The sequence below is a fragment of the Jaculus jaculus genome, chromosome 9 (assembly GCF_020740685.1).
Source record: "Jaculus jaculus isolate mJacJac1 chromosome 9, mJacJac1.mat.Y.cur, whole genome shotgun sequence".
In the NCBI taxonomy this organism is placed as follows: Eukaryota; Metazoa; Chordata; class Mammalia; order Rodentia; family Dipodidae; genus Jaculus; species Jaculus jaculus.
The window spans coordinates 111,806,573-111,877,368 of record NC_059110.1 but is presented as its reverse complement, the minus strand read 5'-3'; the positions used below and the strand labels follow the sequence as shown (position 1 = coordinate 111,877,368).

Sequence of the window (70,796 nt, the reverse complement as noted above, 5' to 3'; positions counted from 1 at the left end):
GTCTGGATCACTTTGCTAATCGTGTGGAGGAGGTGTTGGTAGAACAGTTAACTCCAATAGCCCAGATGGAATAGGACGAAGGTCTGAGTGGAAGCCATGGCCTGGGGCTGAGGGAGCCAGGAGCGGGGTGTTCCATGCTTTGATGTGGCCTGTGTACTTGGGAACACCTTAGACAGCCATTGTCATCAGGCATTTATGCCGGTGGGCACATTCTTCTCCGATCTCCTTGGGACTTTGACTCTCTGGACCTTACGGTCTCTGAGATCTCTTCCAGTCTGTCCATGATGTTGTGGAGGGGAGAGGCTGAGGCACAGCAGGGCTCTGGCTACCAAGGATCCAGGAGAGTGATCTCAATCATTTCCTCACCCTTTGACAGACTGAGACCCGGTCCCTTTCCCTGAGGGTAGACGCTCTATATCCCGGAGTTGGGAGGAAATTCTGCAGGCCTCTAGGCCCCTCATTCCCTAAGGTTAGAGAGTCCACCAAGTCCAGCCTGGCTAGGGAGGACTGAAAGGAAAGGAAAAGGCTAGAGCCAGGATCAACTAATGCCAGGCTGCTGGGAGTCAAGGGGCAATGGGTAGCGAAATCACTACAATTATTTTATTTTCTTTTTAATATTTTTCAAATTAAAAAAAATTTTTATTTATATTTATTTATTTGACAGCAACAGACAGAGAGAGGAAGAGGCAGATAGAGAGAGAGAGAGAGAGAATGGGAGTGCCAGGGCATCCAGCCTCTGCAAACGAACTCCAGACACATGCGCCCCCTTGTGCATCTGGCTAACGTGGGTCCTGGGGGATCGAGCCTTGAACCGAGGTCCTTAGGCTTCACAGGCAAACACTTTAGCGCTAAGCCATCTCTCCAGCCCTTTTTTAAAATTTTTATTAACAACTTCCATGATTATTAAAAATAATCCCATGGTAATACCCTCTCTCCCCCCCTCCCCCTCCCCCCTCCCCCTTAGAAACTCTATTCTCCCATCATATCCCCTCCCCATCTCAATCAGTCTCTCTTTTATTTTGATGTCATGGTCTTTTCCTCCTCTTATGATGATCTTGTGTAGGTAGTGTCAGGCTCTGTGAGGTCATGGATATCCAGGTCATTTTGTGTCTGGAGGGAGCACATTGTAAGGAGTCCTACCCTTCCTTTGGCTCTTACATTCTTTCCGCCACCTCTTCATTAGACCCTGAGCATTGGAAGGTGTGATAAAGATGTTATAGTACTGAGTGCTCCGGTCACTTCTTTCTAGCACCATGATGCCTTCTGAGTCATCCCAAGGTCACTGCCGTCTGAAAAGAGAAGATTTTCTACCAAAAGTGAGAGTAGCATTAATATAAGGGTATGAACATTAACAGAAGTGCTTACTGTGCAGTTTGATAAGCACAGTATATACATTTAGCCAGACAGCAGCAGACATTATACCCCTAGGGCTCATGAATACCCCTGTTTTAAGTTTTTAGTATCAGGGATGTATTCCCTCCCATGGAGCCAACCTCCAGTCAAATTAGAGGGCAGCTGGTTTCCACCATGACAGACACACCACTATTGCACCCGTTGGCTCATTTGGCCTGGCTGGGCAAATATAAGGCTTGCAGTGTCCATTGTTGAGTATCTTCACTGGTGATTTCTCTTTCTCGCATTGAACTGCATGCAGAATGGCTTCTTCCAGCTTTCTGTCCACTGGTCTACATGGAGTTGGTTATCAGCTCAGTTCCAGCAGGATTTCTCAGTGGCCTTGCAGCCTAAGTATGTGGAGCCTTCAGCAATAGGTCTTATCATCTATTCCTGGTGGGAAACCAAGGGCATCAGCAATGGCCTATAATGTTTTGGAGGCATCAGGGCCCTCCTTGGCCAACACCTCACTGGAAGGTATCCCAACCCTGGCACTGAAAATTTTCTAGCAACAATCTATGGCTCCTGAGTGTTCCATTGTCCAAAAAAGTAGGATTCTATATGATTTATTTATATCCTCTTAGATTTTGATTAGCCCTCCCTCCTTTACTCAATCCCTTCCCCTGACCTCACTTTGGACCTTTTCACCCCCATTAATCTATTCTTCTACTTACATATATACTACTTTTTAATTTTTAAGATATTTTTATTTATTTATTTATTTGACAGAGAAAGAGGGAGGGGGAGAGAGAGAATGGGTGTGCCAGGGCCTCCAGCCACTGCAAACAAACTCCAGATGCATGATCCCCCTTGTGCATCTGGCTAATATGGGTCCTAGGGAATCAAATCTGGGTCCTTTGGCTTTGCAGGCAAATGCCTTAACTGCTAAGCCATCCCTCCTGCCCTTTTTAATTTTTTTTTTATTCATTTGAGTGAGAGAGAGAGACAGAGAAGGTGCTCCAGGGCCTCCAGCCACTGGAAATGAACTCCAGATGCATGTGCCACCTTGTGCATCTTGGCTTTATGTGGGTACTGGGGAATTGAACTTGGGTCCTTAGGCTTTGCAGGCAAGCGCCTTAACTGCTGAACCATCTTTCCTTTAAGGAAAAGAACAACAAACTGGCTTTTTTTTTTTTTTTTTTTCTGAGGTAGGGTCTCAATGTAGCTCAGGCTGACCTGGAATTCACTATGTAGTCTCAGGGTGGCCTCGAACTCACAGTGATCCTCCGTCCTCTGCCTCCCAAGTGCTGGGATTAAAGGCGTGCACCACCCCAGCCAAATAAAATGTTTTTATGTCTCACACTCCTGTTCTTGAACAGATTTGTTCAACACCTGAGAGCACCTTCTATATACTAGAACCTTGTCAGCACTGGATGGCAGACTTAACGCCTCTCCGACAGGATGGAGTACTAATGTAAGTACAAATATGCCTTCCAGAAATCTTAGGGGTAGGCTCTAGCTGAGGGGATGAGGAGCCCAGAGGATGAAAGTCAGTGCCTGGGGAGAGAGGCAAAATATCAGAGACTGAGTCAAGAGGAAAAGCGAGCAGGTGTGTTTTGGAAATGGTGAGTGGTCTCCGCGTGACTGCGTTCACATGTGGCTGTGGGCGTGTGTTCAGGACCAGACTTCAGCTAACATCTGTGCAGGAAAACCAAATGTGAGAATGTGAGTGAAATGCAGAGCCGGCAGCCCAGCCAGGGAGGCTGGAGGTTTGTACACGTCATGCCCTTTGCCCCGTGCCGGGAACTTGCAAAACACAGAGCAATGCTAGCTGGTTGTTCTTGCCAGAGGGAGCTGGCCTTGGGCAGAGGGAAGTGGTGGCCTGGGACCAGCTAGATGAGGTCTGCTTGGGGTTGTAGCTCAGTTGGGAGGGCACCATATGTTGATCTTGTTTTGAAACCATTGCCCCTTGGCTTTGCAATATATCTATTTTTCTCAATGACTTTCTTTCATTCTTTTTTAAACTATGTGGATTTTAAAGGTTGGACTGAGTGCAGCACTGCTTTTTTTTTTTCTTTCTTTTTTTTTTTTTTGGTTTTTCGAGGTAGGGTCTCACTCTAGCCCAGGCTGACCTGGAATTCACTATAGAGTCTCAGGGTGGCCTTGAACTCACGGTGATCCTCCTACCTCTGCCTTCCAAGTGCTGGGATTAAAAGCATACGCCACCATGCCCAGCTGTGCACTGCATTTTTAAATTATTTATTTATTTACTTATTTGAGACAGAGAGAGGGAGAGAGAGATAGAGAGTGTGTGAGAATGGGTATGCCAGGGCTTCCAGCCACTACAAACAAACTCCAGATGTGTGTACCCCCTTGTGCATCTGGCTAACATGGGACCTGGAGAATCGAATTTGAGTACTTTGGCTGTGCAGGCATGCACCTTGACTGCTAAGCCATCTCTCCAGCTCATGACTTAAAAAAAAAAAAATTAACAACTTCCATGATTATAAAAAATATCCCATGGTAATACCCTTACTCCCCCCATTTTCCCCTTTGAAACTCCATTCTCCATCATATCCCCTCCCCATCTCAATCAGTCTCTCTTTTATTCTGATGTCATGATCTTTTTCTCCTATTATGATGGTCTTGTGTAGGTAGTGTCAGGCACTGCGGGGTCATAGATATCCAGGCCATTTTGTGTCTGGGGGGAGCACGTTGTAAGGAGTCCTACCCTTCCTTTGGCTCTTACATTCTTTCTGCCACCTCTCCTGCAAGGATCCTGAGCCTTGGAAAGTGTGATAGAGATTTGCAGTGCTGAGCACTCCTGTCACTTCTTCCCAGCACCATGATGCCTTCTGAGTCATCCCAAGGTCACTGCCATCTGAAAAGAGAAGATTTTCTACCAAAAGTGAGAGTAGCATTAATATAAGGGTATGAACATTAACAGAAGTGCTTACTGGGCAGTTTGATAAGCACAGCATGTACATTTAGCCAGACAGCAGCAGACATTACATGCCTAGGGCTCATGAATATCCCTGTTTTAAGTTTTTAGTATCAGGGATGTATTCCCTTCCATGGAGCGGGCCTCCAGTCAAATTAGAGGGCAGCTGGTTTCCACCATGACAGACACACCACTATTGCACCCGTTGGCTCATTTGGCCTGGCTGGGCAAATATAAGGCTTGCAGTGTCCATTGTTGAGTATCTTCACTGGTGATTTCTCTTTCTTGCATTTAACTGCATGCAGAATGGCTTCTTCCAGCTTTCTGTCAGCTGGTCTACATGGAGTTGGTTATCAGCTCAGTTCCAGCAGGATTTCTCAGTGGCCTTGCAGCCTAAGTATGTGGAGTCTTCAGCAATAGAGTCTTACCATCTATTTCTGGTGGGAAACCAAGCAGCCCATGACTTTTATTCTTGAGAGAGAATGCCAATCATCCAATTCAAGGAATATGCAGATTGAAGGGGTCCAGAAGTACTTCCAGGACCTGCAGGGCAGGGCTGTGGTTTCCGGGCCTTGGCTCAGGGCCCAGAGGCCCTGGCCAGCTTAGCCCTTTCTCGCTACAGCCTCGAATACCCAACTGCAAGGCTGGGCGAGGAAAGAGTGAGGCAACACCTTTTGACTCCCTCCACGGTGGTTCTCAGGGGGTTCAATCAAGGCTACTTTGACTGCTTGACTGCCTGACATCCTTCCGCATCTGCCTCACTCCTGGGGTCTCCCTCACCCAAACCCAAACAACTGTACGCAGCTCTTCCCTTCCTTGCATTTGTTCTGGGCTTAATTCACATCTTCTGTGCAGGAGGCAGGACTCAGACTTGGGGAAGGGGCAGAGGAAGGGTGACATTCCTGCTGGCTGCCCCAGTGAGTAGGACAAGGGTCTCAGTTTCCTGCTGCCCTCTCCCCTGTGCCTGCCATTGTTTCTCTTTCAGATAATGAGTTCTCTGGCTACCATCCTGCCTGCAGGTGCCAGCTGGGCCAAGGGGTTGTGTGTGTGTCACAAGCAGAGGTCTCCTCACCCTCCTGAGGGAAATCTCCCAGGCCCCAGATGGAAACACCCCCAAGGCTGGGGACTGTGTGTACCTCAACCAACTAAGCAGTTCTCAAGAGGACACGAGGAGCCCCCGACATTTTAAAACACATTTCATAAAATATGTACAAGTAGTATCACATGGCACAAAGGTTGAAACTAGAGAATGAGAAAGATCACCCTGAGCCAGCCCATCCTAATACAAGATCTGTTTTAGTTCCGTTCAATTTCCATCCATCATCTAGTAAAGGCTCCAGCGACCTTCAAACGTGGAATGAATTAATACGAGGAAACCCCTGTTGGGCACTTAATGGCGTGTCAGGAATTGTCCCAAGCAGTTTATCGATCCCTTAGGTCATCATCATGACCATCACCATCTCAGTTTAGAAATGAGGTTACTGCATCACGGAGAGCTTCATTGACTTGTCTAAGGTCAGCGCTGAACTGGAGCCAGATCTTATCTTGATCCATATATAGGTTTAGAAATGTTTTTATCTTGTGGCTTTTCGAGGTAAGGTCTCGTTGTAGCCCAGGCTGACCTGGAATTCACTCTGTCGTCTCAGGGTGGCCTCGAACTCACAGGCGATCCTCCTACCTCTGCCTCCGAGTGCTGGGATTAAAGGTGTGCGCCACTACCCCTGGTTAAATTTTTATTTTTTTATTACTGAAAACTTCCATAATTATAGGCAATAAACCGTGATAATTCCCACCTCTTTCACTTTTCCCTTCACAACTCCACTCTCCATCATATTTCCTTTCCATCAGTCTGTCTCTTTTTTTAAAAAAATTTTGATATCATCATCTTTTCCTCCTATTATAATGGCCTTGTGTACATAGTGCCGGGCACTGAGAGGTCATGGATATCCAGGCCATTTTGTGTCTGAAAGAGTGTATTGTAAGGAATCCTACCCTTCCTTTGGCTCTTACATTGTTTGCGCTACCTCTTCTGCAATGGACCCTGAGGCTTGGAAGGTGTGGTAGAGATATTGCAGTGCTGAGCACTCCTCTGTCCCTTCTTCTCAGCACCATGGTGCTTTCTGAGTCATCCCAAGGTCATTACCATCTGAAGAGAAGGTTTTCTAATGAAAGGTGAGAGTGGCATTATAATATGGGTGTGAATTCCCCCCCCCCCCAAGGTAGGGTCTCACTGTAGCTCAGGCTGACCTGCAATTCACTATGTAGTCTCAGGGCAGCCTTGAACTCATGGTGATTCTCCTACCTTTGCCTCCCAAGTGCTGGGATTAAAGGCGTGCACCACTTTGCCTGGCACATGGGTGTGAATATTAAGAGAAGTGCTTACTGGGCAGTTTGGTGAGGATAGTATATACATTTAGCCAGACACCAGCAGACTTTACAACCTTAGGGCTCATGATTACCCCTGTTGTAGGTTTTCAGTATCAGGGATGTATTCCCTCCCATGGGGCAGGCTTCCAATCCAATTAGACAGCAGTTGTTTTCGCCCATAACATATTTGCCACCCATTGGCTCATTTGGCCTGGCTGGCCCATCTTAAGGCTTGCAATGTCCACAGTTGATTATCTCCACTAATGATTTCTTTCTTTCCCACTGAACTGCATGTAGCATAGCTTTTTCCAGCTTTCTGTCAGCTGATCTACGCAGAGGAGCTTTTCAGCTCAGCTCCAGCTTGATTTCTCAGTGGCCTTGCAGCCCAAGCATGTGGAATCTTCAGCAATAAGGTCTTACCATCTATACCTGGTAGGAAACCAAGGGCCTCAGCAATGGCCTGTAATGTTTTAGGGACATCAGGGACTTCTCTGGCCAACAACTCACTGGTATTCCATCTCTGGCACTGAAAATTTTCTAGTAACAATCTATGGCTTCTGGTTGTGCCATTGTCCAAAAATATAGGTTTCCATATGACTTATTCATACTCTTATATTTTGATTAACCTTCCCCCACCCTTTCTTTAGAAAATCTTTTTATAATGAACAGTTTTATTTTATTCTTTTGGTTTTTCAAGGTAGGGTCTCTCACTTTAGCCCAGGCTGACCTGGAATTCACTATGTAGTCTCAGGGTGGCCTTGAACTCACAGTGATCCTTCTACCTCTGCCTCCTGAGTGCTGGAATTAAAGGTGTGCACCACCACACCTAGCTCAGTTTCATTAAAAAAATTTTTTTTGTTTATTTTATTTATTTGAGAGCAACAGACAAAGAGAGAAAGAGGCAGATAGAGAGAGAGAATGGGCATGCCAGGGCCTCCAGCCACTATAAACGAACTCCAGATATGTGCACCCTCTTGTGCATCTGGCTAACATGGGTCCTGGGGAATTGAGCCTCGAACTGGGGTCCTTAGGCTTCACAGGCAAGAGCTTAACCGCTAAGCCATCTCTCCAGCCCGCAGTTTCATTTTTTGACATGTGTTGTGTGTATGGTATGGCATGCATGTGGCATGTGTATAAATTGTGCATACACGTGTGTTTAGATGCACATGCCCTGTGTGCATGCCTGTGGCGGCCAGAAGACAATGGCAGGTGTACTCTTCTCGTAATCTTTTATGGTGTCTCCTTGAAATGGAGTCTCTCACTGAACCCTCCCCCATCACAGCAGCTGTCCGTCAAGTTTCAGAAGTTCCAGAGGTTTCCCTGTTCTACCTCCCTCTTCCCCCTCCACAGGACTGGGGTTCCAGGTGTGCCTGGCTATGACCAGCTTTTTACGTGGGTGCTGGGTATCAAACTCAGGCCCTCATGCTTGCATGGCAAGCTCTCTTACCCACTGAGCCTTCTCTCTAGCTCCTATGGAACCACACGTCCTCATTACCTAATTTCAATAGTCATCACATTATGCAGTTTATTTGTTTATTTCCCCGTGACCTCGGTTTGGAATATTTTGGAGCAAATCCAGGCATTACAACAGTTCACTCACAAATAACTCAGTTTATTATCTCTGAAAGATAAGGTAGATTTTATGTAGGAAAAGCTTTCCTGTACTACCATATCACACTCTAGAAGAATGTATAATTCCTTAGTACTATCAAATACCTAGCCAGTTTGCAAATGTCCCTGATGATTTAAAAAAAAAAAAAAACTTTTAAAAAAAGTTTAGTTTAGCCGAGCATGGTGGCGCATGCCTTTAATCCCTTGGGAGGCAGAGGTAGGAGGATCGCCATGAGTTTGAGGTCGCCCTGAGACTACATAGTGAATTCCAGGTCAGCCTGGGCTAGAGTGAGACCCTACCTCGAAAAACCAAAGAAAAGTTTAGTTTGTTTTGGGGTTGAGACAGTTGCCTTAGCATGTGCGAAGCTCTGGGTTCAATTCCCAGCACTATAAAAACTGGTATGATGGTGTATGTCTGTAATCTCAGCACTAGGAGGAAGAATGCAGGAGGGCCAGGGCCAGAAAGTCCAGATTGTCGCTAGCTGTGAGTTTGAGACTAGCTTGGGATACATGAGACCATGTTTGAAAGGAAAAAAAAAAAAAAAAGAGTTGGTTTGTTCAAATCAAGATTCAAGTAAGACTTTTGGGTGATACATTACTTATTTTAATCTGCATTTACTCCCCTTCTTTTCTATTTTTTCAGTTTTACTTGAGAGTTGGGTGTTCCATTTCTCTGCCTTTCCCTGCCTCCCCGCCCCTGAGGTAGGTCTTGCTTTAGCTCAGGCTGACCTGGAATTCACTGTGTCGTCTCAGGGCGGCCTCAAACTCATCCTCCTACCTCTGCCACCTAAGTGCTGGTATTAAAGGCGTGTGTCACCATGCCTGGCTTTTTTTTTTTTTTTTTTGGTTTTTCGAGGTAGGGTGTCACCCTGGTGCAGGCTAACCTGGAATTAACTCTGTCATCTTAGGGTGGCCTTGAACTCAGGGCAATCCTCCTACCTCTGCCTCCCGAGTGCTGGGATTAAAGGTGTGCGCCACCACGCCCGGCTAAAATCATTTTTGTTTTATTTATTTATTTATTTATTTATTTATTTATTTATTTATTTATTTATTTAAGAGAGAGAGAGAGAAAGAGGGAGAGAGAGAGAGAGAGAGAGAGAGAGAGAGAGAATGAACTGGCATGCCTGGGTCTCCAGCCACGCAAACGAACTCCAGACACATGTACCACCTTGTGCATGTGGCTTACAATGATCCTGGGGAATTGAACCTAGATCCTTTGACTTTGTAGGCAAGTGCCTTAACCATGGAGCCATCATTCTAGCCCCAATCTTGTCTCTACTTTTTTCAAATATTTTATTTTTACTTATTTACTTATTTGACAGAGTAAGAGGCAGAGAAGGGGGTGGGGAGAGAATGGGCACACCAGGGCCTCCAGCCACTGCAAACGAACTCCAGACACATGCATCCCCTTGTGCAACTGGCTAACGTGGGCCCTGGGGAATTGGACCTGGGTCCTTTGCCATTGCAGGCAAATGCCTCAACTGCTAAGCCATCCCTCCAGCCCTGTGTCTGCTTTTTTGAGGCAGTGTTTCATGTAGCCCAGGCTTGCCTTGAATTCGTCATGTAGCTGAGGCTATTCTTGACCTTTTGTCTTCAACTTCCTAGTGTTGGGATTACAGGTGTGCATTACCATGCTCTTTTTTACTTATTTAATTTTGTTTTTCTTTTTGAGGTAGGGTCTCCCTTTAGTCCATTCTGTAGTCCCAAGCTGACCTCAAAATCACAGTGATCTTCCTACCTTTACCTCCTGAATGCTGGGATTAAAGGCATGGGCCACCATGCTTGGCTTTCTATTAATTTATTTGGGGGGCGGGGAGAGGGAGAGAAAGAGAGAGACACACAGACAGAATATGTGTGTATGGGCACACCAGGGCCTCCTGCCATGGTAAATAAGGTAAATGAACTGCAGATGCCAGTTTGTTTATCTGGCTTTATGTGGGTAATGGAAGATGGAACTCAGGCCTTCAGGCTTTGCAAACAAGCTCCTTTAACTGCTGAGCTATTGATTCAGCCCTCCCCCCCCCACGACTCTTTAAACAATACGTATTTATGGACTGACAGAGAAATGGGCATGCCAGGGTTGTCTCCTGCCTATGCAAATGAACTTCAGACTCCTGTACCACTTTGTGCTCTTGGCTTTTTCGTGGGTCCTGGGGGAATTGAACCCAGGCCTCCAGTCTTTGCAAGCAAACATCTTATACTGTGGAGCCATCTCTTCAGCCCCAGCCATTAACTTTTGGGTATTTAGGTTGCTCTCAGTTTTCCACCACTGCAGACATTACTGGGAAGTACAGTAGTCTCTTCCTGTACGTGGGACATTTTTGTAGAATGTGATACCTAAAGTTCAATCATGCCTTCAAGGCGTGAACACGTTTTTTCCCCTTGGCACACAGTATCAGTTGTTTGTCCAAGGGTTGTGTGTTCCTTGGCACTGTGTAAGGGTGCTGCCACTCATCCTGAACGGCACTCAGACCAATTCACAGCTAAAGCATGTTTAGTGAAGACCTGGTAACTGTGAGGGCAGTGAGTTAGAGGAGAAGATGATGACAGGGACTCTTAACTACATAAAGAATGTGATCCACAATTTACGATGAGCCCAGAGTGAGAACTTTGTTCACTCCCATTGTGAAAAAAAAACCCTTGATAACCAGAGTTATTAATAGGCCATGACATGTCTAGTGACCTTTCCATTAGACTCTGGATTTATCAGAGCTGTGTTGAGATGTGGGCCCTGTCTAGTCATTGAACTTTACAAGAGCTGGGAGAAAATTGGCAAAGATCCAGAGCATGACCAACTTCACACAAGATGGAAGTTTCCATATAGATGTCAAATGAGGCAGAGGGGCTCACTGGGAAAAAGCAGTTTTCTGTGAGGACTTCAGTTGCTCCTTTCTGTCTTCAGAAGGCTTCACTATATGAAAAGGACTCTCTACCAATCTAGAGACTTTTCTAGAGGGCACAAGGCAAGGCCTTTACAGGACCTGGGATGAATATTTAGATCTTGAGATGAGCATTCTTGGGCTGCTGGCCCTGAAAATATTGAAGAAGCTGCCTGTTCTGCTCCTCCCGGTGACTCAGACACCCACTTAATAGATGCCTCCAAGGATCCCCTTGCAGCTTCGTGACAACTATTTCCTGACAGCTCCCGGAGGATGGTGAGTCTGAGGTAAGTGCTCCCCAGGTTCCCTGGGCCAGCTTTTCTTTCCTGTCCATGCATGGTCAGTTCAGAGTCCACTTGAAGCCAGCCATGTTAGCACCCATGACACTACCTTGCCATTCTAGACTTGCCAGGCAGAGCTGGGTGGAGACATGGAAACTACTGGAGGAGGCCTTCTTGTTTACACGGAGAGTGGGAGTTACCCAGAAGACCTTAGGAGCTATTTAGTTCAGCTTTAAATACATCTCTATTTTTCTCTCTTTTTTGGTTTTTCGAGGCAGCGTCTCACTCTAGCTCAGGCTGACCTGGAATTCACTGTGTTTTCTCAGATAGCCCCGAACTCACAGCTATCCGATCCTCCTACCTCTGCCTCCCAAATGCTGGAATTAAAGGCATGCTGGGATTAAAGGCATGAGCCACCCACGCCCGGCATTTTTTCTCTTCTTACCTCTGTAAACAGACAGACAGAATGGTGCACCAGGGCCTCCAGCCACCACAAACTCCAGATGTATGTGCCACTTTTGCATCTGGCTTTCTGTGGGCACTGAGAATCAAATTCGGGTTGTTAGGCTTTGTAGGCAAGCGCCTTAATTGCTAAGCCATCTCTCCAGCCCCATTACACCTTTCTGAAATCTCCAAAACAACCTTGGAGGTAGGATTTCACAGGTGTGCAACTGGAGATGAAGTTAAGTAATTTGCCCATTATACTGCCAATAAGGAGTGCCTCACACTATGCCTACCTGGCAGTAAAATCCATGTGCTTCCTTTTAGAGCTCCACAGACATGAAAATTGCAGAGCAGGGCCTCCCACCTAAAACCACACATGCTAACCGGAGACAGAAACTCTTAACTGTTCATCAAGGAGCCTTCCCGTGACAAATAGCCTGTTCTGACATCTGACGCCGGGAGGAGACCCAAGATGCAGCCGGCTCAAGACAGCCTGGATCAGGTGTAACTGGGTCGGGCGGATCACGGGCTCCCTACAGACCCTCACCACAACTAAGGTCTTGAAAATACGACCTCAGGAGGCTCCAGCAGGGCAGAGCTTGTTGGCTTCTGGAAGGGGTCAGTCTGGGAGCCAGGCAGCGAGGTGTAGTGCAAAAGCACTGCACTTGTGGTCATCATGTCCCAGCAGTACTTCAAACTCTGAGCTTCCTTGTCTGCAAAATTTGGGGAATGGGGTTAAAAGCTACACTTGAAGAGATACAAAAACTAGAATTGTGACGCACCAAAGTGACACCATCTGATCTCACTATTGCGTCACGATGAAACGGTCAGAACAGCTCCAAAGTCCGAGTTCTGACGATGGGAAACGGCTACAACTCCCAGGAGGCACCGGGTGGGAGGGTGAGGAGGAAGCAGATAAACTACAATTCCCAGGAGGCGTCGCGCGCTGGGCGCGTAGTAGTGACGTCACAGAGGCCGGCGCGGGGAGCTGATTCGGCCAGAGCTGCCAGCGGGGTGGCTGTCGCGGCTGGTTGTTACAGCTGCTGGAGCAGCCCCGGCCCCGGTTCCCGGCTACCTCTCCCGGGCCCTCGACCTCCGGCCCCGCTCGGTGAGTCGGGACGAGCATCCTTAGGAGTGGTGGGACCCGGAGGCCTCGGGGTTTGAAGAGGGGCCAGAGAGAAGGTAGACTGCTGGGGAGGCTGCGGACTGGAGACCTGGGCAGGGTGGTTGGAGATGAAAGGGGTGCGTCAGCCGAAGGAGCCCGACGAACAAAGTGGGAGCAAGAAAATGAAAAAGAAAAAAAAAAAAAAAGACAGGAGTGGGACGCTCGGGAGGAGCGTTTGGGCTGGGGGGGGGGGTTGGGGAGCTGCTGGATGCCGGGAGTAAAGGTTTGGCTGCTTCCAGGGCCGAGTGAATGCGTGGACATGGGGGTTGGGCCCAGGCTGGGGAGCAGAGCGAGGGGTGCCCTGAGCGGAGGTCCTGCTTCAGAAACCCCAGCAATGGCGAGGACTCTTTCCTTGCCTCTCCCCGCCCCAGGTTGGCGGTGGGTGTGGGGGCTTCGCTTGCTTCCCACTCTCACCCTGCTGAGTCCCGGAGGTTGGCCCCGCAGGGAGAGTCGTGGCTGTGCAAGTTAGGAGGGGTCGGGATGGAAGAGGCATTGTGGCGCGCTGCAGGGACCCTCCTCCCCCGCCCCGTTGGAATCTCCGGCGAGGCCTCAGTGCTTTTGTACCCATCACCCAGAAAGCAGTGTTGCTGGGTAAAGATTTCGTCTTAACCTGGGGAAGGGGATGGGAAGCGCTCACCGTGTGCTGCCCTCGTGGCCAATCTGGCTTCGGCCCGTGGGTTTTTGACAGACTGACTAGGCCGCGGAGGGAAAAGTGACAAAGAGATACAGCAAAAAAGTGGTTAACAGAACGGAGTTGCTTCAGGCTCAGGCTTAGAGGCAGGTTATGAAACCACATCAGAGCCTTGTGTTGACAGCCACCTGCCAGCTATGGTAGTAGAGTTTGTTTGTTTTCAAAGTTTCAGCTGTTGAGAACTTATCTGCCAGCCTTTTCTTCCAGTTTCTTCACTTCTGGGAGAAGAATCAGTTGGTTGCTAATGGAAGAGACGAGGTACACATAGTCACAGGAGCGTCTGGAGAGCTTTCTGGCTCTCTTCTAGCTGGTCTTGCTTTCTTTAGCGGTGGTGGAGGAGTGGCGAGTCGAGATGTCCTCTCAGTGTCTCCTACATCTGGCATTCTGGGTTTAGGCAGAAGCTTGGTGGGATGTCAGCAAGGACCTAGATCTGGGCTCCTCCTAGGCTCACCAAACTTTGTTGGATACCCTGTTGTAGTCACAAACAGGTGTAGGGTCTTGTGGTCTGGATTTAGCCAGGCTCTTGGCGCTCGTGGACAAAGTGGTAGGGAGGTCTGTCTGCAGCTGTACCCAGTACCTGTAGGGTTGGCTTATGGAAAGGGAAGAAAGCAGTTTCCGGTGAGACTTAGGGAGCTCTTCTCCCTCATGATGAGTCTTTCAGAGACCTCACTTCTCCCCCAAGTGGAGGCTTTTCCGCAGCAAATGTCTCAAGGGCTTTGTTAGGGAAACTGAAGCCCCAAGGCCCTGGGGAGGTAAACAACTGATTTTCTAGTTCCTTGGGTTTCTGTTGAGACCAATTATCCAGCTTATTGGGCTGGGGGTTGAGCCCCAGGAGGGTCACTCCCACCAGGATGCACCCCAGGATAGCTCATATGTATGTTTGCTTGTTGGGAAACTGGGTTGTGGGTCACATTTCCCTTGAGGTCTTTAAGCTTGCAGTTGTCTGAGAAGAGGAAACTTGCTTCCCATTATCCTGCAAGTAAGGAACTGATCTGAGAGAATCTTGGCTCCTCTGGAGGCTTGGCTCGAATCCTAGCCGGGAGAGATAGCATCTGCAAGTGAGGGGGTTGGCTGCAGCCGGGTGATGTAGTCTTCTGGCATTTCCAGAGTACATCCACCTGAGATTCCTTTCTGCGTGCCCAGGAAAGGTGGGGTTTTACCATGGTGGTGATCTTGGGGTCTTTGGCAGACAGGACTCTAAGGTATAGAGATAAGCCTGTATACTGGTGCCTTCTGTTCCCACCTTCTGCTGGTCAGAGGCCCCTCAGGGATCTGGGGACAGCCAAGCTCAGAGACAAGGGACAGGTCATTCTCTTTGTGCTTCCTCAGTTCCCTCTGCCCACTGCAGGTTGCTTTCACCATTGTTTCATGGGCGAGAGAGGGCAGCTCTTTTGGTTCCTCCTGGTTTAGGGCTTTAGCTTTTAGGCAAGGGAAGGGACATAGTTACATCTGGAAGAAGCAGATGTTGAGAAGGAAGGTGAGGACAGGTCACAGGTATGTTGTTTTTTTTTTTGTTCACTCTCGGCTTTGTGTTCTTTAAAGGGTGTAGATGTTGGCCACATGTTTTGTCCTCCCTGCCCTCTTTCTGGTAGGGTAAAGGGCTCTGCTGCCTTGGCAGCAGAATAGGGACACCCCAAGAGGGTTTTAGCTTGAGTAGATGCCAAATGGATGAGATGTCTGGATGGGCCTTTTTTTTTTTTAACAACAAAACAAAACAAAAAGCCTTCTAGGTCTAACCAAAGGCCGAGCGTGGTCTGCTGTTTTTCTTCCCTTCTCTTTCTGCCCTGTCAGTGTTTCTGGGTCTGAGGAGATCCAGGATTGAAGAATTAGGGGATGTGGGAACAGTAGTCCCCCCCCAAACTTCATTCACTGTCTCCTCCTATATCTATAGCCCCCAACTCCTTTGGGGAAGGGCTTAGACAGAGCAGAGGTGCACTGTCAGCCAGAACTAGCAGAGGTTATGTGGAGTGAGAAGTTTAGGGGAACAAGCCTGTTCTCACCTCCTCAGTAGGAAGAAGGCCTCAGGAAAAGTATGGGGTGGCACTGGGGGATGGTCATTGATTTCTCTGCTCCTGGATGGCTGAGGCTGGACACCTCTTGCTGACTTGTCTTCCAAGGCACTGTCAGCAGTGTCCCAGTGGGATGATACACAGGACATCCCAGTGTTAATCCTGTTCCAGCAGTGGGAAATGACTAGAGCTGTATCCACGCAGTCTTTCTCTAGCTTGAGAATCAAAACAGTGGAGCCGGGCGTGGTGGCGCACACCTTTAATCCCAGCACTTGGGAGGCAGAGGTAGGAGGATCACCCTGAGTTCAAGGCCAGCCTGAGACTACATCGTGAATTCCAGGTCAGCCTGGGCTAGAGTAAGACTCAAAACAAAAACAAACGAAACAGTGGGATGGTGTGGAGTTCTCGGGCCGAGCCTGCCTCTGTGGAGTTCAGGGTGTGAGGGGGCAGGGAAAGTGGTGTGACCTGTCTCACCTGTGCTGCTTGTTTGCAGAGCAGCAGCCAAGAGGGGTGGCAGGATGAACGTGGGCACAGCGCACAGCGAGGTGAACCCCAATACGCGGGTGATGAACAGCCGCGGCATCTGGCTGTCCTATGTGCTGGCGATCGGCCTCCTCCACGTCGTGCTGCTCAGCATCCCCTTCGTGAGTGTCCCTGTCGTCTGGACCCTCACCAACCTTATCCACAACATGGTGAGAGCCTGCCTGTGAGCATATGGGCGGCCCTGTGATGGACCTAGGGATAGGAGGAGCCTATCAGACATGGGCCAGATAGCAGGTGATGTCCTGACATCTGTCACCGGAATCCTGGCTCAGCTCTTCTGTCTCTGCCCAGCTCCCCTGTGTGGGCTCCAGCCCTGTGCAGACCTCTAACAATCACATCTGCAGATTACCCGTGTGTCCAGCACTGGGGGAGGGGGGCACTGGTAGATTGGTGAATGGCCAACTGAGCGCTGAGCTCCGTGCTTCACATTGTCCCCCAGACCCCAGCAATCTTGTTACCTAGCCTGGTGCGGAAAGGCTCCTTTCCCAAGATCTTCAACCTTCTACTCCTGCCCCTTTCTGCTGTCTTAAGGCGTGCTGCTTTGTACCCTGCTGCTGAGCAAGCAGGGGTCTAGTCTTTTCCCCTTGCCTTAACCTTGCTGGTTGGTACATGAAGACTCCAGTTGGGTTGGAAGGACAGCTTCTCCTTGCCCATTCTATAGCTAACTCCTCCCCTTATATGATCGCCCCATGCCAGGCCTGTCCTCTCTGGGTCCCCTTGTTCTTTTGCCAGGCTCCTGGCTGCTCTATTCTGACCATCATCATCACCTGCCCGGCCGAGGAAGGCTGCCTGGAGCTGCTTCTGTCTGTGACTGTGGGGGGCCGGGAGGATGCAGAGCTGAGCTGGAGGTGTTTTTGCCTGTTGTATTTTCTGACAAAGACCCCTCCCTCCAGGGCATGTACATCTTCTTACATACGGTGAAAGGGACACCCTTTGAGACCCCAGACCAGGGCAAGGCGAGGTTGCTGACCCACTGGGAGCAGATGGACTATGGGGTCCAGTTCACGGCCTCTCGGAAGTTCTTGACCATCACACCCATTGTGCTGTGAGTGCTTTGGCTGGGGAGCCTGGGCTCGTCCAGGCTTAAACCCTCCCCAGCGTTGGCCCTTAAAGTTGGGGTGAGTAGAGGGAGGGAAGTGAGGTAGCCCTGGCTCTCACGCTTGGTCTTGGATTTCCCTGGCCTTGGTTTTCCTCCACTCCCTGTGAAACTGGGCCCATTGGCCTAGAGTGAGGCAGGGGTTGAGAGGGGCACGAGGGGCCTTGCTAGCCCTTGTGGTCTTGCCACCTACATTTAGTTTGGAGACGACCCCCCCCCATCCACGTGGCTGTCAGGGTTCTAGGGAAGGAATCTTCCAGTCTCTCATACCTCCTTTCCTTCCCTCGCAGGTACTTCCTTACCAGCTTCTACACCAAGTATGACCAGGTACATTTCATCCTCAACACCGTGTCCTTGATGAGCGTGCTCATCCCCAAGCTGCCCCAGCTCCATGGCGTGCGGATTTTTGGAATCAATAAATACTGAGGGAGCTGCCCCTTCCCCGGCCTGTGGCGGCGGGGAGGGCTGGAGGGCCTTTGCTGTGATGCTGAAGACAGGAGCCTCTGGACACTGCGGCGATGGGGCCACGCCCTGGGCCTGGCTTCCCCTTCGCTTCCCCAGTAGTTGAATTGGAGTAGCTTGTAGTGGGCTTGGAATGGGGCCTCCGGGCTCTAACCCATTCTGAAGTTTTTTGATCTTTTCCTTTTGCCTTTTTGAATAGACTCCACGGGGGTGGTCATGGAAGGGGCTGGGCTCCCTGGACAAACATGGACCTGCAAAGGTGGGACTGGAAGCCAGGGAGAAACCCCTGTTGACTTTTTTACCCTCAGGTGGCCAAAGCACTTTAACCCCTAAGAAAGGGGCGGAGGGACACGGTACGGCTTGTGGATTGTTTCTCTTCGGTCCTCCAGACTGTAGGGTGACAGTTCTGTGTTTTGTACGTAATGGAAGCATGCATGTCGCGGTGCCTCAGCCCATTGGGTAGAGAGGTATCTGCTCTAAGATCAGGCTTTGGTGGCTCTCCTGAAACCCACCCTAAGTGGGTGGGGGAGGGTAAGAGAGGGGAGGTGGCACTGGTGGGGAGTGGCCCGGTTCCCAAGGTGAGGGGCCAGGGTTCTGCTAGCGTGGTCCTGGTGGAGGCTGGGGAGAGGGGTGGGCAGGGGCAGGGTGGGGGTAGCGAGCTGAGTCTTAGGGAACATAGGCAGAATAGAGCAGCAGATGCAGATTGGTGTAAAGGAGGTGTAGGGGTACATGGGCAGGTTTGGGGGAGCTGGCTTAGAGGGCTTGTTTACCCACAGAGCGATGGGGCTGGAGGAGACACTGCTGTGTCGGCACCTCCTGGGTTGGCTTGAGGAAGGCGCACACGAGTCATTGGAAACACAGGTCCAGTTCGACACTGCCCGCCGCAGTGATGTGAGGGGTGTGGGGTGAGGAAGCGGTGACAATACGGTGTGGGCGGGGCGGGGGCTTCCCCAGCCGCTCACCGGTGTCCCTGTGCAGGCCGATGCTGGGGCCGGTGGTCTCGTGTGGTCTTGAGGGGTGGTGGGCCGTCTGCACACGGGCTTGGTAGGCTGCTGAGCGCTGCAGGGCAGTGAAGGAGCAGACACAGGCACTGACTCCTCAGTTTGAGAAGTGGGTCCCCAAGTCTGAGACTAGGCTGGAGACAGCGCCGTCTTCTCTCACTGGTCCCACTGGGGGCGTGTTGCTTTGGGAAGGTGTGAGTGCCTGAGCCCTCTCCCAGGGGCTGACGGGAGAAGAGTGCTCACTTGCCCTGTTTGCTGCCTCCTGGCCTTCACCCCTGATCCCATGTATCATAGCGAACTTTCACTTCATGTCTTTCTAAGCAAAGTGTGAATAGGATTTTTACACCCTTTGTACAGTATTCTGAAAATGCAAAATAAAGGGCAATGTGTTCCTGTTTACCTCACGTCTTGGCCTCTCCTTAAATAAAGGGCCCTGGGTGAAGGAGTGGCAGTACAGGCAGCAGCTGCTGCCCGAGCAGTGGTGAGGACTGTGGGGTCGCTGCCTGTTGCAGTCCGGTTCGCATTGCTGGTAGAAATCACCCAACCAAGAGCAGCTTCTGGGAAAAAGAGATTTATTTTGGCTTACAGGCTCAAGGAGAAGCTCCACGATGACAGGGGAAAACGATGGCATGAGCAGAGGGTGGACATCACCCCCTGGCCAACATAAGGTGGACCACAGCAACAGGAGGGTGTGCCAAACACTGGCATGGGGAAACTGGCTATAAAGCCCATAAGCCCACCCCCAACAATACACTCCCTCCAGGAGGCATTAATTCCCAAATCTCCATCAGCTGGGGAGCTAGCAATCACAACACCTAAGTTTATGGGGGTCACCTGAATCAAACCACTACACTGGTCTTTCTCCTGTCCCAGCACAGAAAGCCCAAGGTGGCGTGAGAAAGCTGGGGAAGGCCTGGGAAGTTGGCGGACTTCTGCTGTCTGTGCCTTTTGCCCAACTCCTGACTGGCCCTGAGCAGCTCAGTCCAGGCATGGTTCACAGAGGGAGCAGGTGGTGCCCACGGTGCCCAGGCTTTTCCTCTGACACTGCCTGTCTTCCATAGTTTCTCATTGTTCTGAGGTCTTCCCTCCTGCTCTGGGAGGGCTCACTTTCCTCCTGCTATTTCTTTTCCTTTTCTTTATTTTTTGAGGTAGGGTCAGAGTGACCTGAAGCTGAGGGTGGCCTGGAACTCACGGTGATCCTCCTACCTCTGCTTCCCGAGTGCTGAGATTAAAGGCATGTGCCACCACACCCAGCTCTTTTTCTTTCTTTTTAGTTTTTTTCTCACTCTAGCCCAGGCTGACCTGGAATTCACTCTATATTCTCAGGGTGGCCTCGAACTCACAGCAATCCTCCTACCTCTGCCTCCCTATTGCTGGTATTAAAGGCGTGTGCCATCACACCAGGCTTTATTTTTTAAATATATATTTATTTATTTGAGAGAAGGGGGGAGAGAGAGAGAATGGGTGCACCAGGGCCTCTAGCCACTGCAAATGAACTCCAGATGCATGCGCCCCCTTGTGCATCTGGCTTACGTGGGTCCTGGAGAGTCTAACCAGGATCCTTTGGCTTTGTAGGCAAATGCTTTAACTGCTAAGACATCTCTCCAGCCCTCCTGAAGGATTTTTTTCTGAGGGATTTTCACACTTCCATCTGCCATGATGAATGAGAGAGAAGAGGTCCCCCCAGGACCTCTGAGGTTCTCACAGCCAGGGGAGGGAGGAGTGCTCCAGTGGAGGAATCCTTATCTTCTGACACTGGCTTCTTAGGGTGTTATGTGTAGTATTGTCTAATACTTCTGGGCTAAGTACAAAGTTCCAGGCAGGCAGGCAGGAGGAGGTCCTTCCCCCCTCCCCTGCCCCCGCCACCAATCCTAGCAGCCTGTCTCCTCTGTGGTCCTTGCCTAGCATCATGACATTCTTCTTGGAGTGGGGCCTGGGGGAGTGTGGGATTTTTCCTCGCCCCCCCCCCCCGAGATAGGGTCTCACTCTAGCCCAGGCTGTCCTGGAATTCACTATGTAGTCTCAGGCTGGCCTCGAACTCCCAGCAATCCTCCTACCTCTGCCTCCTGAGTGCTGGGATTAAAGGTGTACGCCACCATGCCCTGCTGGAGTGTGGGATTTTTTTTTTTTTTTAAACCCCATCTAGCTACAGCCCTTTCCCCTAATGGGGCCAGGAGAGATGCAACGTCTGAGCTCAGTCCTAGGAGTTGGGATAATCCTTCCCGTTTGCTTCCTCAGCCTCAGCCAGTCAGGGCGGGGCGGCAAGGCCCAGGGAATGAGCTGTGTTCGAATCCCAGTTCTGCCGTACCCAGCTGCGTGCCCTCCTCAAGCTCTGCTTTCTCTGTGGATGAGGATAGTACCTTGCAGGGCTGTTGTGACCAAGAACACGGGGCCTGGTGTGCAGCCCACAGCTCAGCAGCTGTGTCATGATTGTTGCCGTCACCATTTCCTTCACATGCTGGAGAAGAGGGGGTGTGGAGGAAGACAGGCTGGGCTCCTCCCGATTATCTCTGAGGATGGGCTCAGGCCAGAGGAGGAGGAAGTGGATGAGGAGGGTCTGTAACTCCCTGAGGACTATGATGGGTACGGAGGCTGAGTCCTCACTGGCCCATCCTGTTGCCTACAAGTGTTAGCTGGAGTAATTCTGTATCTTCGTTGCTTCCCACCACAGTGTGGCATTCGCATAGCTGGCTCTGAGGTCATTTTCATACCCTTGGGCACAGCAGTGACTTGGTTGGTACCTGTCATCATCCCGTCTCTCGATTCAGCTCATTGGGTGCACGGTCCTGGACACTTGGTTCTGTACCATTCTCTGGCTAGACTCATCTAGCCTATATACCAAGATCTTCTGCCTCCTCCTTGGGTCCAAAAGGCAAGAAGATCTGGTCCTATCTTCCTCAACCTGAGCCATAATTTGGCTTATCTAAAGGCACCTAGCCTGACCCAAGAAAAGCTCATCTAGGAAACTTTTATTTTTATTTTTTATTTCTTTGGTTTTTTTGAGGTAGGGTCTCACTCTAGCCCAGGCTGACCTGGAATTCACTATAGAGTCTCAGGGTGGTCTCGAACTCATGGTTATCCTCCTACCTCTGCCTCCCGAGTGCTGGGATTAAAGGCGTGCACCACCATGCCCGGCATGTGCTTGCCTAAAGCGTAGGAAGCTCTGGGTTTAATCCCCAGGATGCATAAACTGGATATGGTGGGACAGACCTGTAATCCCAGTACTGGGGAGGTGGAGGCAGTAGGATCAGAAAGTTCAAGGTTATCCTTGATTACATTTCAAGTTCAAGGCCAACCTGGGCTACATGAGACCCTGTCTCAACAAAAACCAATAACAAAAACATGCCTGTGATAGCTTCCTGAGATTCAGGCCAGGAACTGTGTGGAGATCTGACTAGGGATTCCAACACTGCAGTTCTGGTGAAAAGCCAGGGACAGTGAGGAGGTAGGTGGCCTTTGAGATGGGTTTGTATTTCTGGGCACTGGCCAGACACCTAGAATTCTTAGGCTGAGAGAGAGCTGAGAGTGTACCACCGTGGTGGAACAGAGTGGGTAGGTGCTGGGCCAGGCAGAAGGGACTTAGGGGAAGGTAAGTAGGATGTGGGTGGTGGTGGAACCCAGGAAGCGTTTTCTTCTCCCAAGGATCACTTAGCATCATCAAATTGGGAAAGGGTTGACATGGAAGCACACATCCAGCTGCCAGAGAGGGAGGCCCAGGGTTCAGAGCCAAGGGAAGAAACAGCCAGGTAGGGCTGCTGGTGAGAGCTCTGGTGGGCATGGCAGCCCTGGATCTGCTTGCCATTAGTGAGAATGTGGCTGGGGTTTGGGAAATCTACTTTCTGAGCCCTCAGGCTCCTGGGAACAGGTGGCAACTCTGCCCCAAGAGATGAAGAAAGTGGATCTCAATTTCTGGGGCAATTCTTGCTTCCTCTTTCCCTCAGGCCAGTTTCACGAGAACCATGAGGGAATCTGGGATCTGCTGGCCACCACCCTTACTGTGTCCTGGTGGCCTCGCTTTCTGTGAACAGGGAAGAAGAACCATTCCAGTTGTCTTGGAACTTTGGATTCTCGCTCGACCCTAGGCTGCCAAAGGTAGAAGAATAAAAAAAGTGAACCAAAGCTGTGCATGGTGGTGCCCATCTGTGATCCCTGCACTTGGGAAGTGGAGGCAACAGGATCAGTCGTTCAAGGCCATCCTCAGCTACATTGCAAGTTTGAAGCCAATTTGAGCTACATGAGACCCTCAAGTAAAAGACAAAAATAAACAAGGGTTGGGGAGATAGCTCAGTTGCAAAGTGCTTGCCACACAAGCACAAGGACCTGGATTTAGACTTTCCCCAGCACCCACGTTAAAAGAAAACAGTGGCATAGGACTGTAATCCCAGCCCTGGGGAAGCAGAGACAGGAGAACCTCTAGTGTTTGATGGCTAGCTAGTCTAGCTAAATTGGGTTCATTGAGAGACACTCTCAAAAAGAAGGTGGAGTGTGACTGAGAAGATACTAGACATTGACCTCTGGCCTCCACATGCATCTACACACACCCACACATAGGAACATTCATATACACGCACATATGCAAACAAAACAAAACAAAACAAAAAAACCCACCACCAGGGCTCAGTGGTTCTCAGAAGCCCCAGGATTGGAAATATTTCATGATATAAAAACTGGTGAAGAGCTGGGTGTGGTGGCGCACGCCTTTAATCCCAGGCAGAGGTCGGAGGATCGCCGTGAGTTTGAGGCTATACTGAGACTCCATAGTGAATTCCAGGTCAGCCTGAGCTAGAGTGAGACCCTACCTAAAAAAGAAAAAGAAAAAGAAAAAAAGAAAAGAAAAAACTGGTGAAGAGGGGTGGAGAGATGGCTTAGTGGTTAAGGTACTTGCCTGCAAAGCCTAAGGACTCAGGTTTGATTACCCAGGACCCATGTAAGCCAGATGCACAAGGTAATGCATGTGTCTGGAGTTTGTTTGCAGTGACTAGAGGCCCTGGTGCTCTCTCTCTCTCTTTCTCTCATAAATAAATATATTTTTTTAAACAGTGAAGAGTTTTATGGATCAGACTTCTTCCCTTCCCTTCCCTCTCCTCCCTTCCCCTTTCCTCTATTGTAGTCCATGGTGGTCTTGGGTATGATCGTTTCTCAGACTTATCTTGGTTTGTAATGATCTTGACAGTTTTCAGCAGAACTGAGCAGGCATATTATAGGATGCCCCTGTACTGGAAGTTTTAAAAAGAAAATGTGTTTGTGTGTGTGTGTGTGTGTGGGTGGGTGCACCATGAACTCTGGTCACTGAAAATGAATGCCAGATGCTTGAAAATACTTTATTTATTTATTTACAAGCAGAGAGATAAGGGGCAGGGGGAGTGAGTCCGGACACACCAGAGCCTCTAGCCACTACAAATGAACGACAGTTGCATGTGGGGAGTTGAGCCCAGTTTGTTAGGCTTGGTTAAACAGGCTTTGTAAGCAAGTGCTTTTAATAGCTGAGGGTTTTTTTTTTTTTTTCTTTTTCCTACATTTGGGTGGGAAAAACTCTGTGGATTGCTGCTGAAGCTGGAGCACCCATCTCCAGGCCCAAGAAAACCCATAAGCCACTGAGGGCTTTCTGTAATCTCAACATGCTGGTGCTGACAGGAGGGGAATGTTGCTCATGGCAAACACAGCAAAGGACAACAAATAATCCAGAGTAAGAACTGGACAGAAGAGGAGAGACTTGTCTTCTGACGTTCACACACTCAATGCGGCATGTGTGCCAGCACTTCACACTCAAAACACACGTGCACACACAATTTTAAAGAGATTACTCCTCCTTCTCTCCCCTCCCCATACTGTACTGTTTACATACGTGTTTTAATTTTGCATTTTAAAAAATACTTGATTTTTATTTATTTATTTGAGAAATAGAAAGAAAGAGAGAGAGAGAGAGAGGGAGAGAGAGAGAATGGGCATGCCAGGGCCTGTAGTCACTGCAAATGAACTCCAGATGCATGTGCCTTGTGCATCTGGCTTCTGGCTTACATGGGTCCTGGGGAATCGAACCTGGGTCTCATCTTGCATTTTTTTTTTTTTTTTTGGTCAACTGACACATTTTATCTGAAGGTATGCTTTATATCCCTAGAAAAATAATCTTGAGGGGGGGTTGGAGAGATGGCTCAGTGGTTAAGGGCACTTGCCTGCTGGGTATAGGTTCGATTCCCTAGTACCCATGTAAAGCTAGATTCATAAAGTGGTGCATGTGTCTGGAGTTTGCAGTGGCAGGAGACCCTGATATGCCCATTTTCCTTCCCTCTCTCTCCCAAAAGAATAAATGAATGAATGAATACTTAAAAAACAATAACCTGGGATTTTCCTCCTGTGTGTACTCACCTCACTTGTTTGCGGTTCTTGATGCCAGCTGAGGTATTATCACTACAATGAAACCAAACTGATGGCATGGGAACAAGGTATGCGACCAGTTTTCAAGGTCTTTGAGCTACACATGAAATCTTGGCTGATCCCTCCACACTATTTAATCTGCCTGTGAGGTTCCCTGATGGTGGGATTCCAGGTTCCCAACGTAACCATCCTTTATCATCACAGAAACACAACAGTGGCTTTGAAGCATGGCCTAATAAGGACCCTGTGGTGGTTTGATTCAGGTGTCCCCCATAAACTTAGGTGCTCTGAATACTAGGTCCTCAGCGGGCGGCAATTTAGGAAATGAAGTCTCCTGGAGGCAGTGTATTGTTGGTGGCGGACTTATGGGTGTTATAGCCAGTTTCCCCCTACCAGTGTTTGGCACACTCTCCTGTTGCTGTTGTCCACTTTATGTGGGCCAGGGGCTGATGTCCACCCTCTTCGTGCCATCGTTTTCCCCTGCCATCATGAAGTCTCCCCTCGAGTCTGTAAACCAAAATAAACCCATTCCCCCCCCCCAAACAAGATGCTCTTGGTTGAGTGTTTCATGCCAATAATGCAAACCTGACTGCAACAGACCCCATGTCAGTATTATTGATGCTTTTGAGGGCATCAACTAGAACATTCATGTAAAAATCACTTGGCAGTTTGGAAAGCGGATGAGAGGAGCAAGTGCTTGGAATTCAGTTTTCCTTTTTCTCTGATAAAGTGCGCCCAAACCTCACTGGCTATAATACTGCCCCTGTGCAAGGCATGCTAACCTGGGGTTGCCTGCTTGGGACACCTTCTGTTTAAAGGAGCTTTGTCTCCTTCCTTAAGTTTTAAATAACTTTTTTTTTTTTCGAGATAGGGTCTTGCTGTAGCCCAGGATGACTTGGAATTCATTCTGTAGTCCCAGGCTGGCCTTCAACTCACAGTGATCTTCCTACCTCTGCTTCCCAAGTGCTGTGTTAAAGGTGTGCACCACCACACCCAGCTTGTTTTGAATAAATTTTTGTTTAGCTTGATTAAAAAAAAAAGTGGGGCTGGAAAGTTGGCTCAGTGGTTAAAGGCATTTGCTTGCAAAGCCTTCTAGCCTGGGGTTCAATTCCCTAGAACTCGTGTAAAGCCCGATGTACAAAGTGTTACATGCATCTGGAATTTGCAGTGGCAAGAGGCCCTAGCATGTTCATTCTTTCTTTCTCACTCCTTGAAAAAAAAAAGTGTATAAAGGGCTGGAGAGATGGCTTAGCGGTTAAGCGCTTGCCTGTGAAGCCTAAGGACCCCGGTTCGAGGCTCGGTTCCCCAGGTCCCACGTTAGCCAGATGTATAAGGGGGCGCACGCGTCTGGAGTTTGTTTGCAGAGGCTGGAAGCCCTGGCCCGCCCATTCTCTCTCTCTCCCTCTATCTGTCTTTCTCTCTGTGTCTGTCCCTCTCAAATAAATAAAAATTAAAAAAAAAAAATCCAAAAAAAGAGCTTTTTTTTTAAAAAAAAAAAAGTGTATAAAATGGGGCTGGAGAAATGGCTCCGTAGTTAGAGGTGCTTGCTTGTAAAGCCTGCTGGTCTGGGTTCCCCAGTACTCACGTGAAGCCAGATGGACAAAGTAGTGCACGCATCTGGTGTTCATCTGCAGTGGCAAGAGGCCCTGGCATGCCCATTCTCTCTGCTTGCAAATATTAAAAATATTTTTTTAAAGTGCATATAAGAGCCGGGCATGGTGGAGCACACCTTTAATTCCAGCACTTGGGAGGTAGAGGTAGGAGGATCCTCTTGAGTTCGAGGCCATCCTGAGACTACATGAATTCCATGTCAGCCTGAGCTAGAGTGAGACCCTACCTCAAAAAACCAAAAAAAAAAAAAAAAAAAAAAAAGGTAAGGTGGTGAAATAGCTCATATTCACTGAGCACTGCAGCATGAAGCAGGCGCTGTGGTCAGTGCTTACTTACATCCCTTTGTTTTCCAAGCAGAAGTAGCTACTTTTACTTTTTTAAAAAAATTTATTTGTTTATTTGAGAGAGAGAGAGAATGAATATGGGCATGCCCGTGGCCTCTTGCCACTGCAAACAAACTTCAGATGAGATGCACGCACCACTTCATGCATCTGACTCTATGGGGGTACTGGGGAATTGAACACTGTCAGGCTTTGCAAGCAAGTGCCTTGAACCACTGAATAATCTCTCCAGCCCAGTAGCTACTTTAAAAATATATATTTATTTGAGAGAGGGAGAGAGATACAGAAATAGGCAGGGGGAAAGAGAGAGAGAGAGAGAGAGAGAGAGAGAGAGAGAATGGGTGTGCCAGGGCCTTCAGCCACTACAAAGGAATTCCAGATGCACCCCTTGTGCATCTGGCTTACGTGGGTCCTGGGGAGTCGAATCTGGGTCTTTTGGCTTTGCAGGCAAGTGCCTTAACTGCTAAGCCATCTCTCCAGCCCCCAGTAGCTACTTTTATAAAATATATCCCATGGTAATTCCCTCCCTCCCCACCCCCACACTTTCCCGTTTGAAATTCCATTCTCAATCATATTACCTCCCCATTACAATCATTGTAATTACATATATACAATATCAACCTATTAAGTATCCTCTTCCCTTCCTTTCTCCACCCTTTATGTCTCCTTTTCAACTTACTGGCCTCTGCTACTAAGTATTTTCATTCTCACACAGAAGCCCAGTCATCTGTAGCTAGGATCCCCATATGAGGGAGAACATGTGGCGCTTGGCTTTCTGGGCCTGGGTTACCTGACTTAGTATAATACTTTCCAGGTCCATCCATTTTTCTGCAAATTTCATAACTTCATTTTTCTTTACCGCTGAGTAGAACTCCATTGTATAAATGTACCACATCTTCATTATCCACTCATCTGTTGAGGGACATCTAGGCTGGTTCCATTTCCCAGCTATTATAAATTGAGCAGCAATAAACATGGTTGAGCATGTACTTCTAAGGAAATGAGATGAGTCCTTTGGATATATGCCTAGGAGTGCTATAGCTGGGTCATATGGTAGATCAATCTCTAGCTGCTTTAGGAACCTCCACACTGTTTTCCACAATGGCTGGACCAGATTGCATTCCCACCAGCAGTGCAGAAGGGTTCCTTTTTTTCCACATCCCCGCCAACATTTATGATCATTTGTTTTCATGATGGTGGCCAATCTGACAGGAGTGAGATGGAATCTCAATGTAGTTTTAATCTGCATTTCCCTGATGACTAGTGACGTAGAACATTTTTTTAGGTGCTTATATGCCATTCGTATTTCTTCCTTTGAGAACTCTTTATTTAGCTCCTTAGCCCATTTTTTGATTGGCCTGTTTGATTCCTTATTAGTTAACTTTTTGAGTTCTTTGTATATCCTAGATATTAATCCTTTATCAGATATATAGCTGGCGAAGATTTTTTCCCATTCTGTAGGTTGCCTCTTTGCTTTTTTCACTGTGTCCTTTGCGGAAGCTACTTTAATTATTATATTTTTTGAGGCAAGCCCAGCAGACTGACCTTTTTTTTTTTTTTTTGTTTTTTGAGGTAGGGTCTCACTCTAGCCCAAGTTGACCTGGAATTCACTATGGAGTCTCAGGGTGGCCTTGAACTCACGGCAATACTCCTACCTCTGCCTCCCAAGGGCTGAGATTAAAGGCGTGCGCCACCACACCCATTTTTTTTTAAATGAGAAAGAATGACTGAGAATTGGTGCTCCAGGGCCTCTAGCCAATGCAATTGAACTCCAGATGCATGTGCCCCCTTGTGCACATGTGTGACATTGCATGTTTGTGTCACTATACATTGGGCTTATGTGGGATCTAGAGGGTCGAACATGAGTCCTTAGGCTTTGCAGGCAAGTGCCTTAACCACTAAGTCATCTCTCCAGCCCCAGTAGCTACTTTTAATATATTTTTTAAATCTATAGATGAGGAAACAGATTGAATGAGGTCAAACAACTTATCCATGGTCATGAGGTAGGAAGGTGGCAGAGCAGGCTTAAGCCAGGGGCTGTGTTGACCCATAACGTTGACTTCTGGTAGTGAGGGTGGCAGGCTTGTTTGAAGAGCTCAGTGGCAAGCGCCCTCAGAGGGAGGGGCAGTGTAGGGAAACCAAGAAGGGGCTATGCCAGCAAGGGTGTTCTGGAGAAAGGCCTTTTGGGTCAGTGCCAATGTGACCTTTACTCTTGTCTTTATCCAGGACAAAGGCTGAGTTCCAAGTCCAGGACAACACAGACTCAGAATTGATAACAAAATTATTCAAAGAAATTGCAGTCAGCTTCTAGTGGTCAGTCTCACAATTGGTAAACCAATATACTACTACATTGGAAGATAAGCTAGAAATGTTTGGATTCCCTTGAGAGAAAGTGAGGCTGGAGTCAGGCAGGACTAGGGAGAGGAGAAAGGAGGGAGACATCCCGCTATCAAGGGCATTCTTGGGCACCTTTGCTGGGGCAGCCCTTAGGCTCTCAAGACATGTCAGCACATGGTGGTGCATGCATCATCTTCCAGGAGCAGCCCCCAGGCAGCCTTCTGAAGCACCCAGGCCCCTCATACCCCTACCGCTCTCTGGGACAACCAATTGCTTTGGTGCAGACACACCAGTTGGTGTCAAGACCATTCTCCTTATCTCTCGTACTGACTGGCCCTAGCCTGAATTTTGTGTTTGTTTTGCTCTGTCTTATGAACACGTGGTTTCCATGTCCACCTCCCCCACTGGACAGGGAGCAACCTGCAACGAGGGCCTGGCTTTACTCACCTCTCTGTGTTGACTCCAGCAACATTGTAGGTACTCAGCAAGAGAGCAGACGTGAAGCATAACAAAATGAAAACACCCCACGTGGCACATTCCCCGCACAGAAAGTGCCACCACCACCATCACCCTCCCCACCAGGGTGGCACCTGTCCAGTGCTCCCAGAAGTTATGACAGCTGCAGGGCATAATGCTTCCAATTTAAGGACACGGTCAGCTTCCCCTTTGGCAAAAGTTTTGTTGTTGGTCTATCCTTCCTTTCTCCCTCCCTCCTTCCTTCTTCTCTCTCCTTTCCTTTTCCCTTTCTTTCTTTTCTTTTCTTTCTTTCTGATACAGTTTGGGCTGGAGAGATGGCTTAGCAGTTAAGGCACTTGCCTGCAAAGCCTAAGGATCCTGGTTTAACTTCCCAGAACCCACGTAAGCCAGATGCACATGGTGGTGCATGCATCTGGAGTTTGTGTGCAGTGATGAGAGGCCCTGGCACACTCATTCTCTTTCTCAAATAAATTAATTAAAAATACTGTTTATTCTACCAAAAATGTTCATTTATTCATTTGCAAGGGGAGAAAGAAAAGAGAGGGAAGTAGGGAGAGAGGGCTTTACATGGTACTGGGAATTTGAACCTAGGCTGTCAGGCTTTGCAAACAAATACCTTTAACAGCTGAGACATTTCCCCAGGCCTGATGCTGGTCTTTTCTTCCTCAGGTGAAATTTCTGGAGATGTAGCAGCTGCTCAGGGAAGGTACACATAGTTCTCTTACCAGGATGGGCTTAATTGTTTAATTGAGTTAATTAATTTATTTTCATGCAGAAAGGGATAGGGAGAGAGAGGATGGGCATGTCATGGCCTATAGTCACTACAACTGAACTCCAGATCATGTGCCACTTTGTGCACGTGGCTTTACGTGGACATCAGGGAATCAAACCCAGGTTATAAGGTTTTGTAGGGAAGCACCTTAAGTGCCAAGCCATCTCACAAGCCTGGGTGTGTTTTTACCTTTTGAAAAAGTTTTCAAGACCCAGAAGCTCACAATGAGGTTTTCCTGGTCCTGTTTTCCATAAAATTGCTCCAGAGGAACTCCAGGATTTTCCTAGAGAAACTAGCTTTTTATGGTTGTTTGTAGGGTGAAGGTTGAGGTCCCAGAAAGGAGAGGAAAATCATGGGATGCAGAGATGCATGCCTTCCTTAAAGGTCTTTGTTTGCAAATAGCAGAAGCTTTATTAGGATATTTTAAGTCACAAAGTGAATTTTCTTATGGGATCAGAGACGCCTTATGAGCCCAAGGACAGGCAGTGGTGCCAGGTGAGCTCCAGGGGCCCACACAACATGACAGGAGAAAGGAAGACACAGACATGGCCTGAAAACCAAAAAAGGTACCAAAAATGGAGTCTAGCTGGGCATGGTGTCATAGACCTGTAATCACAGTACTTGGGGAGATAGAAACAAGATGATCAGAAGTTCAAGGCCATCTTCAGCTACATAGTAAGTTCAAGCCTGGGCCACATGAGACTCTGTCTCAAAAAGAAATAAAGGGCTGGAGAGATGACTTAGTGGTTAAGGCTCTTGCCTGCAAAGCCAAAGGACTCAGGTTCGATTCCCCAGGACCCATGTAAGCCAGATGCACAAGGTGGCACATGCATCTGGAGTTCGTTTGCAGCCCAGGCATGCCTATTCTCTTTCTCTCTGTCTGCCTTTCTTCCTCTCACTCTTTCAAATAAGTAAATAAAAACATTAAAAACAAAGAAATAAAAATAGGGCTTGAGAGATGGCTTAGTAGTTAAGGTGCTTGCCTGTGATTCTCCAGATCCCCTGTAAGCCAGATGCACAAAGGTGAGGCAAGCACAAAGTCACACATGCCCACTAGATGGCGCAAGCATCTGGAATTCAATTGCAGTGGCTGAGGCCCTGATGTACTAATTCTCTCCCTCTCTCTATAAAATAAAAAGAGAAAAAGAAATAAAAATATTGGTTTAGTGGTTAAGGCACTTGCTTGCAAAGCCTAAGGACAAAGTTTGATTCTCCAGTACCCACATAAAGCCAGGTGCACAAATTGGCACATGTATCTGGAGTTTGTGGAGATTAGAGGCCCTGGTGTGCCTGTTCTCTCTTTCTCTTTCTCTCTTTGCAATGGGAGAGGTCCCATTGCAAATAAATAAATAAAATTTAAGAATATTTCTGGGCTGGAGAGATGGCTTAGCGGTTGAGGCACTTGCCTGCCAAGCCAAAGGACCCAGGTCCGATTCCCCAGGACCCACATAAACCAGATGCACAAGGTAGTGCATGTGTCTGGAGTTCGTTTGCAGTGGCTGGAGGCTCTGGTGTACCCATTCTCTCTCTGTTTCTGTCTCTCAAATAAATAAATACAAATAAAAAATATTAAAATATATTTATAAAAGGAGGTATAGTGGGGCCTTAGGAATGAAGCCTGTTGATATAGTGGGCCAGGTTCATAATTTCTGCCTTTTCAGGAAAGTCCTTAAGTTTGGGAGATTCTAGAAGTTTGATGGAGCAGGTGCAGGACCTGGTAAGAAGCCTCTTGCCTGAGGAAGAACATAAAGATTTGCTAAGCTCCCTCACTCCAAGGAAGGGTATCTGCTGGATCTGAAGCAGTGAGTACAGGATCCTAAGGAAGACCTGGGGCAGGAAGAGGAGCCACTGCAGGGGGTAGCTGGCTGGATGAGGGCAGTCTGCTACAGTTCTACCTGCCTCAAGGGGCCCTCTCATAAGCAGCCTTTGTGGTTGTTCTGGGCACTTGGTAAAAGCATGTGCAGAAGTCATTCTGGAACTCTTGGACGTGTATGTGTGTGTGTGTGTAGATCATGAAACTAGAAAGGGGATCATAAAAGAGAAGGAAGAAATATTAAAGGAGGTGGGAAAGAGAGGGTAATGGGTAAAGTGAACGTAGGCAGGGAAGGAGATGGCTTAGTAGGTAAAGTGCCTGCCAAGAGGGTTTGGAACCCTGCAGGTGCTATGGACCTTAATTTCCTTGATTCTCCTGGTAGAAACATTAAATTGTCTTTCGAGATTTTCAGGGCTGGGCAGATGGCTCAGTGGACGGCACAAGTGTGAGTACCTGAGTTTGAATATCCAGAACCCGGGTAAAGATGGCAGCTGTATTAGGCATCAATAATCCCAGTATGCCTATGGCAAAATGGGAGATGGAGACAGGAGATCTCTGGAAGCTTGCTGACCAGCTAGCCTTGCAAATGTGGCGATGAACGACAAGAGACACTTCCTCAAACAAGGCTGAAGGTGGGTACTGACACTTGAAGTTGTCCTCTGATCTCCACATGCATGCCATAGCATACATGTGCCTGCAATCACATGCATGAACACACACACAAATATATGTGCTTACAATCACATATATGAACACACACATGTGTCTGCAATCACATAGATGAACACACACACAATTTCTAAACTTGTATTGCATAGATTAATTCTTCTCCAAAAATTTCTCTATTATATTCTGTCTTTGTATAAAAAATTTTAAGACCAGGTGCTAAGGGCACTGGAGGGAATCACTGAGTTGAAGAGAACTTACCCACAGGCTGAAGATCTGGCTTCTAGCCTCTGGCTCCTTTTACTGTTCACATGGCTATGGCAAAATTTTCAGCTCAGTGATCCTGGCCCAGGGCCTGGTGTGGAAGGATGTGGCAGGTTTTCCAGTGGACAGGCTTAGCCTCTGGTTGGGGAGAGGGGTCTTCTCAATAAGGGAGGCACACAGTTTTTAAGTAACTTATGAGGGTTAGGAAGATTGCTCAGTGGTTATAGGCATTTGCTTGTCAAGTCTGACAACCTGGGTTAAACTCCTCAGTACCCACGTAAAGCGAGATGCACAAAGTGGTGCATATTTCTGGAGTTTGTAGCATCAAGAGGCCCAGGTGTACCTGTATTCTCTCCTCACAAATAAATAAATTAAAAAAAATTTTTTTTTTCTTGGAGGTAGGGTCTCACTCTAGCCCAGGCTGACCTGGAACTCTGTAGTTCCAGGCTGCCCTCAAACTCATGGTGATCCTCCTACCTCTGCTTTCTGAGTGCTGGGATAAAAGGCGTGCACCACCATGTCCAGCTAAATACAACATTAAAATTTTATTTATTTATTAGATACAGAGGGAGAAAGAGAGAGAATGGGTGCACCAGGGCCTCTAGCCATTGCCAAAAAACTCGATATATGTACCACCTTGTGCCTCTGGCTTACATGGGACCTAGAGAATTGAACCTGGGTCCTTAGGCTTTGCAGGCAAGTACCTTAACTGCTAAGCCATCTCTCCAGCTCAAATACATTTTTTAAGCAACTCATGAATCTAGGGAGAAATTCTAGTATAACTTAGATTTTTTTAAATACATATACATTCATTAGGGGATTAAACAAAATCCATTATTTTGAGGAAAAGTATGTATAACCCTAATTGTTTATGTTAAAAAGAAGTGTTAAAAAAATTAAGAGTTGCATACCACTTTACTCTCTATTTCAATGAGGGCAGCTTTTTTTAGATTCTGCAAATTAATGAGATTTCTTTCTGAGATCATAAATACCATGAGGATGTCCACTATCACTGTCTCTATGTCACAATGTACAGAGATCCAGCAAGGATAGGAATACAAGAAAAATATACAAAATAGTAATATTTTCAAAAGGAGGAGGATGAGGAGAGGAAAAAGCTGATGACCTAATACATATGACAGAAGTTTAGAAGGTTTACAGATAAATAATTGAGGAGCTGGGAAGAGGGCTCCATGGTTAAAGGCACTTACTTACAAAGCTTGCTGGCCCAGGTTCAATTCTCAAGCCACTCACATAAAGCTGGATGCAAAAATTGGCATCAGCATCTGGTGTTGGCTAACAGCAGCAAGAGACCCTGGCATGCCCCCACCACACAAATAAAATTTTAAAAAGATAATTTAGTGATATGATTATATACATATCAATTATATATTAGCAACAAGCACAAAATGAAAATTTGTAATGATAGCCTCTGACATCTTGTTATGAAATACAAGCCATTTTAGAAAAGACTTAAAAGACACATACTTTACTGGAGAATTAGAAGATACAATATTGTAAAAATGTTGATTCTTATACACACTTTTGATCCCAGCACTTGGAAGGCAGAGTTAGGAGGATCACCATGAGTTCAAGGCTACCCTGAGACTACATAGTGATATCCAGATCAGCCTGAGCTAGAGTGAGACCTTGCCTCAAAAAACCAAAAAAGAAAAAAAAAGTTGACTCTTTTCAGACTAATTTATGAATTTAATGCAACCTCAAATCCCCAACTGTCTTACTGTGTGTGGACTTAAAATGCAAAGGACCAAAGTCAGTCAGCCATGATACTCTAAAAAAAATGAGGTCGAGGGCTGGAGAGATGGCTTAGTGGTGAAGGCACATGCCTGCGAAACCTAAGGACCCTTATTCGACTCCCCAGGACCAATGTAAGCCAGGTGCACATAGGGGGCACATGCATCTGGAGTTTGTTTGTAGTGGCTGGAGGCCCTGGCATGCCCATTCTTTCTCTCTCTCTCTCTCTCCAATAAATAAATAAATAAATAAATTTTAAAAAAGAATGAGGCAGAAAGACTTGTTCTAGTAGATTGAAGATTGATTGTAACACTTCTAATATTTCAGTGTGACATTGGAGCTGGGACAGACAAATAGAAAAACCAAATGAAAGATAGCAGAAATGGATCCCATATGTACAAGGACATTTGATAAACGAGAGAATAATACTGAAGCTTAGTGGGGAAAGGCTGGGATTTTCAACAAATAGTGCCAGGAATGCTAAACCACCACAGAGGTAATAAATGAAAGTTGATCCCTACATACAGTGTTAAAGAAAAACTCCAGATGGATTGTCAGATCAAAATGTAAAAGGCAAAACTATAATAATGGAGGGCTGGAGAGATGGCTTAGTGGTTAAGGCGTTTGCCTGCAAAGCCAAAGGACCCAGGTTAAATTCCCCAGTACCCACTCAAGCCAGCTGCACAAGGTGGAGCATGCATGTGGAGTTTGTTTGCAGTGGCAGGAGGCTCTGGTGCGCCCATTCTCTCTCTCTCTAAAGAAATAAATAAAAGTATTAAAAAATTATTTGTAAGCAGAGAGAAGGGTGGTGGGAACAGGCACGCCAGGGCCTTCTGCCACTCCAAACAAACTCTAGATTCATGTGCCACTCTCTGCATCTGGCTTTATGTGGGTACTGGGGACTTGAAGCCCAGCTGCCAGGCTGTAAACTGCCTTTAACCATTGATCCATCTCCAGTCAACTCTTTTTATCATCAACATTAATCCAGATCAATCCAACCATTAGGGTGTCACCCTCATGGCATAATCCTTTGTCCAAAGGTTATAAGAAAAAAAAATGTTTTAAAAGTTACAATAGGGATGGAGAGCTGGCTCAGCAGCTAAGGTGCTTATTTCCAAAGCCCAGTGGACTGGGTTTGATTCACCAGTACCCATGATGCACAAGGTGGCACATGCATCTGGAGTTCATTAACAGCATTAAGAGGCCCTGGCATGCCCATTCTCTCTATATGCTTGCAAAGAAAAAAAAATTTTTTTAAAGAAAAAGTTACAAAATAGAGGAAAACATAGACTACTGCAGTTTCTGCAGATGTTAGTGGCCTAGAGTGGAAATCATTTTCTGTGTCTCACAGTGGTAATTTGCATATTTCATCAGGACCCAGTTACTCAGAATTGAAAATTAGGTAGGCAAAGACTTTATTTTTCAGGGGTGCAGCTGTCAGGAAAGACCATGTCCTTGGCCATTGATTGCACAGTAATGGGTTAAATACATCTGCAGGCCTGTGATGGTGCGGAAGGATAGTGTGGCAAACACCCTTCCAGAGTGGAGAGTTCTGAAGACTGCTGGAAATGAGCCCAGTTACTTGGATAAACAGATAATGTACTACCATTTTGTATCATCGGAACCTGGAGCAAGTAAAGGGCTAGGAAGGTGTTTGGAAAGAGGTGAAGATAAGGGAGTAGGAAACCAAAGAGAAGGGAGGGAATGGTTTAATTCAATACTAGGCTTGAACATTAGGGGGAAGAGAGGTACAAGCACATACCGTTTTTTCTGCAATCTAAAGTTTGGCAGACTTCTTCACCGTGAACCACACACCAAGAAGCTTCCTCAAGAATGAGGTGAGGTCCTGGAGCCTAAATCAAAGCCCTTCACTAGGGTAGAATGGTGGGCACCTGCAGAAAGGAGGTCCAGCTCATCTGGACTTAAGAGAGCTTCCTGTACTGTCTGTATGATGCACTACCTTGTCTACTCAGTGGCTGCTGTTGAAACCACCCCTCCCTTCTTTTTCTTCCCTCTTCCCTTATCTTCAGTACTTCCAAACACCTTCTGTAATGTCTTGTGATCAGGTTTTGGAAAAAAGTATATTTGTTCATTAGAGAGAAAGAGGAGAGAGAGAGAGAGAGAGAGAGAGAGAATGAGAATGGGTGTGCCATGGCCTTTTGTTACGGCAAATAAAACTCCAGACACATACACCACTTTGGGTGATCTGGATTTATGTGGGTACTGGGGAATCAAACCCTGTCCAGCAGGCTTTACAAGCAAAGGCCTTTAACTTCTGAACCATCTCCCCAGTGCCCAGGGTTTGCTTTTCACTGTCAGATTTGTTCCACTCAAAGGTAAATGTAATCATACTAATCTGTCAATTTATCCAGGCCCTTCCTTTTGAGGAACTGAAGAAATTTCTGGAAGAGGAGGAAGGCTCTGAGAAACATTTCTCAGATGCGTGCACTGTGGGATCAGGAATGCCGCTTGTCAGGGGGTGAACACAGTTACCATGCAAACATGGCAGCAATTGAAAGAGTAAGAGGAGGGGCCTAGGGAAAAAACTCAGTGCTTTAAGGTGCTTGCTTGTTAGCCTGCTGGCCCTGGCTTAATTCCTAGGTCATCCACATAAAGCCAATGGGCACTCATTTCTAGCAGCAAGAGACCTCATATACCCATACATACTTGTACATATGTACACAAACACACCCATGTGCAAATAAATAAATTTTTTTTAAAAAGAGTAAGAAGGGGCCGGAGAGATGGTTTGCTGGTTAAGGTGCTTGCCTGCAAAGCTAAAGTACCCAGGTTCGATTCCCCAGGACCCATGTAAGCCAGATGTACAAGGTGGCACAGCAAATATGTCTGGAGCTTGTTTGCAGTCCCTGAAAGCTCTAGTGCTCCTATATACACACTCTGTCTATATGCCTCTTTCTCCCTCCCTCTCTCTCTCTCAAACAAACAAATAAATATAAAAGAGTAAGAAGAAACTGAAGGATGTAAAACAAAATACAAACGGTGAACCTGGGGACATGGCTCAGTGGTTAATTGTGTTCACTTGCAAAGCCTGCCAGCCTGGGATCAATTCCCCAGGCCCCTTGTAAAGCCAGATTCGAAAAAGTGGTGCAGGGCTGCAGAGATGGCTTAGTGGTTAAGTCGTCTACCTACAAAGCCAAAGGATCCCGGTTCTATTCTCCAGGACCCACGTAAGTCAGATGCACAAGGGGGCGTATGCATCTGGAGTTCATGTGCAGCGGCTGGAGGCCCTGGCGCACCCATTATCTCCTTCTCTCTCTCTCTGCCTCTTTGTCTCTCTCTCAAATAAATAAATAAATAAAATATATTTTAAAAAGCGGTGCATGTATATGCTGTTCTTCTGCTGTGGCAAGAAACCCTGGTGTACACATCATACACACACACACCTCCCACAAAAATAAGGAAATAATTAAATTAAATATTTAAATATACAAAAGGTGAAAATAAATCCAGTAGGATGGGCCATGCTTATAATCCCATCCCTTGGGAGGTGGAGACAGAAGATTAGGAGTTAAAGGTCATTCTCAGCTACATAGCAAGTTCAAGGCCAGTTTGGACTACATGAGACACTATCTCAAAAAACAGTGGGCCAGGCATGGTGGTGAACACCTTTAATCCCAGCACTCGGGAGGCAGAGGCAAGAGGATCTCTGTAAAGTCTAGGCCACCTGAGATTACACAGTGAATTCCAGGTCAGCCTGGGATAGAGTGAAACCCTACTTCAACAAATGAACAAACAAACAAAAAACAAACAAACAAACAAAAAAACCCAGTGGGCTGGAGAGATGGCTTAGCAGTTAAAGTGCTTGCCTGTGAAGCTTAAAAGCTCATGCTCACATCTCCAGGTCCCACGTAAGCCGGATGCACAGTGATGCAAGTGCGCACTGTTGCTCATGTGTACAAGGGGGTGCACATGTCCAGAGTTCCTTTGCAGTGGCTGAAGGCCCTGGCGCACCCATTCTCTCTCTCTGCCTCTTTCTCTCAAATAAAAACTAAAAACAGGGCTGGAGAGATGGTTTAGTGGTTAAGGTGTTTGTCTGCAAAGCCAAAGGACCCCAGTTCAAATCCCCAGCACACACGTAAGCCTGATGCACAAGGGGGTGTACGTATTTGGAAGTTTGTTTGCAGTGGCTGGAGGACCTGACATGCCCATTCTCTTTCTCTCTCTCTCTCTCTCAAATAATAAATAATAAAATATATTAACAAAATAAAAACAAAAAAAGGTAAGATAGTCCTGACTTAGGAAAAAAGAGATTCAATGCTTACATTTTGTAGAAGTTTTCTTTCTTTCTTCCTTCCTTCCTTCCTTTCTTTCTTTCTTTCTTTCTTTCTTTCTTTCTTTCTTTCTTTCTTTCTTTCTTTCTTTCTTTCTTTCTTTCTTTCTTTCTTCCGTGTATTGTGTGTGTATGATGTGTATACATGTGTGTTTGTGTGCCATTGAGGGTGTATATATGCTACAATGTGTGCGGTCAGAGGACAACTTTTGTTGTTTGTTTGTGTTCCGAGGTAGGGTCTTGCTCTAACTCAGGCAGACCTGGAATTCACTATATAATCTCAGGGTGGCCTTGAACTCAGTGATCCTCCTACATCTGCCTCCTGAGTGCTGGGATTAAAGGTGTGTGCCACCATGCCCGGCCAGAGGACAACTTTTGAGTGTCAGTACTCGACTTCCACTTCCTTTGAGTCAGGGTCTTGCGGGTTTTCTCATCAGGCGAGCTGGTCCCCGAGCTCCAGTGGACCCCCCTGCGTGCGTGGCTGTCAGGAAGCAGACCGCGCCATCACTAGCTCGCCCCTGACCCGTGCCAGTAGTCTTCCTCACTCGGGTTAAGCTTTGTGTTTTGCTATCCTTCATTTGCTTATAGATACTTGGCCACCTTTGTTTGCAGAGCTTGTTTTCCGGGTAGAGGTTGAACCCTGACTGTTACACAAACCTACAACATCAATAACTTATGAGAAATAAATTTTTCAATAGTAATTCCATGACACAGAAGGAAAGTGGAACCAAGACTACATATATCAAGACAGAAAAAGATCTTTTAAAAACAGTGGGTAAGGGCTGAGAATATATAGCTCAAAGGTATAGTACTTGTCTAGCATGTACGGCCCTAAATTTGATCCTTTAACACTATAAAAGCACAAACTAAAGAATTAGGACAAAATAGTTGCAAAGAATGCACAGGACACCTCAATGTAAAAGTTTAATGATTAAAACTTTGCTTCTGAGGGCTGGAGAGATGGCTTAGCAGTTAAGGCACTTGCCTACAAAGCCAGAGGACCTAGGCTCAATTCTTCAGGACCCACATAAGCCAGTTGCACAAGGGTGCACACACATCTGGAGTTTGTTTGCAGTGGCCCTGGTGTGCCCATTCTCTCTCTCTCAAATAAATAAAAGAAAATAATAATAAAAAAACCCACCTTGCATGGGGCTGGATGTGGTACCATATACCCGGAATCCCAGGACTTGGGAGGTAGAGACGGAAGACTCAGAAGTTCAAGATAATCTTTGGCTACAGAATGAGTTTGATACCAGCCTAGGCTAGATGAGACCAAAATAATAATAATAATAATACTAAAATAAGTAAATAAATAAAAGCAAACACAAAACAAAGCAAAAAAAAACTTGGATGGGAAGGATATCTACCAGTTTCAAGGAGGTGATTATTTTGGGGGATGGTAAGGAAGGAAAATTGAAATTGCAAGGGGGCTTCAAATAAACTTGTAATCTTTTAATTTTAAATCTAAAGTAAACAAAAATCCTTAAGAACATAAGGAAAATGAGGAGCTGGGGACATGGTTCTGTGGATAAATCACTTGCCACACAACTCTGAGTGCATGAGTTAGGGTCGCCAAACTCCAGGTAAAAGCCATAATTTGTGATGGGTGAATGAACCCCCAGGATGCCTACAGTGAGAAGGAAGGTCAGGACAGGAGAATTTCTTTTTAAAAAAAAAAATTAAAAAAAATTTTTTTTTGTTTTTTTGAGGTAGGGTTTCACTCTAGCTCAGGCTGACCTGGAATTAACTATGTAGTCTCAGGGTGGCCTTGAACTCATTGCAATCCTCCTTACCTCTGCCTCTTGAGTGCTGGGATTATAGGCATGTGCCACCATGCCCGGTGAATTTAAAAGTTTTCTTTCTTTATTTATTTGAGAGAGAGAAAGAGGGAGAGAGAGAACGGGCACGCCAGGGCCTTTAGCCACTGCAAACAAACTCCCGACACACGCGCCGTCTTGTGCATCTGGCTTACGTGGGTCCTGGAGACTTGAACCAGGATTCTTTGGCTTTGCAGGCAAACGCCTTAACCACTAAGCCATCTCTCCAGCCCGGGGAGAATTTCTTGGATGGTTACAGAGAGGTGAACAAGAGACTGCTTCAAAAATAAGGTAGAAAGCAAGGATCAACCTGAAAGTTGTCCTCTGACCTCCACAAGTACACCATGGCACCTGTGCCCTCACATTCATACACATGAACACATGCATGCACACATACGCACAAAGAAGTAAACACAAAACAATTTAAAATATTGGAGAGGGGCTGGAGAGATGGCTTAGTGGTTAAGCCATTTGCCTGTGAAGCCAAAGGACCTAGGTTCAATTCCCCAGGACCCACGTAAGCCTGATGCACAAGGGGAACATGTGTCTGGAGTTCATTTGCAGTGGCTGAAGACCCTGGTATGCCCATTCTCTCTCTGTCTCTCTTCTCTCTCTGTTTGCAAATAAATAAATAAAATTTTTAAAAACTTAAAAAATATTGGAAAGGAAATGCAAGCTCCTATAATCAGCTGCAGAAGGAACACAGCAGAAAGGATAGCTTAAATTTCATTCTGGATATCCTGAGAAGATTTACACACAGGTAACAAAGTGGAGACACTGTAGGAAGAACATTAAGTCTATCTGTAATTAATAAAAAAGCCTAAGGTCAAAACGTCCAGTGCCTACACATTGACTCTGTGTGCAAGTGTGTGTGTACGCATGCGTGCATGTGTGTGTGCATGTGATTGCCACGGAGCACATGTGGAGGTTTGAGAACGACCTTGGGGTGTTTGTCTTGTCTTTCCACTTTGCCTGAGACAGAGTGTTTCGTTCTTGCCACTTTGTGCGCAATGCTGTAGCTGGCCCATGAGCTGGATGCTCCTGGCTCGGCCTCCCATTTCTGTAGGGCACACTGCTTTGTGTCTGTCTGTGCAAGAGAGCTGGGGATTGAACTTGGGCAGACAGGCTTGCAAGCAAGAGCCTTTAACTGCTGCTCAGCCATCTTCCCAGTGTGTTTCTGTGTGGGTGTGTGTATGGGTATGTGTGTGCCTATGTGCCCAGGTAGTGCCCCATGTACTTGCCTGGTCTGCAGAGGCTGGAGGGGAACATCAGGTGTCCCACTACTCCATTGCTTTTCTACCCGTTTTCACTTGAGCCAGAGTCCTTTTTTGTTTGTTTGTTTGTTTTTGGTGAGTTCCAGTGATTCTCAGTCCGCTGCCCTTATAGGACTGAAGTTACAGTGGTGCATGACCATACCTAGCTGCTTATGTGGGTCCTGGGGATCAAACTTGAGTGGTCTCTCAGGTCTCCTTAGGTCCTCATGTTTCTCAAGAAGTGATCTTAACCACCAAGCCATCTCCAGCCCAAGTTGACTCCTACAAGAGACTAGAGTTATGACTGATACAACATACATAAGCTACTAGTCTTCCAATCCCAAACCACACGTCTGACAGGCCAGCTAGTAGGTCCATAGACAGCCAATGTGTAAGAAACGGCATTCTTTATTTTTATTAATATTTTTTAAATTTGTTTTTAAGAGAGAGTAAGAGAGAATAGGCATGCTAGGGCCTCCAGCCGCTGCAAATGAACTCCAGATGCATGCATCACCTTGTGCATCTGGCTTTACATGGCTACTGGGGCATCTAACTAGGGTCATTAGGCTTTACAGGCAAGCACCTTAACCACTGAGCCATCTCTCCAGCCCAAGAAACTATTTTTTTTTTTTTTTTTGGTTTTCTGAGGTAGGGTCTCACACTAGCTCAGGCTGACCCGGAATTCACTGTGTTGTCTCAGGGTGGCCTCGAAGTCACAGCGATCCTCCTATCTCTGCCTCCCAAGTGCTGGAATTAAAGGCATGTGCCACCACGCCCAGCAAGAAACTATATTCTTGAAAGCTTCTGTGTCAGAGTTCTACTTTAAGAATGTTTCAGGGCTGGAGAGATGGTTTAGCATATAGGGCATTTACTGGGTAAATTCTAAGGACCCAGGTTCAATTCCCCAGTATCTACATAAAGCCAGATGTACAAGGTGGCTCATGCATCTGGAGTTCGTTTGCAGCATCTAGAAGCCCTGGCACACCCCATTCTCTCTTTGTCTATCTTCTTACAAATAAATAAAAAAAATATTTTTTTAAAAAAGAATGTTTCGCCTATAACCAGAAAACCTCACAAAACATATTGTCTAAGTTAATCCACTAATGTTTTTAACTATTTCACATAGAAACATCTGGAATACATGAACACATGACACCTGAAATTACAGCATAATGCTACTAACATCACAGACAGGCCAAAATGGTTGTTAAACTAAGCAAATGGGAAACCAAGTGTTTCTTGGTTTGTTGTTAATAATCTACCAGTGTTGGAAAACACTCCTGTGGCAGTACAAAGTACAAGACCATCATCAGCAGTGACTCTTTTGGGAGATCAGATAAGGGAGGTATTACTTATAAGTACTACAGATGAGTACTTAAGAGAATCAAGATAAAAAAGAATGGTGTGGGACTTTTTTGGGGTAATAAACTCAGGATGAGTAAAACTCTTGTTTCCATTGAATAATGAGAAACTCTAACTCTGCTCCTATTTCAGGACTTTTCTGTGCTAACGAGATAGAGGATAACAACCATTTATTACTGACAGACTTACCATTTGTGAGATATCAAAAACAGTGTTTTTTTTTTCCTATGTTATATTTAGATGGATAATTCTAGATTAAGGTTAGAGGAGGGGAAAAGAACGTGAGTCAGGAATCATGGGCAAGCAATCTCCAGGTTCAAAATAAACAGCAGACAGGGTGTCACTAAAAGTTAACCTCTGCCGGATTTGTGACATGTCTTTAATCCCAACACCCAGGGGGCTGAGATAGGAGGATCATTGTAAGTTTGAGGCCAGAATGGAGTGACAGAGTGAGTTCCAGGTCAACCTGGGCTGGAGTGAGACCCCATCCCCCCAAACAAGCAAAAAAAAAAAATGTTAACCTCTGAATGCAGTCTCAATTTAGTCCATGCATTATGGCAACTATTCTGTGCATATCAAAGTAGGAGGAATCTAGCCAGGCATAGAGGTGCACATCTGTGATCCCAGTCCTTGGCAGGCGGAGGCAGGAGGCTCAGGAGTTCAAAGTCATCCTTAGCTATATAGAAAATTTGAGACTTGCCTGAGCTACATGAGACCATGTCTCAAAAAAACAAACATCACCATCACTAAAAAAGCAAAGTAAGGGGATTCAAAGGCAGTATGAAGGTGGTCTTGCTCATAACTTTATTATTTAACAGAAGAGGAAGGGAGAAAAGACAATATAGTAAACCTAGGTCAGTGCTGGAAGAGGTATCTTATTTTATTTATTTTTATCTACGTATTTATTTGAGAGAGATACAGAGAGAGAGACCAGGGCCTCCAGCCCCTGCAAACAAACTCCAGATGCATGTGCTGCCTTGTGCAACCGGCTTACAGGGGTCCTGGGAAATCGAACCTGGGTCCTTTGGCTTTGCAGGCAAGCAGTCCTAGAAGAGGTGTTTTTATATCATATGACATTTCTCTTGTGTGTGGTGTGCATATGTGTGTGTGCATACATGTGGAGGACAGAAGTTGACATTGGGTATCTTCCTCTATTGCTTCTACCTTATTCTTGTTTTTGTTTTTTTAATCTTATTCTTTTTTATTTTTTATTAGAGAGAGAGAGAGACTGTAGGATATATAGAGAATGAATGGGCATACCAGGACCTCTAGCCACTGCCAATGAACTCTAGATACATGTGCCACCTTGTGCACCTGGCTTGTGTGGGACCTGGAGGTAGAACATGGATCCTTAGGCTTTGTAGGCAAGTACCTTAATTGCTAAGCCATCTCTCCAGTCCCTTTTTTTTCTCATACCTTTAATATCAGCATTCAGGAGGCTGAGGTAGGAAGATCACTACATTCAAGGCCAGCCTAGGCTACCTAGTGAGTTCCAGAGTCAGTCTGAGCTAGGGTGAGACCATGCTTCAAAACAAAAGAGAGCTGGAGAGATTGCTTAGCAGTTAAAGTGTTTGCCTGCAACACCAAAGGACCTAGGTTCAATTCCCCAGGACCCACGTAAGCCAAATGCACAGGGGGGTGCATGTGTCTGTAGTTTGTTTGCAGTGGCTGGAGGCCTTGATGTGCCCATTCTCTATCTGTGTCTTTCTCCTTCTCTCTCTCAAATAAATAAAATAAAAACATTAACAGGGCTAGAGAGATGACTTTGCAGTTAAGGTGCTTGCCTGCAAAGCCTAAAGACCTAGGTTTGATTTCTTAGTACACATGTAAGGCAGATGCATAAGGTGGTGCATGCATCTGGAATTTGCTTGTGGTGGCAAGAGGCCTTGGCACACCCATTTGTTCTCTCTCTTTCTCTGCCTCTTTTTTTTTTCTTTGTCTCAAATAAATAAATAAAACATTAACAATGAAATACCCTATTCACATATCAGAATGGTCAAAAACCCCAAAATGACAGTACCAAATGCTGGTGAAGATAAAGAACAAGGATGTTTCATTGTTTGTATGGGAACACAAAATGGTAAACCATTTTGGCAGATAGTTAATTTCTTTCTAAACTCAACATAGTTTTACCATATGAGCCAGAAATCACACTCAAAGGGATTAACAGCTGAAAACAGGTCTGCACAAACGCCTGCATTAAATGTTCATGGCAGGCCTATTTATAGTCACTCCAAACTGGAAGTGACCAGATTTCCATTATGGGTGAATGGATAAATGCACTATACCATGGAGTATTGTTCAGAACCAAAACTATACAATTAAGTTGTAAATAGGTCTAGAGGAACCTGACATACACATTGCTAAGTGAAAAAAGCTTATCTGAAGAGTCCGTACATTGTATAATTCCAACTATATAATGTCTTGAAAAGGGCAACAGAGAGACAATAAAAAGATCAGGGGCTCACAGAAGGACAGACGGATGGACATGCAAAGCATAATGAATCTGAGGGTGGTAAAACTATTCTGTAGAAAAATGTAATGGTGGGCTGGAGAGATGGCTTAGCAGTTAAAGCACTTGCCTGCAAAGCCTAAAGACACATATTAGACTCCCCAGATCCCACGTAAACCAGACACAAAGGTGAGGCAAGTGCAAGGTCGCACATGCCCACTAGGTGGCACACGTATCTGGTGTTCAATTGCAGTGGTTGAGGCCCTGGCAGACCATCTCTATCTCTCCTCTCTCCTTGTCTCTATCTCGCACTCTTTCTAACAGAAAGAAAAGAAAGAAAGAAAGAAGGAAGGAAGGAAGGAGAGAAAGAAAGAAGGAAAGAACAATAGATATAGTGGTGAACAGATTAGTATGCATTTGCCAAAACTGTATCACAAAGAAAATTTAATGTGAACCATACATTATAGTGATTCACACTAATAATAAGAGGATACGTGTGAGGAAGAATGAGGAAGTAGGAAGGGTATACAAAATTCTCCATATCACCTTGGTTCAACTTTTTTATTATTATTTTTTTTTTGGTTTTCTGAGGTAGGGTCTTGCTCTAGCCCAGGCTGACCTGGAATTCACTCTGTAGTCTCAGGGTGGCCTCAAACTCAGAGCAATCCTCTTACCTCTGCCTCCCAACTGCTGGGATTAAAGGCATGTGCCACCACACCCAGCCTGTTCATTTTTTTTTAAAATAAATCTAAGCCTATACTAAAAGCGTAAATCTGTTAATTATTTTAAAAAATAGCCCAGTGTTGTGGCGCATGGCTTTAATCCTAGCACTTGGGAGGCAGAGGTAGGAGGATCACCATGAGTTTGGGGCCTGAGACTCCATAGTGAATTCCAGGTCAGCCTGGGCTAGAGTGAGACCCTACCTCAAAAAAACAATGAAAGAATCCAAAATTAGAAAAATAAATAAATAAAAGCAAAGGAGCTAATAATTTTAGTTCCAGTTACAAAGGTAGTATTATGCCTTTATGTAAGTGACTTCAAACAAATTAATATATGGAAAGTATAAAATTTTTATTATATTGTACATTGCTTCTAATCTTGGCTTTAATATACTCTTAGGTACAAACAAAACATGTTTCCATTTGTAAACTACACAACATATTTCATTAAAACCATCCACTACCAGTTAAATTTTCCTTTGCATACTAGAGATACTGGATTAAATGCCTTCTTAAAAATGCCAGGCCAACTATTTTTTTTGTTTCTACAATGTATATATTCTAACATTTTGGTCTTACTGATCTTTATGGAGTTTTCTAGGATGCTCTCGGATGTAAACAGATCATCTTATGTTCTCCGCCTTCCAAGGCAAGTAACAATGCTTTCACCTCTAGTTTTGAGGTTTATGGGCAAGATTTCGCTCCATAGTGATGGACAGAAACACAAATCTGACAAGTAACATCAACATCAGGACTAAAAGTTCCAGGATTACAAACGACTGCAAAGGAAAACACATGCAGTAGGTTATTAAAATTTAAACAGTATTTTATGTCCACAATACAAATCTGTCTTTAATATCACACCATTTCTATCCTTAAGCTATGCCTGTTCAGCCAACTAAGTTGTAGAAGATTACTTCACACTTTGTAATGAACTTAAAAACAGGAGAAAGTTAGAACCCTTCATTTTCCTTTACATCAGCATTTGCAGTGCCCCACTTATGAGGTCCTAGTTTCAGTTTCTAGTTCCTACTCCCCACCTCTGTTACCTATCTAGGACCATTCTGCTGCCTTCAGTCTAGGCACTTAAGAACAGTGTAGGAATGCTTTGCAATTCAAAAGAAAATAGTTCAAAGAATTAATCTACATTGAGATGTTTATATTTAGCAACTTGGGTTTTGAATTTTTTTGTATATCCCTTTAGCTAAATATGTGAAAGAATCAATGAAAAGATTCAGTTTAATCATCCTAAGCAAATTAATCATTTTTCTTCTGATGACATAATCTAGATATTTGTATCTTATAATTACCGCAACAGCTAGCACAGTTGCTGTGTAGACCTTCATTTTTCCCAAAGCCTGGCCGACAGCTATCTATACGTGCTACTTGAAAACTGTGCTCCACAAAACGCATAGCTGGTCTAGTTTTAATAAAGTGATGATACAAAATATATGCTTGGCTCCGAAAAAATTCTTCTATCCGATCTCTTGCCTAAGTTTTAAAAATAACAGAGAAAATTGTAATTACTAAACCATGAACCAAATTCCTACGCATGTATCACAGTAATGAAACATAGTATACTTCTTGCACCATGGACCAGATAATTTCCTAAGAAGGTGTTAAGACTAAAAATCAGTCCAAAATCAGCCTATCTTTAGAATTATCAAGCATTGTTAACTCATATGGAAAAGAAGAAAGTCATATATATGTGTGTGTGTGTGTATGTGTGTAAAATATATATATATTTATATATATACATATATATATATGTATACACACACACACACACACACACACACACACACACAGCTTGTTCTGAATTTTCTGCAACATCTATTCCATAGATAGTTAAATGGGAGTTGTTTCTAATTCTATATGACCAAGAAAAAAAGAACCACAGCAGGGCATGGTGGTGTACACCTTCAATCCCAGCACTTGGGGGTCAAAGGTAGGAGGATCACCATGAGTTCGAGGCTACCCTGAGACTACATAATGCATTCCAGGTCAGCCTGAGCTAGACTGAGACCCTGCCTTGCAAAACAAAACAAAACAAAAAACCAAACAAATAAACAAACAAACAAAAACCAAGTAAAGCAGAAATCAAGACTTCTCTCAAGCATTACTCCACACTAATGATGTGACTTTTTTAATAATAATAAGTCAGAACAAGACTGGGAGAGTGAAAAGATTTTTCTTTAAAATATTTTACTTATTTATTTCAGAGAGAGACAGAGAGAGAGAGAGAGAGAGAGAGAGAGCGCACAAGTGAGAGAGAAAATGGCACACCAGGGCCTCTAGCCACTGCAAACAAACTCCAGATGCTTATGAACTCCACCTTATGCATTGGCTTATGTGAGTACTGGGAAACTGAACCTGCATCCTTAGGCTTTAAAGGCAAGTATCTTAACTGTTAGGCCATCTCTCTAGCTCAGAAAAGATTTTTCTGACTACATCTCTAGCCTCTCAAGATGGCAGTGGAGAGAACCATTGTGATGATTCTGATAAACAAAATTTTGGAAGAACTATTGGTTTCACCTAGGATGACATTATTATGAGTGAGGCTGTTCTTCAGGCTGCTGTTTAATCATCATTTTCTAGGAAACAAGGACCAGGGATCCATCTTTCCATTATAAATAAATACATGTTAACCTGGCGAACCATGTATTACAGATGTACTACTACAAATAGTTGATAAATCTCCATTAAAATTTTTTGAAACAAAAGAAATCGAGAAGGCCTCAAAGGTTTTAGTTGGATGTGAGAGTTATTAGTGAACATGACTGGGGGGGGGGAGTCCTGGCAGTGGAAGACCTCAGCAGTGCAGGGCCTGCCGCTTGCCCAGGAGACCACGGTTAGGGACATAGCTGATGCTGCGACCACTGGGAATGTGCTGATGCTCATGTCTTCATCTGCATTCAACCTGGTGAAGCCCCGTGTCTTTGAGATATGGATTTTCTGGTGACCAGGGAACTTGAACTTGGTCCCGTACAGGGCTTCAATCACATGGTGAGGATGGACATGATGACCTGGCCAAAGTGAACCCTGGTCACTGTGCCCTAGGCCTTCCCAAATGCACCCCATACACCTGTCTAGAGCCTAAATCAGTGCAACACAAGATCAGAAACATGAATATCCACCATCTGTCCCCAAGGTCCCTTGGGACAATCCATAAAAGCTTTTCTGCCTGGTCTTGTTTTCAGCCCCAGTTTTCTTTTGCTAGTTCTGGATCTTGTGGGTCTCTGCTCCCGTGAGGGACCAGGGTTACAGGTATGCCCAGCTCTTTTATCTGGGATCTGGAGACTTGAACTCAAGCCTCCTCAGGGCCTCATACTTGCACAGGGAAGCACACAGGAAGTATAGGAAGTATACCTAACTGCTAAGCTATCTCTCCAGTCCTTACATATGTTTTCACTGAGAAATATTTATAATCGAGAAAGATTTCCTTAAAAACAACAACAAAGCCCCCCCCCCCAAAAAAAACCCCCAAGGTCTTGTTATGTAGCCCTTGATAGCCTCAACATGCAATGATTCTCCTGCCTTTGTCTCTTGGATGTTGAAATTACAGGCATGCACTACTATGTCTAAGATATATATATATATATATATATATATATATATATATATATATATATACACACACACACACACACACACACATATATATATATATGTATGTATGTATGTATATTTGTTTGTTTGTTTTTTGAGGTAGGGTCTCACTCTAGCTCAGGCTGACCTGGAATTCACTATGTAGTCTCAGGGTGGCCTCAAACTCACAGCAATCTTCCTACCTTGCCTCTGGAGTGCTGGGATTAAAGGCATGCACCACCATGCCTGGCTAAAGATATATTCCTTTTAAAAAAAAATTAAATTGGAGCTGGAGAGATGGCTTAGCAGTTCAGGCGTTTGCCTGAAAAGCCAAAGGACCTCAGTTTGATTCCTCAGGACCCACATAACCCAGATGCACACGGTGGCATATGCATCTGGAGTTCATTTGCAGTGGATGGAGGCCCTGGTGCACCTATTCTCTCTCTCCTTCTCTGTCTGCCTCTTTCTCTCAAATAAACAAATAAAAACAAAACATTAAAAAATTAATTTGGGGTGAGTATGTGTATATGTATCAGTTAGGGGACAACTTTTATTTTTGAGAGAGCAAGAGAGGGAAAGAGGCGGAGAGAGAGAATGGACATGCCAGAGCCTTCAGTCACTGCAAACTAACTCCAGATGCATGCACCACCTTGTGCATGTGGCTTATGTGGGTCCTGGGTAATTGAACCGAGGTCCTTTGGCTTTGCAGGCAAACACCTTAACTACTAAGCCATCTCTCCAGCCCCTTTCCACTTTGTTTTGAAGCAGAGTCTCTTATTGATGTTCACCACTCTGTTCATCTATGAGGTTCTGAGAAATTCTCCTGCCTCCACCTCTCTTCTTACCATGTATGGCAATCACTGTATTCACTGAACAATCCTCCCAGACTAGAGAGATAGATTCTGTTTTTAGTATATTTAAAAATATTTTTGGGCTGGAGAGATGGCTTAGTGGTTAAACACTTGCCTGTGAAGCCTAAGGACCCCAGTTCGAGGCTCGGTTCCCCAGGTCCCACGTTAGCCAGATGCACAAGGGGGCTCACGCATCTGGAGTTCGTTTGCAGTGGCTGGAAGCCCTGGCGCGCCCATTCTCTCTCTCTCCCTCTATCTGTCTTTCTCTCTGTGTCTGTCGCTCTCAAATAAATAAATAAAAAATGAACAAAAAAAATATTTTTATTGCTGGGTGTGGTAGTACACACATTTAATCACAGTACTAGAGAGGCTGAGGTAGGAAGATTACTATGAATTGGAGGCCAGCTTGGGGCTATAGAGTGAATTCTAGGTCAGTCTGGGCTACAGTGAGCCCCTACTTTGAAAAAAAATCTATCTATATGTATACGCAAGCAGAGAGAGAGAGAGAGAGAGAACATTAGAATATGAGCACACTTTGGCCTCTTGCCACTGCAAATGAATTACAACTCCAGATGCATATGATACTTTGTGCCTCTGGCTTTACATGGGTACTGGGAGTCCAATTCAGGCCAACAGACTTTGTAAACAAGTGGCTTTAACTCTGGAGCCATCTTCCTGGCCAAGATAGATTCTGATTTTTTTTTTTTTAAAGTTTTTCGAGGTAGGGTCTAACTGTAGCCCAGGTTGACCTGGAATTCACTATATAGTCTTAGGCAGGCCTCCAACTCACAGCAATCCTCCTGCCTCTTCCTTCCAAGTGCTGGGATTAAAGGTGTGCACCACCATGCCCAGCCCAAGATAGATTGTTGAAAATCTTTTTTTTTTTTTGGCCAAGCATGGTGGCACGTGCCTTTAAAATCCCAGTGGAGGTAGGAGGATTGCTGCGAGCTCAAGGCCATTCTAAGACTACATAGTGTGTTCCAGGTCAGCTTGGGCTAAAGTGAAACCCTACCTTGAAAAAAAACAAAAACAAAACAAAACAAAAAACAAACCCAAAACAAAAACCAGAACCAACTTTGCTGACTACTCCCCACAATGAAATTCTCACCTTGAGGATATTATGGTTAGTGATCTCCTCACAGTCAATTGTCTCAGTGCACAAACTTTTCCATCCTTCTGCAAAAGGGTTAACTGGAGAGGAAAACATGACAGGTACACAAACAAAAGTCTAAAAAGTCCCAAGCACTTCAATAAAGCCCCAAGTGCTTTCATTAGTATGCATGCATGCACACATTTTACCCAGCAATGTAATCCTAGTAGTTATGTAAGACGCACAATTTGCATAACTTATACATTACGAGTGCACTCCATCTGGGGGCAAGTGGAAGGAACTGCAAGGCTTTCAGATAGAAATAAATTCACTTTGGTTATTCCTTTTTATTAAGTTCTTGGGGGGGGACCCTATAATTCTGCAGTCAAATACTCTATCTCTGAGCTATAGACCCCTCCCAACCTAAAATTCTATTAGAAATTGCTGTATAGTAAAGGGTTATGTTAATATAATAATGTTGACTTCTAAATGACAAACAATGTATTATACTTGACAGCAATCTATTAGTATGTTAACTTTTTTTTTTGGTTCTTTCCAGGTAGGGTCTCACTCTAGGCCAGGCTGACCTGGAACTCACTCTGTAGTCCCAGGCTGGCCTACCTTTGCCTCTGAGTGCTGGGATTAAAGGAGTGTGCCGCTATACCTGGTTCTGCTAACTTTAATTTAATTTATTTACTTATTATTTTGAGAGAGAGAGAGAGAGAGAGGCATACAGACAGAATGGGCATGCCAGGACCTCCAGCCACTGCAAATGAACTCTAGATGCATGTGCCACCTTATGTATCTGGCTTTATGTTGGTACTGGAGAATTGAACCTGGGTCCTTAGGCCTCACAGGCAAGTAAGTGCCTTAAGTGGTAAGCTAAACCATCTCTTCAGCCCCTCTGTTAACCTTAAAAATCACAACCAAGCAACAATATATTTTAGTGCTTAACAAACATTTTAAACCTTCTCTTTATATAGACATATATTCATACAATGATTCTTAATCTATCATGGTTCAGAACTAAAGTCATAAAGCTAATGTTTTACATTCTTTTTACCTTGAAAGGCTATGAATAGCTCATATATGAGGTCATTTTCTGGAATTTTAACAATATGGCATTTATATGATGGTTCTATGACATGGCATGACAAATCAGAGATTAAATTATCCAGGATTTTCTTTAGCAGTCTAAAGAACATATCGTTAAATCTTCCTACACAAGACTTTGTGGTAAAGCGCACAGCCATCTGATAAGAGTAGTCAGGCTCCCGATAGGCTTGGAAAAGAGAGGAGACAAACAATCATGTCTAGCATTAATTTACTCTACAGAACAATTTTCCAAAACAGGCAGCATTAAGTCTTATCAATTTTGCAAATCAGCATAGCTTTACTTATCTAACAAGGTGTTCTATCAATATGTATTCATAAAATAGATTTGATTAACAATCTTAATGGGAAAATGTCATTTTCATTTGACGTATTATCTACTTTGAAAAAATGGCTTATGTGGGCTGGCAATGTAGGTAAGGGAACATATCAAGGAAAACACAAGGCCATTTTGGGGAAGGGTCTTAATTTGCAGAATTTGCCATTATTATCCCCTCAGAACAGAGAAATCCTTAATTTGCTTTTATAGAATTACTTATCAGTTGGGTTTTATTGTTTGTTTTTCTTTGAGACAGGGTTTTATACAATAGTCCTGGTTAGCCTGGAACTCAGTATGTTGTCTGGTTGGTCTCAAATTTGTAGAAACCCTCTTGCTTCAGCATATAGTCCAAGTGGTGGGATTATTGGATTGAGCCACCTATACCTGGCTTTATCAGGGTTTTTGTTGTTGTTTGCTTGCTTTAGTTTTCTTTTTGTAGACAGGGTTTTATGTAGTTGAGTTTGGTTTAGAATGCACCATGCAGTGGAGGATGTCCTGAACTTTTTTTTTTTGATGTTTTTTAAAAAATATTTATTTATTTGAGGAGGGGTTGAGGAGAGAATGAGAGATGGACATGCCAGGGCTTCCAGCTACTGAGAACAAACTCCACATGTGCGTACCACCTTGTGCATCTGGCTTATATGGGTCGGGGGAATAGATCCTGGGTCCTTTGGCTTTGTAGGAAAGCACCCTAACCACTAAGCAATCTCTCCAGCTCCCTTTTTTTGTTGTTTTTGAGGAAGGATCACTCTCTCTAGCCAAAGCTGACCTGGAATTCACTGTGTAGTCTCAGGGTAGCTTTGAACTCACAGCAATCCTCCTAGACCTTGAACTTTTTTTTTCTTTTCAAAAAAAAATTTTTTTTTTATTAACAACTTCCATGACTATAAAAAATATCCCATGGTAATACCCTCCCTTTCCCCCGACTTTCCCCTTTGAAGCTCCATTCTTCATCATATCCCCTCCCATCTCAATCAGTCTCTCTTTTATTTTAATGATCTTTTCCTCCTATTATGATGGTCTTGTGTAGGTAGTGTCAGGCACTGTGAGGTCATGGATATCCAGGCCATTTTGTTAGGCCTTGAACTCTTAAAAAATGTTATTTATTTATAAGGAGAGAGAGATAGAGACAGAAACAGAGAGGGGATGGGGGAGGGAGGCGTATGGACCTGTCAGGGTCTTTTACATGAGTACTGGGGAATCAAACCCAGGCTGGCATGCTTTGCAAGTGCCTTTAACCACTAAGCAATCTTCCCAGCCCAATCTTGAACTCTTGATTCACTTGCCTCAACTTCCCAAGTGCTTGGACTGTAGGTATGTGCTACCACATTCATCTTAAATATTAATTTTTAAACTATCTGGCAAAACTGAGATGAAGTAGTCTCTGCTTACTACCTGGGCAGTGGGAAGTAGGGAGCAGAAAGGGGATTGTTTAAGACAAGCTTCTATTGAAGGTAATTTAAGAGTTTGCCTAGCCAAATATACCTTAAAATACTTTAGAAGTCATAACGATTGCCTGTAATAGAGTCATTTTCACTAACTGAAAAAAACTTAATTCCAATTCAACTTAAATATTTAAGTTAAAATGTGCTTAGATTCTTACCAAAGATCATAAAGTCATATCTCTTCTGTATTACGCTTTCTTCTTGGGTTTCTGCTTTCACATTCTTATAAGAAAGAGTACATGTATAAAGTCCAGACAGAGACTCCAGAAAATCTTTCACTATTAGTGTTCCTGTGTTTGTTACATTTATTCGATTATTGCCTAAACAGAAATGGTAAATAAAGTATCTGTTATTTTTAATTTAAAAATATTTATTTATTTGAATCCGAGTGTGGTGGTGTATGCCTTTAGTTCTAGCACTTGGGAGGCAGAGGTAGGAGGATCATCATGAGCCTGAAGCCACCCTGAGACTACATAGTGAATTCCAGGACAGCCTGGGCTAGAGCAAGACCTAATTTGAAAAAATATATATATTTATTTGAGAGAGAGGACAGGGAGAGGGAAGGAGAGAGCGAATGGGCACCATGCTAGGCCCTCCCATTACTGCAAACAAACTCCAGATGCATGTGCCACTTTGTACAACTGACTTTACATGGGTATTGGGGAATTGAACCCAAGCTGTCAGACTTTGCAAGAAAGTGCTTTTAACTGCTTAACCATCTCTCCAGCCCTAATTATTTGGTATTTAATAAATAATTCAAATATTGCTTAGTAAACTTGGATTTACAAAGAGATACAATTTTAAAAAATCAAACATTTCAACTTTAAGAACCCAACAAAATCTCAATTTATCATACTTCTTTGTCATTATACACACACACACACACACACACAGGGATATATATATATAATTTTTAAAAATTTATTTGAGAGAGAGAGAGAAAGTGGCAGATAGAATGGGAACACCAGGGCCTCCACTACAAATGAACTCCAGACGCATGTGCCCCCTTGTGCATCTGGCTTAGGTGGGTCCTGGGGAATCGAACATGGGTCCTTAAGCTTCACATGCAAAGGCCTTAACTGCTAAGCCATTTCCCCAGCCTTGTCATACTTCTCTGTGGAGAAACTACATGAGATAGGTGCACTTTTGAACATATGTTGGTTTTCTTTGATTAATTTATCACCATCTAGTTTTGACTGATTTATGTTAAGAATTGGGTAAATGAGAAAAAGTTTCTTCACAGAAGACAGAAATTAATAATGCTGGCAGCCCAAGGCATTCTTCAAACATTGAAAACTCCATATTAAGTATTTCCTATTATTGGTGCTACAAGGATAAGGCCTTATGAAATTTCTGAACAGCCTTGGGAAACAGGGTACAAAAATTTCTGCTTTTTAAGCTGGAGAGATGGCTCAGCAGTTAAGGTGCTTGCCTGCAAAGTCTATGTGCCTGAGTTTGATTCCCCAGTACCCACATAAAGCCAGAGGTACATCGTGGCACATGTGTCTAGAGTTCATTTGCAGTGGCTAGAGGGTATGACATGCCCATTTTCTCTCTCTGCCCCTCTTTTTCTCTTTTTTCAAAAAATATATTTTATTTATTTACTTATTTATTTGAGAAAGAGGGAAAGAGAATGGGCACACCAGGGCCTCCAGCCACTGCAAACAAGCTCCAGACACATTGCCCCCTTGTGCATCTGGCTTATGTGGGTCCTGGAGAATCAAACTGGGATCCTTTGGCTTTGCACACAAAGGCCTTAAGTGCTAAGCCATCTCTCCATCCCCTCTTTTTCTCTTTTACTGTCTTTCAAATAATAAATAAAATATTGCTTTAGGGCTGGGGGTATGACTCAGTGGAAGACCACTTGCCTCATATATGCAGGATTGTGGGTTCAATTCCCAGTACTAGGAAAAAAACTGCTTTATTTATCAATTAATTTATTTTTTCAGACGCAGTCTTTCAGTATAGCCCAGGCTGGCCTGGAGCTTGTGACCTCCTGCTTCATCCTCCTGAGTGCAGGGCTTACAGGTGTGGACCACCGCCTGCATCTGCTCTAGTTCTTGCGTAGGTAGAACAAAAAGCCCAAACCAAGATATAACATGATTTGTCTAAATGCTGAACAAGCGAACCTGCAGTTAAAATTAAGTTTGTTCTTTTCAATAAGTGACAGTACTTTTCTAAAACAATTTCAAGCTGGGCATGGTGGCGCACGCCTTTAATCCCAGCACTTGGGAGGCAGAGGTAGGAGGATTGCCATGAGTTCGAGGCCACCCTGAGACTCCATATCGAATTCCAGGTCAGCCTGGGCTAGAGTGAGACCCTACCTCGAAAAACCAAAATAAATAAATAAATAAATAAAATAAAATAAAACAATTTCACAGGAATAAAAAATATATTAAGGAGGTGGAGAGATGGCTCAACAGTTAAGGCGCTTGCATGCAAAGCCAAAGAACCACAGTTACCATGTAAAGCTAGATGCACAAGGTGGCGCATGTATTGAGAGTTCATTTCCAGTGACTAGAGGCCCTGGCTCACCCATTCTCTATCTACCTACCTGCATTTTTCTCTGCCTCTTACTCACAAATAAATATTTTTTTATAAAAGAATATATTAAAGCAATTTACCTGTTAATGTATTTTCATTAGGCCCAATCCACAAGTAGGTGGGATCCACTGTTTCTTTACTAGCACGATCCAAATCCATACAAATAAGGGCCGGGCTATTCTGATGTATTTTTACATATATTTTCACTGTGGCAAAGTGAAACACAACAAAATAAAGATATGCAGTTATTTTGTCCCAATTATACTAGTTCTTTCTGGATTTCAACATTTTATTAATTAAATTATTATTATTATTATTATTATTATTATTATTTGAGGTAGGGTCTCACTCTAGCCCAGGGTGACCTGGGATTCACTATGTAGTGTCAGGGTGGCCTCGAACTCACGGCGATCCTCCTACCTCTGCCTCCCGAGTACTGGGATTAAAGGCATGTGCCACCATGCCCAGCTTCAATATTTTATTTTTATTAAGTATTCTTATTTATTTATAAGGGGAGAGAGAGAGAAAATGGGTACTTCAAGGCTTCTTGTCACTGCAAACTCCAGAAGCATGTGCCACTTTGTGCATTTGGCTTTATGTAGGTACTGGGGAATTGAAGTTGGGACATTCTGCTTTGCAAGCAAGTGCCTTCAACTGCTGAGCCATCTCTCCAGCTCTTAATATTTTTTTTTAAATTATTTATTTATTTGAGAGCGACAGACACAGAGAGAAAGACAGAGGGAGAGAGAGAGAGAATGGGCGCGCCAGGGCTTCCAGCCTCTGCAAACGAACTCCAGATGCGTGCGCCCCCTTGTGCATCTGGCTAACGTGGGACCTGGGGAACCGAGCCTCGAACCGGGGTCCTTAGGCTTCACAGGCAAGTGCTTAACCGCTAAGCCATCTCTCCAGCCCTCTTAATATTTTTAAATGATCATAGCACTTAGAATGTTAGTGTTCATAGAGGTTGGAGCTCTTTTTTCTCTACCTCTGCCACCCGCGTGCTGGGATCAAAGGCGTGCTTTTGGTTTTTCGAGGTAGGGTCTCACTCTGGCTCAGGCTGACCTGGAATTCACTGTGTAGTCTCAGGGTGGCCTCGAACTCTCAGCGATCCTTCAACCTCTGCCTCCCGAGTGCTGGGATTAAAGGCGTTGCCCACCACACCCGGCTCAAAAGGAATTTTTTAACATGAGAACAGGCAACAATAATTAGGTCTATACAGAACTTAACTAAGAAAGTGCACTGTAGTGAGTGACTTATATTGATTTAGAACTGGTAGAAGCAAAGCTGGACGTGGTGGCACACACCTTTGATCCCAGCACTGGTGAGGCAGAGGTAGGAGGATCGCCGTGAGTTCGAGGCCACCCTGAGACTACATAGTGAATTCCAGGTCAGCCTGAGCTAGAGTGAGACCCTACCTCGAAAAAACAAAAAATAAATTGGTATAAGCAGTGACTATATGCAATCTCACAAGATATTAATTTTAAAGTTAGGCTCTGAGTCGACTATTCTACAATTTGGTTGTATCGTGGTTGTATTGGGAAGACTAGCTTCAAGTTATCGCAAATATATCTGTGGTCACTAATTTTCCCTAAGAAGTGTGCAGAAGTAACATTGAGGCTGAGCCTTCATGGATGTGTAGATTCACGTAAATAGGACTTCCAGTCCTTTGAATGGGCAGAAGTAGTTGGAAGCGGAGTCCCATCACACCAAGAGATCCACGTCGAGTCCTAGCTCCTAAGGTCAAGTGTAGCTGCGAGGAAGAAGCGACGTCACCTTCCCGGAACTGCAGAGCCCCAGGGTAGATGTCCGGGTACACGTCCGCGCCCTTTTCCTCGGTGGGAAGAACCTCGGTCCAGGACGTGGCCCTGGCTCTTCCGACAGGTCTTGCGTGGGAAGAAGGTTCTTCTTACCTGGATGTTCTAACTTGCCATACACGAAGCCTTTCTTACTGAACAGGGAAGGGCGCTGGCATCCAACTGTGGAGGAAAAGAGGACCCCTGACTTTATAGTTAGAGGGGGAACCGGGCGGGGGGCGGGCCGGGGCCGGGAACGTCGCCGGGAGGAAAAAGAGAGAGAGAGAGAGAGAGAGAGGCCTGGCGGGGTGGGGGTTGCGCTGGGGGTCCCGGACGGGACGAGCCCCACCTCCTGCGAGATACCAGAGCACCGCGGAGAGTAGGACCCACGCTCGCATCACGGCTCGGCGACTAGCGTCAACAGCTGGGCTCCCTCGGGCTCCGCCCAACGCCTCCTCATTGCTCCCTCTACTGAGCGCAGAAAACCGCCGGGGGCATTTCCCCTACCGGTCCGCGGCTGCCAGGGAGAGCGCCTGCGCACTCCCCGCACGAGGCGGGGCGGGGCTGAGTGGGGGCGGGGCGGGCGCGCAGGAGAGCCCGCCCCTCCGCGCATGCGCACCGGCGTCTGCGGGCCTCTCCTCCGCCGCAGGTCAGGTGTCATTTTACACTCCCCCCGGCCCCCCAGCCCTGTGGGCTTGGTTCTGTGAGAAAAAGAGAGCGAACGAAACGAACTCCAGCCTTTCCGTGGACTCACTTAAATCTAGGAGCTGAAGGGTGAGAACGAAGGCTCCGAGGACCGTGGTGGCAGAAAGCATGCCCTCACACGAGGACCTTAGGAAGAGACAATCTTGTGAGAACTTCCTGGCAGGAAGCCCCCACCCCACGTTCCTCCGCCACCTTGGGAATTCCCTATGTCTTTCTTGGCATGAATTCGAAAACGGTGGGCCCAATTTCATTCAAACTTGCACCCATTTTTTTTAAAAATATAATTTATCTATTTATTTATTTATTTATTTGACAGAGAAAAAAGGAGAGAGAGAGAATGGGCGCGCCAGGGCCTCCAGCCACTGCAAACGAACTCCAGACGCGTGCGCCCCCTTGTGCATCTGGTTAACGTGGGTCCTGGGGAATCGAACCTGGATCTTGTGCCTTTGCAGGGCAAACCTTAACCGCTAAGTCATCCCTGCAGCCTTTTTGTTGTTGTTGTTGACATGTTTTCTGCTTACAAAAACCAAATTTTGACGAATCTCTACTTCACCGGTCAGACGCCTCCATAGTCTTTCCACATGGAGGAATGTTGAATCTTCAGTTTTTCAGCTTGGAGCAAAAGCTGATATGAAGGGACAGGCCCCTGCTTAATTCGGAATTCACTTTGCTTTAGAAAAATGGGCCCCCAGTCGAAAGGCAAGAAGAGCCAGAGATCTGCTTTTCCTCTGGGGATGGGTGATATAAAGTCAGTATCGGGGAGATGCTTTTGTGAGTCCTTCCCCAGCACCCAGTCCGTGCTGGGCACTGAACCCAGGGTCTTCACTGACCGAAATCCTCAACCCCAAGGCCCTTTGTGTTGTTTATTTTAGCAGTGGGACACCACCCTCAGAGGTGGTTTTGAGTGGGCTGGTAGGTAGAGAGCCCAAGGTTCACATAGGGTGCAGAATGATTATTTTGGGTGAGATCAAGGGTTTTCAGTTTTATTTCCTTTGAGCAGAGTCAGTATTTGGACTACCTCAGATGGTCCAGGAGCAACCTTTGTCAGTAATTTCATTTTTACTCACTGTTAATTTTACCTACATAGCATAAGCGTGAAATGTGATTCAATGAGTCAGATCCACCGAGTGTCAGTTACTATGGCTAAATTTATGGTTTAGTTTCAACTGTGCTTCTTCTTAAGGTAGTAAAGATAACTTTAAGCATACGCTTAGCTTCCCTAAAAGTTTGTCATTCCAGCTTTAGTCAAAGCACTTTATAAGTCTGCAGGGTTTCATTAAATTCCCAGTTACGGCAATTGAGTCTTGTAAATCTTTTTTTTGTTGTTTGTTTATTTTTATTCATTTATTTGAGAGTGACAAACAGACAGACAGACAGAGAGAGAAAGAGATAGAGAGGGAGAGAGAGAGAGGGAGAGAGAGAGAGAGAATGGGTACACCAGGGCTTCTAGCCACTCAAACAAACTCCAGATGCATGCACCACCTTGTGCATCTGGCTTATGTGGGTCCTAGGGAATCGAGCCTTGAACCGGGATCCTTAGGCTTCACAGGCAAGCACTTAACCACTAAGCCATCTCTCCAGCCCCATAAATCTTTTTTTTAATTTTATTATGAATTAACTTATTTATTTGTACATGTACATGTATGGCCATGCCAGGGTCTCTTGCTATTGCAAATGATCACCCATCTGGCTTTATGTGGATGGCTAGGAAGTTGAACGTAGGCAGACAGGTTTTGCAAGCAAGTGCCTTTATCTGCTGAGCCATCTTCCTAGCTTGTAAATCTTATTGATTTATTTGCAAGTGGAGGGAGAGATAGAGATAGAGAGAAGAGAGACAAGCAAAATGGGTGCACCAGGGCCTCCAGCTGCTGCAAAAGAATCCCAGATGCATGCACCACTTTGTGCATCTGGCTTTTGTGTGGGTACTGGGAACTCGAACCAGGATTGTCAGGCTTTGCAGGCAAGCACCTTAATCACTGAACCATCTTTCCAGCTCCCTTGTAAATTTTTTTGTGATAAAATTTGACTCCATTGAGAAGAGTCTTAACTAAGTGTGTAGTAGTTTATGTATTGAAAATATCTATCCACTCTTTTGTTTTCGAGGTAGGGACTCACTAGCTCAGGCTGACCTGGGATTCACTATGTAGTCTCAGGGTGGCCTCCAACTCATGGTGATTGTCCTATCTCTGCCTCTTGAGTGCTGGGATTAAGGACATGCGTCACCATGCCCAGCTCTAACCACGCTTAAACTAAATTTTGTATTTTAAAAGTTTTAGCTTCATAGAAATATTGCAAAAATACTGAAGAATTCATGTACTTCCAACCATTTTTATTACATATTCCATTATTTTAGAGGTCTGTTAACTAATATTGTCACATTATTGCTAAGTAAAGTCTATATCTTGTTCAGAGTTCCTTGGTTTTTACCTCAATTTTTCTGCATTTATTTACTATGTCCCCTTAGATTCCTAAAGGATGTTGACAGTTTCTCAGATCTTTTTTTTCTTTTTTGTTCTTTCATTCATTCTTTTTGTTGTTTTTGTTTTTGTTTTTGTTTTTCAAGATAGGGTCTTAACTCTAGTTCAGGCTGACCTGGAATTCACTATGTAGTCTCAGGGTGGCCTCAAACTCAAGGCAATCTTCCTACCTCTGCCTTCCCAGTGCTGGGATTAAAAGTATGGGCTACCACACCCAGCTTGTATGTACCCTTTGATATAATGTATTCAAAACCAACCAAACAAAAAAAAAAAAAAAAAAAGGGGAATCATACATACAATCATCACGCTTTATCATTATGATGTTAACCTTGATCTCCTGACTTAAGTAGTGCTTGTCAGGTTTCTCCATTTGGAAATTACTCCCGGTCCCCTTTTATGTTCTACACAATACTGTTTGGAAGGAGGTTACTATGTGTAACCTGCCTTAAAAGAATGGAGATTTATAGTTCATCTCCTTAAGGGTGGAGTAGCTACATAAATTATTATACTCATCTACTTTTTATTTTATTCTTTTACATATGTAATTCTGAAGTACTCAATGTTGAACTAAGTATTTACAGAGTAGTAATGTAAACATATATTGAACATTGTAAGAGAAGATAATAAAGTTTCTTTGTAAATTTTTTTTTGGGGCGGTTTCGAAGTAGGGTCTCACTCTGGCTCAGGCTGACCTGGAATTCACTATGTAGTCTAAGGGTGGCCTCGAACTCATGGCAATCCTCCTACCTCTGCCTCCCAAGTGCTGGGATTAAAGGCGTGCGCCACCACACCCGGCTTCTTTGTAACTTTTAACCAATTAACTATTCATCCTCATCATCCCTGTGAAAGTTGACAGTTCCTCTTCTGCTACTTTTGATGTGCTATTTTTGCTTTTAGAAACTAACAAACAACAAATTTCCCCTTTCAGTAGTAAAATTGAACTCCTGTGTTTAGAGTATTTCTCTGAACTTGATATTATCCTGCAGAACTCCAACTCCTATGTCTATTGAGATGCCTCTGTGGTGCTATGGTCTTAAAGCCAGGACAAATCCCATATGTGTGTGTGGGGACACACACACATACATATACACATATATATTTATATTTTATTTGGAGAGAATGGACGTGCCAGGGCTTCCTGCCACTGCAAATGAACTAGAGGCACATGCGCTATTTTGTGACTCTGGCTTATCTACATATATTCATATATGACTGTTGTACCAAGGCACTATTTAAAATGAATTTAAATTCATAAAATTCCAGTGGGCATGCTTTAGCTCCCAAGCGTGGGTTTCTCTGGTATTATTGGCCAATATACAACTCTCAAATATAGTTGCATATGTTAATAATATAATATTCTAACAAAAGGATGGAGAGCTGGACGTGATGGTGCATGTCTTTAATCCCAGCACTGGAGAGACTGAGGTAGTGAGTTCTGTGTAGTGAGGCTGTGAGGTCGAGGCCAGCCTGAGACTACATCACGAATTCGAAGTCAGCCTGGGCTAGAGTGAGACCCTACCTCAAAAAAAAGGGGGGGGGATAGAGAAATGGCTCAGTTGTTAAAGGTGCTTGCAAAGCCTAACAACCTGGGTACAATTCCTCAGTACCCACATAAAGCCAGATGCACAAAGCGGCACATGCATCTGGAGTTTGTCTGCACTGGCAGGAGGCCCCGGTGCACCCATACTCATTTTGTCTGTCTCTTCCTCTCTCTCTCATAAATAAATAAATAATATTATAAAAAATATTCTAGCAAAAGTGACAGTAGCATGCAATGAATGCACTGAACAAACTGGACATCATTAGCACTCATCTGAATAACATCCCTTATGACCTCAGTATGAAGAAAAGTTATGTTCTGAAAAACTGTTTTGTGGTGATTTACCCTTTGCTCTCCCTACTGTCAAATATCTGCTTTACCTTCATAATGTGGGGGAGGATTGGGGAAAAAACTATTAGTTGGTACATCTCTGTGAACAAACACCTGTCTCTTGATTTCACACTTACTATTCAGCACCATTATCTTCACTTTCTAGTATATAATGTATGTATTTTTTAAAAAAATTATTTTCCGGGCGTGGTGGCACATGCCTTAATCCCAGCACTCGGGAGGCAGAGGTAGGAGGGTCGCTGTGAGCTCGAGGCCACCCTGAGACTCCATAGTGAATTCCAGGTCAGCCTGGGCTAGAGTGAGACCCGACCTTGAAAAAACAAAACAAAAAAATTATTTATTTATTAGAGAGAAATACAGAGCAAGACAGATAGAATGGGTGTGCCAGGGCTTCTAACCACTGCAAACGAGCTCCAGACACATATGTCACCTTGTGCATCTAGGTACATGGGTACTGGGGAATCGAACTTGGGTCCTTATGCTTTGTGGGCAAGTGCCTTAACTGCTAAGCCATCTCTCCAATCTTTCTAATGTATTTTTGTAAGGCATTCTATCTAGAAGAAAGCCAAGCAGTAGAAATGAAACACATATAAGTAAACGTATGTGTGACCAGAAAGGAAAACAAAAGAGAGAGAATTACTCCCCTAAATAAAAAAGTTGGAATGGCTGGGCGTGGTGGTGCACGCCTTTAATGCCAGCACTTGGAAGGCAGAAGTAGGAGGATCGAGGATCGCTGTGAGTTCAAGGCCACCCTGAGACTACCTAGTGAATTCCAGGTCAACCTGAGCTAGAGTGAAACCCTACCTCGAAAAAACAAAGCAAAACAAAACAAACAAACAAAAAGTTGGAATGGCGGGGCTAGGGAGATGGTTCAGTGGTCAAAGGCACTTGCTTGCAAAGCCTCATGGCCAAGGTTCGATTCCCCAGACCCCATGGAAAACCAGCTGCACCAAGTGGCATAGCATTTGGAATTCATTTGCAGTGCGGGAGGCCCTGACAACATCCAGTCTCTGTCTTTCTCTCTCTCTAATAAATACATCTTTAAAGAAAAGGTTGGGTGCTGGAGAGATGGCTTAGTGGTTAAGTGCTTCTGTTGGATGCTCAATTCCCCAGGACCCACGTAAGCCAGATGCACAAGGCGCAGCATGCATCTGGAGTTCGTTTGCAGTGGCTGGAGGCCCTGATACGACCTTTTTCTTGCTCTGCCTCTTTTTCTACCTGTCTGTCGCTCTCAAATAAATAAATAAACAATAAACAAAAAAAATTTTAAAAGTTGGAATGATGCCAGGATAGTTTTAAATTGTCTTTTCTTTTTTAAAAAACGTAGAACAATAACTTTTTTAAAGTTTCATTTTTATTTATTTGAGAGCAACAGATAGAGAAAGAAGCAGAAAGAGAGAGAATGGGCGTGCCAGGGCCTCCAGCCACTACAAAGGAGCTCCAGATGCGTGCGCTCCCTTGTGCATCTGGCTAACAGCGGAATCGAGCCTCGAACCTGGGTTCTTAGGCTTCACAGGCAAGCGCTTAGCCTCTAAGCCATCTCTCCAGCCCAAGAACTGTGGTTTGTCTTGAGACAAGGTCTCACACTGTGGAGTAGGGTGGCCTTGGAACTCGCGGCAATCCTCCTGCCTCTGCCTTCAGACGGTGCCCAGGTAACAGGCGTGAGCCAGCACGCTGAATTGGACGGACCAAGAACTTTTACCACCGGACGAGGAAACCTGGAGAGAGAACACACACAAATAACACAATGAAGTGAATTCCCAGTGACACTTTTTATGGCTATCGTGCAGAAAAATAAAAAAGAAAAAGAAAACTTCCCGATCTTTGCACGAGTCGCTGAGCTCACGACAAAAGGGATGCTCCCGCCCCCGCCCCCGGCCCCCGTTCCGGCCCGCGATGCGCCCGGGGCAGACCTTCAGAGAGGCTGACGGGGGGCCCCGGAGTCCCCGCGGCTTCCTCGGGGCTGCTTGACCTTCCACGGCGGGCCGAAAGCGCGGGGCGTGCGGCGGGCCGGGCGCGCGGGCGGGTCGTCGGCCGGGCTCCCGCCATCCCCGTCGCAGGGGCGGGCGCGGGCGACCGCGGGGACCGGGGGGAAACTCCCCGCGCCGGCCACCTGCCGCCAGCGGCTCGCCGCGGCCGGGGCACGACGGCAGCAGCACGTGGAGCGGAGCGGCGGCCCCGGCGGCGACATGGCAGGTGAGCGAGCGGGGCTCCCCGCGCGGATCGCCGTCCCCCGGGGCTCGGGGAGACTAGCCACCGCCGCCGCGCGCGCGCGCGCACACACGCACACACACTCACACTCACGCACGCACACTCGCTGCCTACTCGGGATCTCGGCTCGGCGGCTATCGGTTTGGCTTCTGTTGCGTTCCTCGGTCGCGGGTGGACGAGCAGGGGCGCGAGCGTCGGTTCTCGGACGCTCCCGTGTCCCCCCCACCCGATCTTGGGGGCACGGCGAGGCGCGCGTGGGCAAAACCCCGCGCCTGCAGCTCTGGGGAGGCGTCCCTAAGTTGGAAACAAACTTGGGATGGAATCCAAAAGATGCTTTTTTGATGCTCACCCCCCTTCTTCCTCCTCCATTGACCAGTAACTGTTGGCAATAAGCTGATCCGAGTGACTTGTTTTGACGAAAGGTGACTCGCTTTTCTCCGATCGGTGCTGTCACGGAGGGTGGAGGGGACACGTACGATTTTGAAAGTGTCCGGTCCTCGCGGTGTCCTTGGAGCTCGGTCTTCTCAACGAGCCCCGTTTCTAACCTGCATTCCCCCGCCAAAATAATAATAATAATAATAATAATAATAATAGTAATAATAATGTTCACATTGAAGGGTTTCATTTGAATTCATTTTGGAAGTTCTGTATTCGCTTGTCAGGAACTTTCCAGCGTGGACTTCCCTTGAGATAACTAATATTTCGCACTTTTCAGCAAGTGTTTCTGAAACTTTGAAGATGGCAGATACCGTCTCCATTTGGGGTGTGTGTGTGTTGGGGGGGGGCGGGAGGCGGTATGTAGAAAGTCAGAAGTTGAGAAATAAATTCATTTTGTTAGAAAATGAAGGCGGGCGTGGTGGTGCACGCCTTTAATCCCAGCACATGGGAAGCATAGGTAGGAGGATCGTCTTGGGTTCGAGGCCACCCTGAGACTACATAGCAGGTCAGCATGGGCTAGAACAATACCCTACCTCGAAAAACCCAAAGAGGGAAGGGGTGAGAGACATAACTAATTAAAGTGGTAATTTGAGAAATGTTATGAATATTGAAGATCATTTCTTCACAATAATTGGAGGGTCTCTCGCCAACAGTGGACCTTAACTTTTTGCATTTTTAGGGTTTGTAAATTTATGAAAATATGATTGGGGCACAGTTAAATATGGTAAACCTTTTATTTCACAATATAATTGAGGGCAATACACAACCCTCCATCTTCAGTTTGTACATGGGTATGCTTTCAATTTTTTTTCACTGCTTTGACCTTTTTTTTTTTTTTTTTTTTTGCTTCTAAGTAAAATGCCAACTGATAATACAATGGAGAGTATTTATTAAACAAAAACTTTTAAGTGTCTGTTATTGGACAATGCTTCAAGTGTTTTCTTTTGTGAAAAATTCTTTATGCTTTTAATTTGACAGGCTTTAAAACATAACTTAAAAATGTGCACTTTGGGCATTTAAAGAATCTTTTATTTAAAGAATCATAAAAAGTGTAAGTTTTTGAATGTAAACAGTTATTTAGAAACAGATAGGTGCCTGTTTGCATTATAGAATATAAAACTTGGTTTACAGTCTATAAAAAATAGCCAATATATAAACCGGGCATGGTGGCGCACGCCTTTAGTCCTAGCACTTGGGAGGCAGAGGTAGGAGGATTGCTGTGAGTTTGAGGCCACCCTGAGACTCCATAGTGAATTCCAGGTCAGCCTGGGCTAGAGTGATACCCTACCTCAAAAATCAAAAAAAAAAAAAAAAAGCCAGTATCCAAATTCAAGAGAGCTGGCGCTCACAGAGTACACAGCATGAGTGTGTAGCCACCGCTCACTGACTCAGCCTTGATTTACCTCAACACTCCCAGGGGCTCACAGAGATGAGAATATAGTGCTTGCTGCCCAGCGCTGGGCACCCCATGTCAAGGAGCTGCCGTCCCAGCTGACTTCCGTTTGCTGTCCAAGTGAGTGACTTCTGCATTGGGCCTAGGCTCAGTGCACCTGGCGAGCTGTAAGGCTCCCTTGCCACACAGGGCACCACGCACCTACTCTAAGCCAGTGTTGGCGGCATTATCTCTGGTCTTAAAAATAAAAACGGGGTGGGGGGATCTGAAGGACAGAGAAATGTCTATTACCCTGTAGGGGGCTTAAATTTAGTGTATTTGCTATATCAAGAGCTTGATGCAAAGGCTGGGTGAAGTGACATGCCACCTGGCTCTTTACCACACCAAGCAGCTGGCCTCAACAGACCGAAGGGTGTTCCTGGGTTCTGATAACCATCATCCGGCACCATCTGATGAAGTGTAATTTTTAACATGTAAAGGTTTTGTTGGCTAAAAAAGGAGAAAAGTTGGGATCCTGTGTACTTTGGGGAAAATAATTTTTTAAGGGCTCATGCTTTTAATTATTGCAAACAATTTCTTTTCCTAAAGTTATAATCAATACTTTAGCACTATTTTTTCCTAGTCTCAGTCATATATTAAGAATAATGTGCAGAATTATGTGAATCCATAGAAATCAGAGTATTTTGTGCAAATATTATCTAATTCAAGGTGAAATAAAGAAACTAGCATATTTTAGAATATGGGCTTCCTAGCAGACTTTGCAATAAGACCAGTGAAGGCTTCCTGAAGAAAAAAAGGAATGAATATTTTCACAGAATTTAACTTAGAATTTATAGAGTACAAATGGTCAGTATCTAGAATATAGATTAGTAATTTTAGAAAGTTATGTGTTAGGAAAAAGTTGAGTCTAGATGATTAGATTAAAATTCATAGATCCACAAAGGAAGATGTCATATAGTATTCTTAGTGTAAGAGCTTAAACATTTAAATCAAAATAGAATACAAGGTTAATGTGAGTTTGGACATTCTCATGTTAGGTCCTTGAGTACAGAATAGTTATATGATAAAATCACTAATTTATTCTAGCCACTCAAAATAAACTAATCTCTAATCTGTCTCAGTTTTTGGTATGTTGTTTTGAGACTGGGTCTTGCTATGTAGCCCAGGTTGGCCTCCAACTCTCATGTGTTCCAGGTTGGCCTTGAGCTCACGACAGTCCTCCTGCCTCAACTTCCATAGTGCTGGCATTACAGATGTGGCATCATGCTTTGGTTCATGCTTTTGATACTTAAAACATTTTTACATCATCTTGATATTTTGATTTCATAGCATATATATATTTCACACCTATAACATAGAGTAATAATGGAAAAAGTAAAAATGAAATTTTATTTTATGAAATTTTTATTTTATTTATGAAATACCTTTGATTTTTTGCGGGGGGGGTGTTTCAAGGTAGGGTTTCACTCTAGCGCAGGCTGACCTGGAATTCATTATGGAGTCACAGGGTGGCCTCAAACTCACAGTGATCCTCCTACCTCTGCCTCCTGAGTGCTGGGATTAAAGGCATGTGCCACCACGCCCGCTACCTTTGATTTTTAACTTGACCATCAAAGCAAAATGCTACAGTTTGTTGTGAAATTAAAGAATATATATGTTGTTGGTCATTTATTTAATAAATAAAATCTGTTTTTCATTTATTTATCTTTTCATTCACCAATAGGTTTATTTTTGAGACTTTTGTGTGTGAAGATGTCAGATGAAATAAGCCTTTAAAATAAAATTCTTGGACTGGAGAGGTATCTTGGTGG

At 45.2% G+C, this 70,796-nt stretch overlaps 2 protein-coding genes across 7 annotated transcripts; one reads left to right on the top strand and one right to left on the bottom strand.

The window, feature by feature from the left end:
* Nucleotides 1–12,826: 12,826 nt before the first annotated feature.
* Nucleotides 12,827–18,175, top strand: Ormdl3 (ORMDL sphingolipid biosynthesis regulator 3). Of its 6 annotated transcripts, none has more exons than XM_004655463.2 (5): nt 12,851–12,963; nt 15,925–16,060; nt 16,214–16,364; nt 17,157–17,308; nt 17,650–18,175. In XM_004655463.2, the coding sequence occupies exons 3-5, from the start codon at nt 16,239–16,241 to the stop codon at nt 17,783–17,785; spliced, it is 414 nt and encodes a 137-aa protein (XP_004655520.1). In that variant the 5' UTR covers nt 12,851–12,963; nt 15,925–16,060; nt 16,214–16,238; the 3' UTR covers nt 17,786–18,175. The 6 variants fall into 6 exon arrangements, with proteins under 6 accessions (XP_045015584.1, XP_004655520.1, XP_004655521.1 ...); XM_045159650.1 differs by having other exon boundaries at nt 12,862–12,963; nt 16,219–16,412; XM_045159648.1 differs by having other exon boundaries at nt 12,862–12,963; nt 16,214–16,412.
* A 29,336-nt stretch (nt 18,176–47,511) lies between these two features.
* Nucleotides 47,512–60,379, bottom strand: Zpbp2 (zona pellucida binding protein 2). The gene is made up of 8 exons (XM_045159080.1): nt 60,220–60,379; nt 59,988–60,053; nt 58,158–58,283; nt 55,692–55,853; nt 53,720–53,938; nt 52,675–52,757; nt 48,438–48,618; nt 47,512–47,906 (listed from the first exon to the last, which is right to left on the bottom strand). The coding sequence occupies exons 1-8, from the start codon at nt 60,266–60,268 to the stop codon at nt 47,812–47,814; spliced, it is 981 nt and encodes a 326-aa protein (XP_045015015.1). The 5' UTR covers nt 60,269–60,379; the 3' UTR covers nt 47,512–47,811.
* Between the last annotated feature and the right edge of the window lie 10,417 nt (nt 60,380–70,796).

Bases quoted from the DNA above. Each gene is read 5' to 3' on its own strand.
- Ormdl3 (XM_045159649.1), top strand. From the start codon at position 16,239: ATGAACGTGGGCACAGCGCACAGCGAGGTGAACCCCAATACGCGGGTG. The intron at 16,413-17,156 runs GTGAGAGCCTGC...CCCTCCCTCCAG, and splicing joins CCAACCTTATCCACAACATG to GGCATGTACATCTTCTTACA. The intron at 17,309-17,649 runs GTGAGTGCTTTG...CTTCCCTCGCAG, and splicing joins ACCATCACACCCATTGTGCT to GTACTTCCTTACCAGCTTCT.
- Zpbp2 (XM_045159080.1), bottom strand. From the start codon at position 60,268: ATGCGAGCGTGGGTCCTACTCTCCGCGGTGCTCTGGTATCTCGCAGGA. The intron at 58,284-59,987 runs GTAAGAAGAACC...ACTTTGCCACAG, and splicing joins TGGCAAGTTAGAACATCCAG to TGAAAATATATGTAAAAATA. The intron at 48,619-52,674 runs GTGAGAATTTCA...TTTAAAACTTAG, and splicing joins CTAACCATAATATCCTCAAG to GCAAGAGATCGGATAGAAGA.